Below are 72089 nucleotides of genomic sequence, written 5' to 3' on the forward strand. Positions count from 1 at the left end.
TGCCCAGATGGGTAGATGAGTCCACCGCAGCCTTGGTGCTTTATCTGCGAGGGCGCCGAGGCTTTTGCCTTTGTTAACAGGCTGACGCACTTCACACAATCGATCTTTTCTTGCACAGCTCTTAAAAAGTAGCTGCCTACCATAGCCAATGCTGCGACATCTGGAGCAGGAAGCCGAGGGTGTTCTCGCTTGAGTCGCTCTGTGAGTTCTGTACATGCATCCGCTGGAAATTCTTTGCTAGTTCCTTCCCTTGTGTTTTTCTGTTGCGGCAGCGTTGACAAGCAACCGTTACCTTCTGCTGCCATTACGTTGCTCGTACTTGACGCCGACGCGATGCCAGCCTTCGGAGTCTTCTCAATACCTGAGAGAACAGCTCGGGCATCCTTGTGATCATTTGAGCCTGCTGACTTCTTCAGCCAGCCAAAAAAACTACTCGATTGGGTCAGACGACGTTTTCCTCCTTAAAACAAAGTGAAAGCACATCTCTTCAAGAAGATATCGAACGCAGTCAACATTTGAATGAGTAGTCAACACCAGGGCTTCGTAAATTTCCTTGGTTAAAAAGTTCTTCGCCAGGCAGTGGCTTTTAAGATCGGCCAGGTAGTCGAGGAAGCTTGTTTCAAGCCAGTATAGCCGTTCAGCGCTTGTAGATTCGAACTGCTTGCAGTCGGCATTGTTCTGGTGTATGTGCTGGGTACAATTGCTCACGTGCATCAGCATGAACCAGCGGTGGACGGTGTACATGAATTCAACCGTCGCTACCACACCCGCGAAACTTGCGTCGCATGTGTGGCCCACTTGTTCTCTTCAGAGCAGCTGTCACGGCAGCAGACAAAACTTCAATTGGTGTCTTCACGTTCATTTTTACACTATTTATGGGAACATGGGTTTTCTTGTTTCAAATAGAACTGGCTCTACAAGGCTGCCTTGCTGCATTTTGTAGAGGCTCTTCAACTGGTTCGCCGTTATTTCGCCCCCTTTTCCGATGTCACGCGACAAACACTGCGATCGCACGTTTTTTACCAAGTGGCACTGATCGAATGCTAGGAAAAGCTTTTGATTCGGTGTCCCTGGGTGCTCAAAAGAATGCGTGGAGCTTCTGTTGAATAAAGTTGGAACGCTAAGACATTGATGTTGTGGTTGTCGGTGACAATACGCACGACAAAAAATCCTATCTTCAACTTCCTTCAGGTCGTGTTACATGAGCGTGTGCTGCTCGCGGCCAATGCAATTTCTCGTGAAGTAGCCCACGGCTATTTTGAACGAAACTGAAAGGCCGTTGAGGACGAAGCATAGGAGTGAGTTGGCCAGCAAAGGCTCATTTGTTGTTTCCTTATGAAATCTCACACCATAGTCTACTTTGCCGATGAAGGCGTCCCTCTGTTTACGGTAAAGTAGCCTCTGTTTGACGCGCCTTTCGTCTACAATTAACGAGCACGCTCTGGCTTCCGATGAGGCATAAAAAGCGAGCTCGGTCAGCGAGTCCGAGGGGATGGATGGATGGATGGATGGATGGATGGATGGATGGATGGATGGATGGATGGATGGACGGACGGACGGACGGACGGACGGACGGACGGTTATGAGCGTCCCCTTTGTAACGGAGCGGTGGGTTGCGCCACCAAGCTCTTGCTATTATACTGCCTAATGTCCTACCGGGTTAAACAATTAAAAAAGAAAAGAGAGTATGGGGCGCGAGCGCCACTCGTGGAGAACCAAGGCGTCAACCGAGGAGGAAGGAAGAGGCACACGTACGGTCTCCGCGGCACCATTGCGTGGGCATGAAAAAATATAGGAGGCTACGGCTTGATCTAATCAGGTATGGTATACGTGTTTCTTATTTTAACATCTTTGCATACATCCCCTTAATATGTTTATTCTGCAAGACAATCCATCTACTTCTTTGCCGATCCGCGGTGATGGGTAGGTGCCACATACTTGATATGAAAAACAAACTACCTTGTACCGCTACCTATGTTCAAGTGCTACATGGCGTGCCACCTCATGTAATAATCTGCAACTGCAATGCGAAGTGCGTATGCATCGACGCTACGCGGGTGCATCTCACATCGCGTGACTAGTGGCACGATAGGATGCTAATGATGGTTATGATCATTGTGATGATTTATTGGCATTCCCATTGAAACGGGGCCGTGACAAACAGACACTTAGCCTCCATTAAATCAGGTCTACTATACATGTTTTTCATTCTAGCAATGTAGATACATCTCTTTTTTCTTCTTTTTCTTCCTGAAGACAACCCAGCCATTTTTTGGCCAATCCCGCGTAGTGGTTAGGAACCTGGCGATGGCCGCGGCGGACACCGGCGGCGACGGACAACATCGCCAACCAGAACAGCTATTGGAATAAGACCATAACAGCTTACGAATAAAACACGACGTCGCTGACATTTTCCGTTAGAAGCAACTTCTTCTAGCAGTTAGAGCATTTCTTGCTGTTGAAAGTATGCGCTCCGAGCTTGTGGTTCAGGGTTTGTTGAGCAAGTTATTTTAAATGCGAACCGTTTCTATGCCTAGCCGGAGCCAAGGTCAGAGCAAGCACGCGCCACTTCTGTCTCCGAGAAATGAGGATTGATCCCAGATAAAGCACCCCAGCTCGAAAAACCGCCGGACTTCGAGCAAGCAAACAGCGGATACCGTGCGAATGAAAGCGACCCGATTGGCCAGTGTCAAACATAATGCCAACTAACTCTGGCTATAGCGCGAAATAAGACGGCCCCATTGACCGGTACTGGACCGAGCGCAAACAAACCCCGGATACAGCGCGAATTAAGCCGGCCCGCGGCGGCAGGTCATGCACGTGAGCACAGACTTGACCACCAACACCAACACACCGGCGTTGCCATGCTGTCGCCATCATTTCACGGCCTCCTACACATTGTGATCACATTTTCACTTTCGTGTCATCGTCGTCTTTTCGCCGATTCTACTCTGCTACTGTCACTGCGGTAACATATCGTCGTCAGCACACCGTCTTCGAGCCATCGTCTTCATGCCGCCATTATCATTCCATAATGTAGTTGTTATTATTATTTTACGGCTTGCGGTAAGAGAGGTGTATTTCGACTGTTGGGCCCTTCCACTATTTCAGTGCATCCAACTCATCTCCCAGCTTCGCTCGGGGAAATGCGCATGACTGATCCGGTTGTGGGCATTCAAAAGTAGGTGGAGTGCCGCGCTCGAGTTCGCAGCATGCGCAGCATGCGCCACCCGGCGGGACATAGCCCCCGAGCGAGCGACGCACGAAGCGCACGTTACGCGCCCTCTCGGGTGCTGACGTCAGAACATGTTACGAAAACGCGCGCACAGCTGTTACCAGCAACCGAGCGAGCGAGCGAGCAGTTGAGCGCTGGGAGACGAAAAGCGAGAAAGGAGGGAGTGACGGCACTTCTGCTCTGCTAGACAGATGTTCAGACTAGGCCTGAAAACTGTGTTCCCTTTTTTGCCGGTTAAATATCATGCCACCGCCTTGTGTGTGACGTCATTAGTGAAGCCATTACTTCCGCTTTCCACTTCCGGGTTTCCAGGAATTTCGCCACAGTGGTGCTCACGTGGCGGGTCTCTGAAATCTACAATTCAGTGCTTTAGTGTGCGGTAATAAGTGATTTCAAATTAATTCTAATTATTACAGTCGCTTCAGTAACTCAACTTGTAACTAAACTTATGCTCTGACATCATATCTATAATGAAACCCATGAATTTTGTTCTGTACTGTTTTTCCTTTTCTTTATTTATCTTGAATTTCGTTCCGGGTCGTCTCAGGAGGTGAAGAGGAAGTGCTGCGCAAGAAACAAGAGTACTACTTGATGCTCATGCCCCTAAAAAAAATGCAGCATGTTCTGATGTCTCAATACTATACCAAACATAACCGAACAACCAGGCAGTCTAACCGATCACTCTGGCTGTTCGGTTTTCGAATTCGAATAACCGATGAATCCAATGAACGGATACCGGTTTTTCCGTTTGATATCGTTAATATCGGTTTTATATTGCTGAACTAGTGTGTGCCACGTGTGTCCCCCTATTCAATGACAACAACAACAAAAAAACTCCTTTAAAATTTCTTCGGTGCTGGGTGGACACGAACTGAAGTCACATATCTTCAGACAATCTTGTCCGTATATATCTCCAGACATGCGAGAAGCGCGAGCGTTGCCGCTAGATGGCACAGCCTGCCCAAAGACAAGCGCGAGAAAGGAGCACGGCTACAGTACATGCATGCCTCATACCTTAATCATTTGGTGGTAGCAATACGGTTTGTTGCTACACTTCATCTGTGCTAATCACAATAGCACTGACAGCTAGCTCTCGCCCGTAATATTTTGACCTTTACCTTTCCTCTCTGTTGCCTATTGATTAGTGTCAAAGTCATTCCGTAAATATTTTTTAAAAAGCTTTCCATCTCATTCTTTTTTGCCTCATTCAGTATCTTGTTTCAGTTAATCTGACTGCTGAATCGCCCACTGCTCCTGTTTATTCGATCTTTATTAGTGCGTTTTTCTTTTGTTTTTGTTAGAATCCTTCTTATAGTTAGGATAAACATTTGTTTTAAGCCTCCTCCTGCCGCCTGGTTGTTTGCCTATCCGCCTTAGTGGGGCATGCGCTAATAATAAGAATCAATTTCGTCGTCATCTTTAGTGCGTCGAGAACGAAGAATCTTCCGGCATGGAATCCAGCCTGTGGCGCCGGTATCTACTTGTGGACGCTGAGACGAGCGACTACTTTGACTGCGCCGATGTGGTTGGTGACGGCTTCTTCCAGGGCAAGGCCATGCTTCTATGCGTGATCTCCCTCGCTATCCTGCACTCTCACACCCTGGCGTTCGCGCTCATCTCGTTTCCGGTCGACCACTGGTGCAGACCTCCCGCGTATCTTGACAACCTCACTGACGTGGCATGGAGGAACGTTGGCATACCGCAGAACGCCAACGGGCAGCCAAGTTCCTGCCGTATGTACGAAGCGTTGAACAGTACCGCAGACACGATCGCCTGTGACTCGTGGTACTACAGCGCAGATCGTGCCGCCTCGACCATCGTGAGCCGATGGGATCTGGTGTGCCACCGAGCATGGTTGCTCCACGCTGCCAAGGCGGCGCACCTGTTCGGTGCCGCGCTTGCAACGACCGCCGCTGGCTACGTCGCGGACCACTTCGGCAGGAAGCCCGTTGTCAACGCCGCGACCACAATGCTCCTTCTCGCAGGCTGCGCACTGCAATTCGCGGATTCGTACGCGATTTACTTGGCCGTGCGTTTCGTACTGTATGGCGCCGCGAGCACCCTGTTTGTTGTCATAAACGTGATATTTTTCGAGGTGTGCCCGCACAGCTGCAGAACCCGCCGTCTCAGTATGGCCGCATTGCTGGCGTTCGGGCCCTGCGTGCTTCTCTTCCTTCTGCTACACGACAGCCGGCTCAACTGGATGCAGCTTCAGATGGTTATGGGCTCGCCCACGGCACTTGCGCCGCTGTTCTTTCTGCTCGCGGTGGAAAGCCCCCGGTGGCTGGTAGCCACCAAGCAGTTCGACCGGGCCGAGGCGGCAGTCGCAGCAGCTATTAAAACCAACGGCTTCGGTAAGCCGGCCGACGCAGCTGCCGCACTTAAAAGGCTGACGAGCACGGCAAGCTCCAAGGTGGTCTCTCGCAAAGTCACGGTATTGGCTGTGCTACGCATCGACCTCGTTCGGCGCCGTGCCACCACTGTCTTCGCGAGCTCGTTCGCGGCCACCTTCGCGTATTACGCGCTCACACCGACCACGGCACTAACTCGGGCGTGGGGCGGCCCGGTGTCGCTAGTTGCAACGACGGCGGCGTTCCTCCTCTATTTGCTCGTCTTCAACCATGTCTCGAGGCTCCTCATGGTGAGCGTGAACCTTTCGGCGCTGGCGTGTTGTAGCTGCCTCGCTTCGCTGATGTTTCGGATTAGACAAGAGATGCAGGGCCGCGTCTTCCTGGTGTTCGCCCGGGCCTTCTCCGTGACCGGAATGATGGTGAACTACATATACGTGCTCGAGCTTTTCCCCACACCGATACGAGGCGTGTTTGTCTGCACGACATACGCGTGCGGCCGAATCGGAGCCGCAATTGCCGCCGTGCTGGAAAGCGTTAAGTACCGTTTCTTTTTTTCCTTTTCACATGACGCTGGGCGTGACGCAAGAAAATTGGACGCTTAGATGACCTTAGTTCTGATCACTTGTGCTAGCTTCGCGCACAGCGAGCTGTCACGTCTATGAATACGCTCACTGTGCGCGTAGTACAGACGGGCAAGCTCCATATAGAGACACGACCAGTAGCTCCGTAAGGCGCATGAACCCATTCTGCTAGTGAATCGCAACGACGGTTGCTTCGTATGAATAGGGAAAAATAATGCGGTACCCGTGGCTTCCGCTTCAACGTGAGTTGTAGTGATGGCTACGCTGTCACTCTCGTTTACCACCAGTACCTACTGGAACTTGAACTGGAACGTTAGGTATGAGCGCATAGCGCGTCCAATTTATAAAATCGTTCCGCGATTCCGGCATCCGAGGCCGAACGAGACGCCTCTGCATAGCAACAATGGGATGTTTGCTAATAATGAACTGTCTTGGCTTGGATACGTTTGGCATGAAACACCAAACGGGGCCTTGTTCTTTAACGTCTTTATTACGTCTGCGTTGGCGTACGAAAAACTAAATGTGTTGAAGGTTCGCCACCGTAACATCCTGCAAAGGGGCTTACGTTTAACGTACTTAACGCGACAAACGCTACTCTGAAACTGTCTATTAATGTCAAAGCGATAAATGGCTCATGAGACGCAAAATTCGGCTTTGGCGGTGTGACCACACGATAGTACAGAAAGGCACCAAACCTCCACTGCCTCTGCTATTAAGGCGAAGTTAATCGAGGCACAGTTAAGACAGTTCATTAGGGCACTCAAGCCCACGACCTTTAGTGGTAGTCGAGCCGACGGCCATTGGCCGGAGTCGAGCCCACGATGTTTGGTGTTAAGGCAAGCTTAATTAGGGTACAGTTAATTAGGATGTAGTTAATTAAGGAACTCCAACTCACGATCCTCGGTGGGAGTCGAAACCACATCATTTGTTGTTAACTAAGGCACAGTGAATTAAGGTAGGGTTAATTAAGGCACTCAAGCCCATTACCTTTCTTGAGAGTCGCACACTCGGCCTTTGGGGGAGTCGAACCCACGGCCTTGCTTTGTGGCATGTCTAATTATGCGCGGTGGTCGCAATGCTTTCGCATTCTTCTACGCAGAGATAACTAAGTGTCCCATGACTTCTTGACTCTTAGTTTTACAGGAAGTCTTAGCTCCGAGCCTCATATTATGGGGAAGGAGAAATCGTTTTTCTCGGCAACCACTGCACCAGATTTCATCAGATTTGTTGTACTTGAAAGAAGTTATAATATGTCGATTGGTGGTTGCAATTTCTTTTTATATTTGGGTCCTCAATTTTCTATTGAATACATGGTCAAATATTGCCAATTTGTAGGGAGCGAAACAATGAAGTTTACAAATCTCCAACTCAGTAATGAAACAGAATTGCACAATTCTGTAAATGTCACGTAATAGTACATCTAAAGCGAATAAAATTAACATATTATTCATGGCTCTAAAATAAACCACTACTATGTGAGTAGAACTTTTACCACACCTTTGTAAGCCATGTAACAAATTGGCATAAGGCATAAATTGACGGATAAAATTTGTCCACTTTGGACGATCTAACGGATGTAGTTTACACAACTGAGTTTCCTATTTAGGTGTAAAACTATGGATCTGCAAACTTCTTGCTTCTATTATTTTCAAAGCTACCAATTTTCGAAAATGACATTAAGAAACTGCAGACCCTAATCAAAATCTTGCTTCCAACAGTCACTAGAGTTTAACTTTCTAAATCAGATGCAACAAACTTCCTTAAACTCGGTCCAGCGGTTATCAGATAAAAGCGTTTCTGCGTTTTACATGAATTTGAATAGGCGGTATCGGAGTTCGGCCTGAGCTAAAGCCTCCTCTTGACGTAAACAGCATTCCTCGGCAAATGCGCGCGTATTTCGTGCCTCACTGGCCATTTTGTCAGAACCACTGCCGTGGTCACCCGCCATGTGGACTTACAATCAAGTGCAAAAGCTTAGCTTCTGTGTACTATAAGGAACAAGATACTTGAATATCAGCAGAGCCGTATTTTGACAGTCGTATTCTCTACAATCGTTCACATCCATGTCATCAATCAGATGATCGATAAATCTGCAGAAAAGACTCAACCTCTTTATATGGCTTTCATACATTAAGAAAAGACATTTGATTCAATAGACATACCAGCAGTCACAGAGGCATTATGTAATCGAGGAGTACAGGAGGCCTAGGTGAATATCTTGGAAAATATCTGCGAAGGTTCCACAGCTACATTGATTCTCCACAAGTAGAAAGATACCGATAAAGAAAGGGGTCAGGCAAGAAGACATAAGCTGTCCAATGCTATTCACTGCATGCTTCAAAGAAGTATTCAAGCTATTAAACATGGAAGGCCTAGGAGTGAGCATCACTGACGAATATCTCAGCGACTTTCGGTTTGCAGATGACATCCTCCTGCTCAGCAACACTGGGGACGAGTTACAACAACTGAGGGAAGACCTTAACAGAGAGAGTGTAAGAGTGGGGTTGACGATTAATATGCAGAAAACAAATATAACGATCAATAGCGTGGCAAGGGAACAAGAGTTCTGGATCGCCAGTAAACCTCTAGAGTCTGTGAAGGCGTACGTTCACCTAGGTCAAGTGCACCCAAGGGACCCTGATCATGAGAAGGCAATTTATAAAAGAATAAAAATATGTTGGTGTGCATACGGCAGACATTGCCACATCCTGACTGGAAGATTATACTGCTACCATTGAAAAGAAAGGTGCACAATCAGTGCATTCTACCGGTGCTAACATATTGGGCAGAAACCTGGAGGTTGACAAAGAAACTCGAGAACAAGTTAAGGACCGTGCAAACAGCCATTGAACGAAAAATGTTAGGCCTAACGTTAAGAGACAGGAAGAGAGTGGTTTGAATCAGAGAGCAAACGGCTATAGACGATATTCTAATAGTCATTAAGACAGCAAAATGGCGCTGGGCAGGCCATGTAATTATGCGCAGGTTAGATAACCGGTGGACATTAAAAAGTCCACCGGTAGCTCTATAGAGCTACAGAATGGATGCCAAGAGAAATGAAGCGCAGTCGAAGGCCGCAGAAAACTACGTACGGTAATGAAATTAGGAAATTGGTTTCCGCAAGTCGGAGCCGGTTGGCGCAGGTCAGGGGTAATTGAGAGATCCCTGGGAAAGGCCTTCGTCCTGTAGTGGATATGAAATAGGTTGAGGATGATGATGATTGTGTCAGTGATATTTCTTAGCCTTTCTTAATACGCTATTGAAAATTCTTCATTCGTAAAATTATTCGGAGTTTTTCATTTTTGTCCTTTTCCTGTACCATGTCCCGGCGAAGTGGAAATTTCGCACCTGGAATTTTTGTACCACCAACAGCGCCGTAACACACAGTCAAACTCCGGACGTTTCCACTTGAACATGTTCGCTATACGTCGCGAGGGAACTCTAACTTCAGGGAAAACGTGGTAGGCACTGCCACATGGCCTTCCCGCTTTGCTTTGTTCAACCGGAACCGGCGGAAAATGCACGCCAGAAGAAAAGCTTTAAAACCGGAGAAAACTGCTTTATTTTCTTTCTTTTTGCGCACTCTTCGTTCAGGTAATTGTCGCAACGAATTGCGATCATCGCGACTGCAGTATACAGCCCAAAAGTAAGCTCTGCTTGCCTTCTGTTTTTTTATTGCGACAGTAACTATATGGACACGCCAGTCGCATTCCTGCCGTAGGCATCGCCATCGCAGTGAGGTTCCCTGTGAATTCCAGGGGTCATAAAGCCGCCGCGCGCCCTATGGACGTCCGCAGGTCAAGTTTCAACCTAGACGCCAGCGCTCGTTTCTCCCCTGGCGGCACAATTTCATCTCTAACGGGTGTGGGTTTCCGCCGCCGCTTCCCTTCACGATCGCGCCCGCGTTCAGTTCGCGCTGCGCGCGAAAACATCTCTTGTTTGCGACGGCGCCTCTTCGGATGACTGGAAATTAATATTGTGTTGTTAACTGTCACGACAGCAACGTAAACACGAAATGGTTGATGCCACCAGTGAAATTCTGCCGGTTCACAAGAAAATGGTACGAAAAAAGCAGACGACAGACACGGATTAGGGCGGTGCGCCGAACGAAGTAAACAACTGCCAAACGAAGCGAGCTCGTTCATTGATCACTCCTGAATGTATGACGGTTTTTATATGTAACCCACATGAATTTAATAATTAGTACTCGGTATATAATCCTTTTATTCATACAAAAACTTTCAGCTGTTCGACCAGCGCTTGTCTTGTCTTCTTTCTCGTGTTTCGTTTGTGTCGGCCCTGCCCAAGAATGTAAACCACTTCTGTTGTATGCGCTAGCAGTGGCCGAAGTTCACGCGTGCCTGGAAATTGAATATGTACACGATGCATTGAACATGACTGGAGTTCATTCCTGCATCACCACTGCACCGATCGATCGAGTAACTGGACGATACACGCCCGCGTCTTGGTCGCGCCGGCACTGCTGAAGCACAAATGATTACAAATACTTTCAACTTCCGCCTCTTGAGCACGGTTAAAAATGGCCCAGCTATTTACATTGCTGCCTCTAATCTATATTGTAGTGGACGTACTAGTTAAAGTTGTGTGCGCATGTCGTACTTGTGCTATGCAGCGATATATTTTGTTTATTTCCGCACCGTGTCGATGGAATTCCGTTGTCCCCATCAGAGACAACACAGATTTGTAGCAAACATTTTGTGAAAAACTGCAAAAATGACTTTAGCTCGTATGTGCCGCATCGCATGTGCCGGCGATTTTTCCGGCGGCACATACGATGTCGATTCCAATTACCTGCTCAGCATCACATATGGCTAAGCAGACGCTGCGCTTTCGCCGCATTGCAGCCATAAAAATAATCGTCAAGCGTACCGATCTTCTTGAAAGCAAATAGAAGCGTGTACAGTCTTTTTCACACTTAGGGGAAAACTGGGAACATATTGCATCGCGATGCGGCAGGCAATGGAGTCGTGCGGCGGCAGCAGCTCGAGCAGGCGGCGCAGACGCTCGAGGGGCGGAGTCGTGATCTGCGTCGGCTGCTACAGCGGCGCGCGCTGGCCGCATTGTCGGGAAGCGTGCTACTGTCAGGGGCAGTGCACCGATTTCATCGGTACTGCGGGAACTGAGCTGACATTCTTTACTAAACGTTGTGCGACGCCAAACTCTGAGCCTTCATTGGCGATAATGGAGTTCCACAAACTTCTTTTGACAGCATGCTTCGTTTGTTCTTTCGAAAAGCCGGGGTAGTGAGCGCGTGCATGTATATTTCTTCACTTTGTGTGCTACCGTAATAAGCAGCGACAAGACGCAGCAAGATGTGCGCGCAACTTGCTCAGTCTTTATTTGACTCGAAAGGAAAACAAAGCACTCAACAATGATAACTATGGGGGTCGAACACGATGAAAGAAACGGATACGATTAAATGAATGTTTTTTTTTTGTTTTAAGTTAAGACAATGAGCTGGAAGTGATTTTTATCGACAATCATTCACTACACCAGACAGACCCTGCCCGCCGGTGGGGAATTGGACACGTCCAGATCCGAACTTCAGTTAGTACCTTGTCATGACCCCAGCGGCAGCGATGACAGCGCTCATCCTGGAAGGCAGTGAAGTGTAGAGTGACTTGATCAGGGATGTGTTCATTCGTAGCATGTCTCAGTCGCTGACGATGGTGGATCGAAGCCTATCCTCGGGCGACCGATAGATGGGATGGTGCGCCAGCGATACTTTCAACGAACCCCAGACATTTTAAATGATGTAGGCACCCGGGGAATGAGGCGGCCAATCCAAGATATTGACGGCGCGCTCTTCCAGCAGTTCCTCCACAACACGAGCAGTGTGGATCGGCGGCCTATCGTGTTGAATATATGGTCGCCTCCCAGGAACGGGCCGTCAAGAATGTATGGAGTCAGTACGTTGTCTATGACTGCCCTGCACCTTTCAGCGATGAACTTACCTTTAAGGCGTGTGAGCGGGCGTCGCACAACGCTTAGTAAAAGATACCGGCTCATTTGACGCAGTAACGATGAGATCGGCGCACTGCAACTGACAGTAGAACGCTTCCCGACAATGCGGCCAGCGCACTCCGCCGTAGGAGACGACGCCGTTCAAGACCCCGCCCCTCGAGCACCTGCGCCTGCGCGAGCTGCTGCCGCCGCCTGACTCAAGTGCTCGCCGCATCGCGATGCAATGCGCTCCGAGTTTTCCCCTAAGCGTGAAACAGACTGCACATCGTCCTTCGGAATAAATCGTCCACGCACACGCACGTAGGCACACACCGCGCGCGATACGAAACGTGCCCAAACACGCGCAGTGCAAGAGGCAATAAAGACGGTGCGAACGAGAGATGGGAGAGGCGTACCACCCACTAGTTGAATTTTGCCCCACATGCGGCGCTCTCATCGCCGGCGAAGCAGCGCCGCTCGCGGTGCCGTTCTTGTCCACCGACGATCGCGGGTTAATCTCGCGCACGCAAGCGAGGAAAGTGGGAACGAAGCGCGCCGTCTTCTGTCGCGCGCAAAACTCTGAGGGAAGGAGGAGAGGGGGAGCCCACCCGGGATGCATTTTTACAATTGCTTGTAGGTACAGCGGGGCATGGTGCTTTTGAGGGCGCTCGACGTCTCTGCGTAAGCGCGAGTAAGAGCGGGCGCGAGAGAGAAAATCTGGTGGCTTTTACTCTTTGAATATATGACACAGTCTTGGCACTACGGAGGAGGTTTCTTAGCGCACGTTGTATTCGTTTGTCCCCTAGACATGCCGGCATTGCGGAGTGCGGTTGAGCGCTCCACCGCTGCCTGCCCACGCGGTGAGTCAGTGGGTGCGGACACCGCTTGGTGGTCACTGTGTCTCAAGGGGCAATGTTCTGACTGGTGTTCTATAAGTCGCGGGTTGTTTTTTTCGTCGCGACGATAGATCGGATTTCTTACAAGCACTGCGACAGGAGGGCACATGTAACCGGCAAACGGAGGCTCAGGAGAGCACCTGAGGTTATATTAAAGCAGGCGGCGCAGGTTCTCCGGGCCACCCAAGCGGTAGCGGGGGGATCAAAGCGGGAAGCAGGGCGGCCCGTGGGTTGGGGCCACGGAGGCCGAAGCGTGCCAGGGGGTGTTCGCATAAAAAATTGGCTGTCCGCGATAGCGGACAGCCGATCTTATACTCCCCTGGCACGCGCAGGGGAGTTTTAACAGTTAAAGAGTATCGGCGGGAAAAGGCTCCGTTGAAGAGTGGCACCTACGTACATGTTGAAAGGCAATGAGTGACTAAGTGAGTTCAAATGTAGGTTTCAAACCCTGTTTCCTCAGAACACCAGCCCGATGCTCTCACCATTCGGCCATATGGTTAACACAGTGACCCAGCCTGGCGGTAAAACAATTAGGTACCAACATAGATGAATATATAGCCCCCGGAAATTTCATGAAGCATCCTAAGAATGCTAATGCATTAAAATGCTTCGTTTCTGCTAACTGTAACATTATTGCCTGACAAAGATTATTTGTAGAGATGAGTTCTTCACGTGTTTTTGTAGCAGCTGTATTCGCCTTTACATGTTGTGAGTATTTTGCTTGACTAAATAGAAAAGCTTTGTGTAGAAGGATATCATTGCTTGTGTTGAACGTTCGTAAAAGTTCAGCAGAAAAATTCAAAACTTTGGGCTGCCAGACAAAAAAAATCCCTGATTTTCCCCAAGATTTTCATCTGGACCATACCACCCGATCCTAATGATGATGAATATAGCGTCCTGTGGCGCAAGGGCCAAGTACGACCAAGGAGCACCAGGCCAATAGTAATGAGTTCAAAGTGAAGTGATAAATACAAGCAGTGGGTATGACAAAGCTGTAAAGAGGCCTATGAAAAGGTCGTGGCAAAGTGCGTGAAAGGTACATGCAATAAAACTATGACAATGACAACGAAGCGTGCCAAGGACGCGAAAGATACATTGTGAAGAATTGCAATGTGCTAAAATTGGTCGCAAGCTAAGAATTACGAAACGCACTACTGCCGTAAAAGAGCTCTAGAAGCGCAAGGACCTGAAGGCGTGCGCTGTACAGGGAATACTATCACAGCAGCATCCTCTGGAAAAAGGACGCGCTACGAAACTATTGGGCTATTAACATGCAAGACGACATCGTTCAAGAAACGTACGACAACTTTCGTGGTAAAAAGGGGTTCTTTACCAATAAACGTAGCAGGATGGAGAGGGAGACAATAGCGGTATGCTAGAGGATGTTTCCTTCTTTCCCTTTCGGCTTCGCGACACTCCACAAGAGCGTGGAGGACGGTGAGCCTCTCACCACATCTACTAAAGGTTCATTGCCAGTCAATAGAAAATTGTGAGTTCCATATGTGTGTCCTAATCCCAGTCGACATAATAAGACATCAGTTATTCGTGTTTTTGTAACGGAGGGCCAGAAACCTAACTATGGCTTAATCAGGTGAAACTTATTATTCGTTTCAATGTCCTACAAGCGCTGCCAGTAGCTGAGCAGTTTCGTTCGCCAAAAAGGCTTGAGGTCAGTGGTAGGAATAGATGCGGTAGGATCTATAGCTTGCGATGTAATTGATGTGGCCATTTGGTCAGCTAGCATATTACCCTCGATGCATCTATGGCCAGGAACGCAGCATATTCTCACACGTCTACGAGATGAATAAATATTTCACAAGTAAGAGTAAAGATCAATGAAAACAGGATTTTTGTGTTTTTTAAAGGACATTAGTGCTTTTACAACACTTAGCTAATCCGTGAAGATTATTGCTTTCTCCAGCTTAATTTATTTGCGTGTTTAACCGCAGACAGTACTGCATAGGCCTCTGCAGTAAAGATACTTGTATGGGGGTTCAATACACCTGATTCAGAGAAAGAGGGACAAACAGCCACGTAAGAGACGCCAGCACGTGACTCTTTGATGCATCGATGTAGAATTCTGAACAAGAGTACTACCATTGGGGTTCATGGAAATGCATCCGAATTTCTAGCTCTGGTGCGTATTTTGTAACTCTTACGAAATAAATTGAATCACCTGCCACTCCCAAGACGGTTGCTGCTTCGCTGGAGGCATTAAGTGGTGTTCAAAGAGTGGGACATCCATTTCCACGCTAAGCTCCCTCATACACACTGAAAAAGGCTGTCTCACAGCGGATGGATTATGGAAAAGAGCAGTGCACGTTCAGTCGTTAATGGTTTTATAACACGGATGTTCAAGATTAGAATGCACTTTAAGGAAATATCTGAAGCTGATGTATGATCTTTGCAGATGGAGTGACCACTCATTCGATTATACGTATAAGCTTTCAATGGGGCCTGTTCTGAAGGCGTCTGTGGCCAGGAGGGTGCCCAGATGGTGGACGAAATCCAACATCTTTAGTGCGCTCGGGGCGTCAGCGTTGTATACTGTGTCACCATAGTCTAACCATGATTCAATGAGGCTCTTGTAAATATTAATTATTCATTTCCTGCTACTACCCCATGTTGTGTGAGATAGTATTTTCAGTAAGTTCATTGTTTTTAGACATCTCGCCTTGAGGTATTTTATGTGCGAGATGAAAGTAAGCTTAGAGTCAAGTATTACACCTATATATTTTTCTTGTCCACACGGTTCCACGCACAGATCTGGAACCAGGCCGCTCTTTCTTGTAAAAAGAACACAACAACTTTTGTGGGGGTTCACTTTAAATACACTTTGGTCTGCCCACTTAGGCACATTGTGCAAAATAAATATAGCCGCTCGTAATGAGGCATAGAGTGTGTTCATTTTAACGATAAAGAGTGTGCAGCTGAGTACGCATCCCTGGGGTACACCAGATTCCCGTATAAATGCACGCGACAGTGCATTACCTATTTTCAACCCGAATGTACGGTTGTGAAGGTAGCTTTCTATAATCTTTAACATATTGCCACGGATGCCCAGCGCGGACAGGTTGCACAGGATTCCGTAAAGCCAAATTGTATCGTACGCTTTTTCCATATCGAGAAACACGGAAAAAGAAAAGGCTTGTTTATCTACCTAGGCGTCGCGAATTTTTGCTTCAATGCGCACCATATGGTCGGTTTTAGACCCTCCTCTAAAACCGCACTCATATGGATCAAGAAGTTTGTATACTCAAGGAAGTGTAAAAGGCGACGGTTTATAATTTCTTTTTCAGAAAGTTTGCATATGCAACTTGTGAGGGCGATTGGGCGGTAACTGGGGGGCCTTGTTTCAGACTCGGAACGACAAGGGATACTTTTCGTGCAGTAGGAAGGTACCCGGCCGCTCATATAGCACTGAAAAGTGCGAGCAGCGTTATTTGAGTATCGCTGTGGAGATGTTTAAGCATGTCGTACATGATCATGTCCGATCCAGATGCAGACATCTGACTAGCAGCCAAGGAGGCTGTCAACTCGGCAACGTTAAAAGGCAGGTTATAGGGTTCGTTCTGTCTACATTCGCGGTCAATGTCCTCGCGTTCTGCTATTTGTTTGAGCTTTGGAAATACCTCGGAATAATAATTAGAACTGAAAACGCGCTCAAAATGTTCCCCAATAGCTTCAGCTTGATCTTTCAAGCTGTTCCTTTCATTGTTCACTAGGAGCAACGGATGAATTTCTTGTCCCTTTAGCCTTCTAAGCCCGTCCCATACTTTCGCCGCTTGAGTATATGAATTTATACCTGAAAGAAACCTCTGCCAGCTTGCCCTCATTGCCTGTCTTCGCGTTCTTTTTCCCTGAGGTTTAACCTGTTTAAATTCTAAGAAATTTTTGGCCGTAGGGCATTCACCTGGTTTGTCTCAAGCTTTCATTTGTCTCCTCCGTGCCTCCCTACAATCGTCATTCCACCAGGGGACCCCTCTTTTCAATGAAGTGCCACTTCTTTGAGGGATGAACTTTGCTGCTGCGTCAATGATAAAAGCGGTAAAATATGATACGGCATGATCTATACTAAATTTACTTAAAAAATCTCGTAATATGTAGGTGGATTCTTTAAATCTTTATAGCATTTCCAATTAGCCTCGGCTAATTTCCAGCGAGGGACCCACCCGATCTTACCTCCAAGTTTCAAATAAAAAATGGCTGTGGCTTAGGTAAGGTTAAGCCCAGGATGCGAAGCATACTAGCCTTTATTTTAGTTGTTGAACCACTGTTTAGCCTGGTGAACTGCTGTTGCTTGGCTATATTTGGTTCGGCTAGACGAAGAAACAACTCATGCATTACTTCTTCGCCTTCAAGAGTGGAACGCGACAGCGTTCCCGTCGACCCGCCAAGGGGTGTAAGACAATGGGCTACAGGGCAGCGACTACGCGCCCCGCATTGGACGCGGTGAGCGTCGAGCAAAGCAGCGTTCGGCGCGGCAACGAAATGTGCGCCTGAGCAAGAGACGCACGCCTTAGAAACAGCGCGTTTCTAAGGCAACACCGCATTCACTAGAGGCGCTTTTGTACCGCTTTGAAGCGTTGTACTCGTGGCTCAGTGGTAGCGTCTCCGTCCCACACTCCGGAGACCCTGGTTCGATTCCCACCCAGCCCGTCTTGCAAGAGTTGAGCCAAAGCCACTTCTCCTCTGTCGTGACGTCACGGTGTCACGTGGTTTCATGGCGACACCGCCGCGCCTGAGGAGCTGGGTAGAGCCCTCGTAATATGCTTCGCATAAAAACTCAACAGCATATTACGCTCCTGTAACACGCGAAGGCGAAAGCCTGCTGCACACTTGGTAATTCGACGTCTTGCATCGTCGCGTTGCTGCTTTCGCAGTTCGGCGTCTTAGGCGCCGGTTTCACGCGTTCGTATGTCGGGGCCAGACTCGCGCCAGAGACGTTTCTCTTCGACTTTATGTTGCATCCACTCTCACCCACCCGTAGACCTACGACAATTGAGGAGTGGCCGGCGGACTCCTCCTCCGACTACGTACGTGCCATGATCGAGCTCATCACGACGCTCGGCTTGGCAGACAACTAGAACAAAGCGGGCGAACCCGGACCGGGGTATTTGAATAAAGTTTATTCTCTCTCTCTCTCTCGGCAGGGTATTGAAACGTGTGCTGTTGTATGTTGTATGGGCGATTTCAATGAATGTATGTACTAACGCGTCACTTTGCTGAAGCGCTTGTCGCCTCCGTATTAAGGGGAATTGAGCCATTGCTTACCCCAGGGGGTAAAAGCCATTGAAAAGATCATGTGTTCTTTTTTTCTACCACTCGACTACATGCCACGTTTCTGTACGTGGTGTGCGTTATTCCAATGAATGTATGCAATTCAATGTACGATTCACTTTGCTGAGTGCTTGTAGTCACTGCATTACGAGTGGGATGCGCCATTGCATTTTTTGCTTTCTTGGGGGGGGGGGGGTACCCATGAGTCATAACTGATGACGATTCTTCTTGCGCCATTGGACCAGACGACGCGCTTTTCTCATGTTCGTCGGGGGTATGAGCCACTTACGGCTTTCGCCTTGAAGGGCCCCTGAAGCGGCTCGGAAAAATTTTGTAGAGGCTGTAGGGGTTGGAGGACGGACTTCGAGATGAAAACCAAACTTGGGAGTATTTATTTTACATTATTTACAAGAGAGGTGAGCGTCAATTAACAGTCGTACAGTCATTACGGGCCGGCAGCAACTCGGACGCTGCGGCCCGCGGCAAGAAGTTCGAGAGAGGTGAATCAGGGAATCAGGGCATATCCCAGAATCTCTGGAAGGCTTCTTATAAGCCCTTCGAGCACTGTAAGTCACGTCATGTTTGACCAATGGGAGAGTCCGCTCCGATGACGCCACTTTCAGCCAATGGTAGGCGCCCGTGTCGCGGTGTCACACCTGGCGGCTCTCTGCGGTCTTGCCTCGCAGACTGGCAATGCACTTCTTCTAACGAGGAGAAGGGGAGGGCTGCTCATGCTCCATTGTCCGAGCCCCCTTCTAATCCCGGCGGCGTACGAACTTGTTGGTACGTGAACTTGTTGCCTTCAACTTGTTTGCTCGGCCGCTCCTCTGGAATGTGCTTTCCTGCTTCTGCATTCCTCAATTAGCTGTGCTGCGTTTCGAAGTGGTTTGGGGAACTCGAAGTAGCCTCAGGAAACGGCGCCATATCTAACAGCTCGTCCTCGCCCCGGTAGTTCTGAATGGCCGGTGAACTCAATTCGCTGGCCATGAGGAACGCTGATAGAAGCTGCAGGGTACTGGGGTCGAGCCACGTTTGACGAACTTCGGGATCCTTGGCCCTGGAGAACAGACGTCAAACAAACAAAACAACACAGCGCTGCCCCACGTCTAAGCGCAGGCTCTTCACCCCTGACTCCCCAGGCTATTACTGAGTCAAAATGAACCCTGATCTTTTATTTCCCCAATTTTGACAAAGCAGTTCCAACCACCCTTCCAAACAGCTATCCATTTCCCCTCGATTGCCGACAAGACCAGAGTACCACTGTTGTTGGAAAACAAAATGTCGTTGACGATGCAAACAACAAATGAAAACAGCCGAACATAACTTAAGTGGCCTAACTACACGAACAGCATGTTTTCAATCTATCGCAGTGGCGTACCTATCGCACGTAATGGTGCCACTGAACAATCTGGTCAACCTCACAAGTACGTAATCACAAGCGCGCTAGCCTTGTGATCACTATTCAGAACGCATACTTGTGTCATAGGCAAACTTTTCATTTACGCTTACTCACGTTTCTTCCCTGAAAGTCCTACAGGACACGTGACTTAAACGAACAATTAAACTCGCGCGACTTACACACTCCGCAGAACCCTTAAAATGATGCGTCTTCTACTAACTCTTTCCACGCACGCTCTCTAAAGAAGTCAGAATACGGCTGCCCTCCACACACACTAGCAACCCAGTCATAAATCTGCTTCCTTCCGTCCACACAGGACACGCGCTAATGGAACTAAGAACGCCTCTCAGTGCAACTCATGCACTCACTGAAAACTACGCAGTTAACCTTAGAAAAATCAAAAACACTTAAAGAAGGTTAAATAACACACGCGCTTTACCATAGGCCTTTCGACGATAACCTTGACCTTCAGGTTACTCACACACACACAAAAAAGAAAGCCTATTTACTTATTAATGAGCATCTCGCGAGACTACATGTTTACTTAAAACGCATCCTTCAAATCTCGAGCTTCTCAAACCAAAACATAAACAAAGCTCAAACTTTACACATTGAAAGAAATCCCAGTCTCAATTCACGAAAACTTTCCGATGCTCAAAACAAAACACTTCATTTCTACGGAAGGGCTCTTGGCCTCCCTTTCCAAACGTTTTCGACTGACTCATACTTTCAGCCGGACTCGTGGTGGGCGCGGTCTCAAAGCTACTCTGGCTGCCGAGGGACAACAAAAGGGCTGATTCACTATCAGCTCCCCCAAGACGTTACGGTCTCCTGCCAATTTGCGTCCTCGCGCCCCGCTTTCAACACAAACTCGATTGACCGCGTCGCTACTCCCCACCTGGTCTCGTCTTGCCACCTTGCGTTTCTTCGAACTGCACGCGAAGCTATGAAAAGAACTACGGAACGACGAGGAGTTTAACAGCCTCGTGCCCTTTGTCCGCGTCCGTGCAGAACATTCTTCGCGGTCCCCCTTTGACCGGTGGCTCGACCATTCTGGATGCGTCAACATCGTCCTTGACGACCGCACCTTTTTCCTCGCGCCCTGCCCTTTTGGGTTTCCGGCCATCTTTGGCGGCGCTACATAAGTTACCGTTTTTCGGTCTTTACCGCGCTTCTTTTTACGGCGCTTTCTCTTAGCACTCGCCTTCATGTCGCCTTCTCGTGCCTCGTGCTGGCCGGTACACATTTCGTCGGCCCGGATCGGTCTCTTACCCGCACAGTCTGAGTGTTTTACATTTAAATCTACACTCTTTCTGCCTCGACTGGCGGACAGTTCAACCGACTCTGGAACAATGCAGCAGGCTTTACTCGAGTTAGACAACTCGCACTCTTGCGAACTGCCCTCTACTACATTGCCCAGCTCACGCTGTGCATCGGCACACAGCCCGTCGGTATCGCTCGCTGTCTCACGCGCACAGTCCGAATGATTAACAACTGAATCATCCCTATCTAGGCCATCTAGACTGGCGGAGAGCCGCACCGATCCCTGAACAATGCAGTTGTATTCTCTTGAGCTACACAGCTCGCAATCCTGAGAATTACCCTCAACTGCATCGCTCAGCTCGCACTTCACTTCTGCACGCAGATCTCACCTGACATGGGTGCTCGCGTCTGTCGCGTCAACAGTACCCTTTTCCTCGCTAGCAACCTCGCTAACCTTACCAGCGACGCACACACGCGGTAACTGTGCCAATTTGTTCGCAGCTGGCCTAGCTGTCTCTACAGTCATCTGTTGGCACAGCACCTCGTCGCTCTCCTTGCGGCCTTTAACGGCCTCTGTTGCCACTAAGGCATCGTTAGCAGCTAGCCTTTTCCCTTCACTTATGAATCTGCAGCTAATCTCGCAGGCACTACTCTTCTCGTCGGCTTCTGGCGAAAATCCGCTAGATGCTGCCTCATTCTTTCGCTCTGTACTACCTACAGAATTCTCAGACAGCCGTTGTCTCTGTGCCAATAACTGATCACAATACTGTATCTCTTTGATCAGTGCTGCCTTCTCTCTCTCATACTTTGCTCACGCTCAAGCTTTCGTTCCTGATACCCACGTTCGCGTTCCTTCTCACGTTCGTGACGCTGACACCTAAGAGTAAGTTCTTGAAGCTCCTGCTTCAGTTCATTCTCGCGTTCTTCACGCTTACTCTGACTCTTAAGTTCACGACGCTCTCGCAAACGTACACGACGCACACGCTCCCGTGGCTCCTGTATCACCTCCCAAGCAAGCTCAATGCTTTTGTCATCATTGCCACTATCGTTAATCGCCTTTATGATAGCTGGCGTTTCCATCCGTTCGTCCGCCTCAACTCCCAAATCGTCGCACACCAACAACAAGTCTAACCTCGTCAACCTTCTAAGATCCATGGCAGCTGCCCCGACAGGTGGTTAAAACTGTTTTCCTTAATTAATTTGTGCAAACACACAATGCTTCAAACTCCCGATTCCCAGAACTATCAAAATGAACACACAACATTTGAGTCTGGCGAATCATAAGGAAAAAAACCACGCGCTCACTTACGGTTGCAGCACCCTGCCATCCGGTTCGTTCGTCCGCTGTTCCCGGTTCCTCCGGACTCCCTGGGTCGAAGGCTGGCTCCTTCTTCGCTACTCCCAGTTTCTTCGGACCTCTTTCGACGAAGGCTCTCTCTTCTTCGCTTTTTCCGGTTCCTTAGGATCTCTCTCGACGAAGGTTGATCCGTAGCGCTGCCACCAGCTGATGCATTCGGAGGCGATCCTACCGCTGCCAACCAGATGTAGGGGTTGAACGACGGACTTCGGGATGAAAACCAAACTTGGGAGTATTTATTTTACATTATTTACAAGAGAGGTGAGCGTCAATTAACAGTCGTACAGTCATTACGGGCCGGCAGCAACTCGGACGCTGCGGCCCGCGGCAAGAAGTTCGAGAGAGGTGAATCAGGCAATCAGGGCATATCCCAGAATCTCTGGAAGGCTTCTTATAAGCCCTTCGAGCACTGTAAGTCACGTCATGTTTGACCAATGGGAGAGTCCGCTCCGATGACGCCACTTTCAGCCAATGGTAGGCGCCCGTGTCGCGGTGTCACACCTGGCGGCTCTCTGCGGTCTTGCCTCGCAGACTGGCAATGCACTTCTTCTAACGAGGAGAAGGGGAGGGCTGCTCATGCTCCATTGTCCGAGCCCCCTTCTAATCCCGGCGGCGTACGAACTTGTTGGCACGTGAACTTGTTGCCTTCAACTTGTTTGCTCGGCCGCTCCTCTGGAATGTGCTTTCCTGCTTCTGCATTCCTCAATTAGCTGTGCTGCGTTTCGAAGTGGTTTGGGGAACTCGAAGTAGCCTCAGGAAACGGCGCCATATCTAACAAGGCGTAGGGTGCAGCTAAACTTAATCATTCTCACCACAATTTGTGCGAAACCTCTCATATTAGAGAGCTACGGGCGATTACAAGCTCCCTTCCTCCATAAGTAGGCATTTTCTCCTCAACTCGCTCGCCGAGAGATTCGGGCTAAGTTCCGCCATCATTGGCTCTGCGTCATAATGACACGTCGTGTCGTCGACTTCCGGTTCTTTAGGAGCGAGCGCGCGAGGCCTCTCCAAACTTTCCGCCAGCGGCTTGGCGGTCGACCCCAAGCGAGAGCTATCGAAGCAGCGTGCGTTGCGAGCATTCTGTCGCAGCGCCGAACGTGTCTGGTATTCCGGTAACCACAGGCGAGCGAGTTGGGCGTTTTGACGCAACGGTGGAGGCATAAACTCAGACTGTTGAAGGGACTTTAGCGTAGACGAGCTGCCTGATCAGTTCAGCCACCTGTGAGCGCAGAGCTTAACCAGCCAAACAAAGGGCTAATATAGCTCTAACCAAGTGTAAATCATTTTAAACATTTATAAAACAATGTGTTAACGATTACACTTCTGGAAAAATTTACACCAGCAGCAAAGAAGAATACATTTCGTTACTGCTACTGTGTGTGGTTGATCTCTGTGCCACCAGGTGGCTGCACCATGCAGACCATTCACATTTGCGCTCCTGCTCATCCCGTGAAACGACACGATCAAACGGCCAGGCCCTGTCCCCTTGCGCTTGCGTTTACCCTAATACCGGACTCGCGAAATGCTATTGCGTTACGAATCTTCCTGTGTAAAGTGACAGCCGCAAACTCGCAAATCCTGGCTCCGATCGGATAGCGGCAGTCCGATGCGCTGCAGCCAGTCCGCTCGTCTGCTGCCTCAATTGCAGAGGGACACGATGTCGCAACTTGACATATTACCCGTCGCTATGTTTGCAGTCCAAAACGCAACAAAGTCGAATCATAGTACTCGCGAAAAGACTGAGAGCGACTGTGACCGCGGAGCTCTCGTCAAAATGGAGCACATTGTCCCACAAGCAGACGACGCTTGATGTGTGCCGGAAGTTCTTAAGTATAGTGAGAAATTATTCTTGTGCATTCTCTTTCTGTTACTTTCTTTTTATAGAAACAAATTAACATTCCAACTATTACGAACATAATTTGTTCACCATGAAGGTGGAAATATTATTGATGACGCGCCCTGGGGAGCCAATGGGATAGTTCGCCCTACTGACGTCAATTGGGTGGTTCACGTCATATGCGTAGGGACGGCTGAAAATTCCGCCTAGCAGTGTGCTGCGATTGGCAGCGATGCACATTTCTAAAACTTTGTAATAGACTACACGCTTTACGCGGAGCACTTAGATGCGTCAATGAATGATCAGAAGGACCTATTCTAATGACTCAGTACGTTTGTACAAAATCGCCAAAATCGTTTGAGGGTCCCTTTAATAAGTCGAAGGACCCCGCACATACCCAATCACGGAAGTTGGCGTCAAGGGGGTTTATTGAATAGCGGCACATACCTGTTTACACATAGCTGGTGAGCCTTGCTACGCTAGTTTTGTCATAGCGGATACTTAATTCTGCTTCTTGGACGAGAAGTCGTCCGAAGCGATGACAGACGACACGCCACCACTTGCGTCGAGCACGCCTCTTCGCACTGCGTCTCGCAGGGACATATTGTAAGGCTTGTAACGTAGCCATGGAGACGTCCAGTTCCTGTTTCTCAAACAGCGAGCCAATGGGCTCCGACAACGAATACACCGTCGTGGACGGCAAGCGACTGAAGAGAAAGTAACGCAAGACGACCAAAGACGTGAGTGAGCAGGGCCCCAACGGACCACCTAATCCGAGTTACAGGATTGCTTTTGTGCCGCTCGACGTCTCTAAGAATTTAAATTCTGTACACAGATTCTTAACACCTACCTTGGTAATGTGGCTCCGAAAGGAATGAAGGAAGTGCGTTTCAACACGAAGAAAAATGTAGTCCCAGTGGAAGTAGCGACGCAGGCCGCCGCCCTAGAAAAATTGAAAACCGTGCGCATATTAGGACACACAGAAGTTCAGTCGTTCGTCGTGCACAGTGGTCGCACTAGGACAGGTGTTATCTCCGATGTCGTGATTGACATCAGCGACGAAGAGCTTTCTGTCTTCAACAGTGAAGGTCATCGATTTTCACCGCTTTGGTCGCTCGACGAGCGTCAAAGCGGTGAAAGCGTCAAAGCGTCAAGCTTCTTTTCGAGGGAGACACGCTACCTGATCATGTCAAGGTGGGCTACGTGAGACACCCGGTGCGTCCTTATGTGCCCCGACCATTGCAATGTCACAAGTGCCTAAAGCTAGGCCATGTCAGCGCTGCCTGCACAGGCAAGACGGCATGCCTCCGCTGTGCCGGCAGCCATGACGTATCGTCATGCACAGTAAGACAAATAAAATGCTCTAATTGCGATGAACCCCACGAGGCCAATTCCAAGGATTGTCCTAAAGAGAAAAAGGAGAAAAAAATACTGAACCAAATGAGCAAGACAAGTACGTCCCACAAGGAGTCGGCAGCATCAGTGCAACACCGGAGGAGACGAGCGCGTCGTCGGCGTGGACAAGCTGTAGGACCAGACGAGAGCTCCCTGGCTCCAATTCCGCAGGTCCAGCAGAAGGTAATTGAATCGGCATCGATAGATCTCGCGAAGACATTGCTTCAAGCGAGCCGCGCAAGCCCGAACCGAATGTATGGCCACGCTTACCGCCGCGCACACGGGCCTCAGACTATCAGCGCGAGCAAGGAGAGTGCACTCAGATATCACCATCGGACTCTGTCATCAAAGCCATGCTACGACAAATAATCGCCGCCCTGCAGCTGCTACTGTCCGGTTTAAATACGCCAGTGGCGCTAACAGCGGCAAACAATGTGAACGCTATAGACAGACTCTTCGCTACGCTGCAGTAACTTCTACCTCTGCCCGCGAAGATGACTGTGCTGTGCTGTGCTGTGAAGTGTACACGTACGCATTACACAGAAACATTATGCCGTACAGCCCTCATCACATTCACCATACCACCACCTTCCTTCCTCTTCACATCCTATCTCTCTTATTCCCCAAACCCCTTCCCCAGCGTGGAGTAGCAGGCTAGAGGCATTTCACTCAGGCCGACCTCTCCACCTCTCTGCCATTAAATACTATCTCTCTCTCTCTAGTGATGCGAGTCGGCGTAAAGGACGTTCGCCGAGATGCGGCACATACCCATTGACACATACGAGCTACCTAAGTTGCCGTAAAATACTTTATTGAAGAACGGCACAAACCTCGTGGCTCACACTTAGTCCCATACCCAGTTACCCAAGTCTGTGTTAAAGAGGTTCATGGAAGTGCGGCACATACCTAGCGATCCAAGTTGTGGTGAACGAAGTCCACTGAAGAGCGGCATTTGTGTAGTGGCACATGGCCAGTCAGAAGCACGGGAAAAGTGCGGCGCGACTAGTGACTCGCACTTTTTTTTAGTTATGTGGGCTTTCTTGAATACTCGAAAAAAAATCGTTTATGTAGCGCGTACAGAGCAACAGAAAGACGAATGAAGAATTTTCCGTGGTGACCAACAATTTACTGATTATCAGTTTCATTCTGATTAAGTATTATTTCAGAAGTTATGTTTTAATAATAGTGAATATGTAATTAGGCGAAATACAAACAATAGTCTTAGTTGCTCGAAGCGGTGGCCAACATCGTCTTGGTTCTCTCCAGCTACCTGGCACTCGCATACTTACAAATTTAAAATTTTACGGAACTTTCAAAAGTCGGCTGTTGTAGATAACGTAATTTTAGTACTCGAGCTGCCTATTGAGAGAGGCGAGAATTACTTGCAAGATAAATCAAAATAATTCTTTATATAATTATAAAAAACACTAATTACCTTCCTATAAAATTTCTTAGTTGATTAGCTAATTTTCTTTATTAGCGGACTATTTGTTTCGATTTGCCATGCTAGTAATGTCCGGCATTTCGAGTAATACAGCTCAAGAACAAGAAAATCGCCCTGCCACGGGCGATTTTCTAAAATTTTCGTAAAACTTAAACATTATCGTATTGTGTACACTTCAGGACGAAGGCCTCAAAGAACAGTATCTTATCTTGCGTCAGTAGATGCTATACGCTAATATTTGGCAATATATGAATATTACGCTTATCGCGCAGACTCAAGAGCTGCCATAGGCTGGACAAGGCACTTGCGATCAGCATTGAATTAGTTTTATTCGCGTACATCACAGCGGTATTATTTACGACCATCACTGACATGAGTTATCTATACATAGCAAAACAACCGTCTTGTCCTTAGCAGCGGCATCAAGTTTGGTGATGACACTGGCGAGTTCATCACTGCCTACGTATAAGTCAACGTAACTTCCTCCCTGTACTTACGTGCTTCCTGAATGTTTCCTACGTTCCACGGCAACAGAGTATCCGCAGTAAAATTGAGACGGTACGAAGACAAATTTATCGATATGATACACCGCACGGATCTGTGCTGCTGCCTAAGCCATCGTTTCTCATGTTTACAGTTCTATGGCGTCGCCCAAGAGGACTCTCTGCTTGGCTTTGTTGTGTTCGTCGTGTTCAACGTGGTGCTCCTGCTGCTCCGCATCAGGGAGACCGAGAACGAGGCGCCCACAGAGCTGACGACGGCGCAGCCGGTCGCCAAGAGTGCTGCCGCCACCAGCAAGCTGGCGGCCAAGAGCCCTTCGGCAGAACAGCGCCTCGACCTGGACAGGACGGAAGGCGGTGGCGAGGTGGCTCCAAAGGATGAAGCTCTCTCGTGCAGCTCCCCAGACCCTTGCTTCCACACGCTGCCAGTCCAGGACGCGAGTGCCAACAAGGAACCTCCCACGGTCACGATTATCGCGCCAACAACGTCGTTCCACTAGCTGCTGCTCGATTTGATGCAATGGCGCTGTTCTCGCACTCACCGTTCTATACTTTGTGCACTCAGAACCGTGTCAGCGCTCTGACGGTGCGCTATTGATGTTTCAGTTGCAGGCATAAAATGTCATTTTCGACATTACCGCTTCAAGTCAGTTCGTTAGGTAAACGTGGTTTAGTGGCACAGAAGCCGCTAAGGCTATGCTGCGTCAAACACGAGGAGTTTTAAAATCCAATCTAGGAAGAAAAGGGCTGCATTAATGTACATTTTATGCGAAAAGCCCGTGCCATCTAAACATTTACGCACGTTAGATAATGGGAGTATCGGATCACCTCCAAAAATTAAAGCTGGGCGTAAAGGTATGCGTCGTTTATATACGTTGCGCAAAAGGTTTCGTCTGTGCACTTCAATATGTGCACATGTCAGTAATATATGCATAACTGTTAGTGGTTCTTGGAATTTCTCGCATGTTGGTGCACCTTCTTTCGTGAGTAAATAATTGTGCGTGAGGTGTGTGTGCCCAGTCCCTAGTCGTTATAAAACCACTTCAAAGAACCGCTAATGGTGGTTACATGACTTCTACTCGCCAAGTACGAATTTAGTAAGATGTAGCTTGTTCTCTGAGCAATGGTCCCATTCGTGTTCCCACTTTGACGTTAAGGCCTTCCTAATCGCACGGATGCTAACTTTATATGAAAGTGCTGCGTTTGTTATGTCTTTGTACGCTGCCATCGATGCACACCTGTCAGTGCTTGATTACCCGGTATCCCAACATGGCTTGGGACCCAGCAGCAACGAATTGATATACCGTATTTGTTTAGCGCAACGATGTTTAGAATATCCCCTAGCAGGGGTTAACACTCAAATTTCAGATGCAGAGCCTTAAATGTACTTAAGCAGTCAGTGTATATGACCATTTTTGTGTTCCTGAGTGATAATGTTTTTAACTACCAACCATACAGCATAGACTTCAGCAGTGAAAACAGAGCCATGTTTTGGTAAACGAATACTTGTTTCCCAATTTTACGATACGGCCCCTACACCCACGCGTTCTTTAATTTTAGAGCCATCAGTGTAATATTTCGCGTTACTTTTTTTAAACGTCTGTATTTCTGAATTTCATAGGCGACGCCTTGCCGCAGAAAAGGGGTGCTCAATGGGGGAGGGGGACCGCTGCTCTCTTCTGCCTCGAGGTGTAGCCCCGAGGTCGGCTATGATATTTGTCCTAACGAGCACGAAATTCTTGTATAAAATGTTCGTATGGTGTGTCTCTCTCTCCCGCTTTTTTTTATGTGTTAGTGTCCAGTCACATAACTGTGTGAAATCCTACCACAGGAGCAATCGTTGTGGTTTTTTGGCAACCTGGAGGATGATGATGACGATGATATGCAGAGCTTAATGGCGCAAGGGCCAAGTGTGGCCAAAGAGCGCCTAGGCAGTAATGATGAGTACACAATCGACTAATGGCTCATGTGACATGGCTGTATAGAGGCCTAAAACAAAGAGCTGTAAATTGCTTAAAATATATAAGGAATAAAAATATGCGAATGACTGAAGTGGGGTATGCTAGAAGTATAGGATGTGCTACAAGGATGTAATAGCGTAACATGCATAAAAATGGACCGGTGACCGTTGATGACGAGTAGCACAACAGCCTCGGTCGAAAAGCGTCGCGAATGTTTCCCTCAATGCCCACAAATTGATCGGTTGTGGACTGCCCATCTCTGAAGCCACACTGAAAGAGATCAAGCATTTGGTTTAATTCCAGGAAATGTATGAGTCGCCGATTAATAATATTCAAAAACAGCTTACAAATGCAACTTGTGAGGGCTATCGGGCGGTAAATCGACGCCAACGAAGGATCCTTACCTTGCTTCAGAATGGGAATAACAATCGCTTCTCTCCATGCAAGTGGAAGATATCCAGCAGCCCAAATAGTGTTGAAAAGTGCAAGTAAAGCCAATTGTGTATCAGCGTGTATGTTCTCAATTATGTAGTACATAATTCGATCAGGTCCTGGTGCAGAGCTCTTGCATGTGATCAAGGCAGCTGCCAGCTCAGCAATACTAAAGCGACGGTTGGAAGGTTCATTCTCTCGACTTTTTCTTGTGAATGGCTTACGTTCTTCTAGTTCTTTTTATTTGCGAAAATCTTGTGAATAATTGGTTGAACTTGACACGTTCTCAAAATGCTCCCCAAGTGAATCTGCCTGGTCTTGCAGGGTATCGCCTTGTGTGTTTACCAAAGGGAGGCCGTATGTTTGTCACCCTCTTATCCTATTAACCCAGTTTCAGACTTTGGTCTTATCTGTATACGAGTTGATACCCGATAAAAACTTCTGCCAACTCTCTCTTCTGGCCTGTCGGCGGGTTCGCCTGCCTTGGGATTTTAGTTGTTTAAAGTTGATAAGATTCTTCGCAGTGGGGGAGGCGCGTAGCAACCCCCACGCTTTGTTTTGTTTCTTACGAGCGATCCTACTATCGTCGTTCCACCACGTGACACGCCGTTTACATGCCAAGCCATTTACTTCTGATATGCATTTAGATGTAGCATCTATAATGGCGGCTGTAAAGTACTGCACGGAAGCATCAATTCCTAAAGAAGACATGTCATTCCATGAGATACTAGTGAGAGTTCGGAACGTCTCCCTGTCGGCTGTATCGATCTTCCACCAAGGAGCCTGTGGTAGATATTCGTTTTTTTATATGTTCTTAGCAGTATGGGGAAGTCATGGCTCCCGTAAGGATTGCTCACAACTTCCCATTCGAGTTCAGGCAGTATAGACGGGAAAACTATGCCGAGATCAATTGAGGAAAAAGTTATGTTTGAAAGACAGTAAAATGTGGGTTCCTTCTTATTCAGAAGGCACGCACCAGAAGAAAAAAGGAATTGTTCAACAAGGCGACTTTGCGCACCGATACGGGAGTCACCCCATAGGCTGCTGTGCGCATTGAAATCGCCAAGAACAACATAATGTTCTGGCAATTGACATATCAAGGACTGAAATTCATGTTTGTTTAGTTGGTAATGCGGGGGTATGTAAAGCGAGCAAATGGTGATGAGTTTGTTTAGTAGGACAGCTCGAACCCTAACTGCTTCAAGAGGCGTTTGTAGCTGTAAAGGTTGGCACGCTATACTTCTATGAGTGACAATGGCAACACCGCCCGATGATGCGACGGCATCATCGCGATCTTTGCGAAAAGTTATATACTGTCGGAGAAAGTTTGTGTGTTTGGATTTTAAGTGTGTAACCTGTAAACGCAGCACTTTTTGGATTGTGTTATTGGATGAGTTCCTGCATATCATCAAGGTTTCTAAGAAGACCTCTGACATTCCATTGAATTATTTGTGTATCCATTTTGGAGGTCAATAGGTGCTGTGTGTACAGCAAGAGAAGTATTAATTACAGAGATTTTAGAGATTAGATTACAGAGCTCTTTCGAAGCCCTGTAACCGGGGTGTTCCCCTTTCTGAAGCGTTCGAGGGAGCCTCGCCGCTCCTTAGGCGCTTGATGCGCCTTGAGGATAGTTGTAGTGTCCATTGCCTCTTGTGAGGCGCCGGACACGTGCTCTTGCGAGTGAGAAGCTACCCGAGAGAGTCCCGCCTTGGAGAGCAAGACGCCTGCGCCCACCAGCCCGGAGGTCGATGGGGCTCCCCGAGTGATTTGGCTGCGCCGGCTGTTGCCAGCGCTGGCAAGGGCCGGGGAGGTTGCGGCAGCCCCGGCTGCGCCCAGCTTCGGGGTCGATGGCCCCGTCTGCTGGGTTGGCATAGCAGCGCTAGCTGCAACGAAGCGACTGACGAAAGCGCTGACGAAGGCCACGAAGCGACTGACGAACGCGCTACGTCAGTAACTTTTTGCGACGCAGATGGAAATATCCCCATCCCTGCAAGAAACCTAAAGCCTTTTCTGCGCCGTAAATTTACGAATCATTGGCAAGGCGAGTGGGATACACAAGCAATGAATAAGCTTCACATAATAAAACCAAAACTGGGAACTGGATAAGTGGGAAAACATCACTGTACAAGGAAGTACGTTTTTGCCGATTAAGGATAGGCCACACGTACGGTACTCACTCTTATCTCTTGACCGGGGGCGATCCACCAACTTGTAGTAAGTGCGCCGATATTTTGACAGTGCTCCATGTTCTTATTTATTTATTTATTTGACAAGTACTGCCAGCCTTTTTACCAGGCCTTAAGCAGGAGTAGCCATTTGGAACAAAAAAAAACAAGTATGAAATAAAATCAAACAAGGTAGACACTGAACAAGAATCTGCATAACAAACACCATAAGAGAAACGTTTTCACAATCATGATTTGAATGGTAAAAACGAGGGATGAACACTGATTTATTGACAAAGTGCAGAAAAAAAGGATGAAACCGTTGGACAGTCGACAGTTGTGGCAGGTAATGCGTCCCATTCAAAAATCGTGCGCGGGAAAAAAAGAACTTTTAAATGCGTTGGACCTGCAGGAAATATCTACAACCTTTCTGTTGTGATAAGAGCGTGCGTAGCGGTGATTAGCTGGTAGAATATATAATGTTTTATCTATTCCTAATTGACTCTTATAGAGTAAGAAGAAAAAATTCATTGTGTCACGGTAACCCCTTATTGCAAGGTTTTCCAGTTCTGCAGCTTCTAGAAGAGATGATGGGGATGTGCGCCAGCTGTACGAATTGAAAATAAACCTGGCTGATTTTCTTTGGACTTTCTCAATTTTAGTGATGTTTGTTTGTGTGTGCTGATCCCAAAGAATCGCAGCGTATTCTAGAATGGGTCGGATGAATGTTTTATATGTTAAAGTTTTATTTCAGGTGAAGCGTTTCCTATTGATCGCCTTAAAGAGCCTAGTTTCTTCATTGCTTTATTATAAATGTATGTTACATGTTCGTTCTACCTAAGGTCTGATGTTATTACTATTCCGAAGTATTTGCACGTAGACACGACTCATAAAGACTAGTTGTTAATGCTATAAGTAGGGGTTAAGGGATTCTTCTTGCGAGTAATGCTCAATGCAAGAGTCTTTTTGAGGTTAATAGTCATCTGCCCTGTCAGTGCCCTGCAATAGAAACAGAGAGGAAAAAGAGTTTCCATTCTGCATGTGACGAAAATATACCTCTTCAGCCCGCATTTTTTCTCAGCAATGAACCACTTTTTTAATCTGCAAATAGTCTTAGATTTCTTAGCCGAAACAGACACCCTCAAAAATCATTTGGCCAGGCAACTTTTAGCACATGACTAACAGCCCTGCCTTCAGGGGCTCCCTTGAAACTCTGGTGTCACTGTTATGTTTTATTGCATCATGTTTTAATGAAAGCCCATTGTCATAGCCCACATCACTACCTAGTCATCGTCATTATTTTAGCACCTATATATTCTAAGGCACTTACAGCGACAGGGTTTACGCCCTTTTACAGCCATGTCACATCTACCATGAGGAATTCATTGTGCACGCCATCCACAATGCGTAGTTAGCATTACCACTTGTCATGGCGCTCTTTGACCAAACCTGGCCCTTGGGCCACAAAACACCACACATAATCGTAAACTGTAACAGAGACTTGTCCGAAAGAGACTACCTAGGTAGCTTTTCATACTGCTTTTTATTATGGAGCTCCAAGAAGAGGTCACCGCTGGCTAACTTCTGAGCCTTATAGCCTGGGCCAATAGTTTCTGCCATGGATTTAGAAACCATAAACGGTGAGATCATCTTCACGTTCTTCCGTGGTCTCACCCTGTGTACTACAAGGTATCGGGAGAAATTCTCTTTGGTGCGTCCCCTTTCTGGGGGCGACCTGAGAGCTCGGGCAAGGAACTTGCCAACCATATCCTTATTTAGGCAGTTACGGCAGCCATCCACCATGGGGGCGAACAAGAGGACGCCGCAGATCGTACAAAACAAGCCCTGCAAAGGCGAGCTGTACGCCACTGCTATAACATAACATTATATAGCATAGATTGGTTACACGGAAAACACGGGAAATGCGAGAGATAGAAATTCACAACGATTAGTTTTACGAGAACAAGATAAAGCGGGAGCCAGCGTTTCAACAAATGAACTTCTCTTCAAGATTGGTTACGTCTCACACGGTTAATCCTTGCTGCAAAGGAAATCGAAAGTGATATGAAGAAAAGACGGGAAAGATTGAAAGCGATATAGATAGACGAAGAATTGAAACGAATACCGGAAAAGGCAGCTACCGAATTTTTCCGAGTGGGTAAGTCCGGGGTTGCCGTCTACGTGAGGCAGAGGCGAAAGAGGTGTGTTGCCTTCGCCGAGGGGCCATGAAGGTCCAATAACCGGGCATTGGCTCAATCCCCAGGATCTCCCTTTCCCCGGACACGGCTAAGCCGCGCACGGTTTCACGCGGGATGGTCCATCTTCCATGTCCTCGTGTCCGTGGTGTCGGAACACACCAAACGCCTGCTGAAGCAGACGCCCTTGCCGGGAAAGCAGACATAGTTTCGCTTGAGAGGTGAAACATTTATTGCGATAGGACATTATTATACAGTTATAGTACTAAGGTTAGTGGTTTTATCAGTGCATAAACTACCGTGAATATAAGCTAAGAAATAAACAAGCGCTTCGTCACGCGCGCACAGGCAAACACGAAAATATCTCTCTCGCGGACCGCGGACGTTCGCTGTCAGAACGCTGTCGTGATGAAGAGCGGCTGCAGCGGCGTGCGAATTCCTCTTCATGCTGCCTATCGCTTCAGCACTAACCAGGAGTGCGAGAACACAGCGAACAAGCCATGAGCTTTATTCGCCCGCATAACTTTTGAATACAAAACACATTGCCTCTAAGACGCGCGCGTCCGCCCTTTCCCGCCGCAGACCAAGTACAAGAGGGGATGCGCACAAACCTAGTCCCTTCACCCCCTCTCTCCTCCCAGCGCGCGCATCTCCCCATTTCACGCGTGCACTTGCGAGGAGGCGATGTACACTTTCCCCGCCTTCGGCCCTTGTGAGCGCGAAAAGACACTGCACATCAAGCAACCATATATCTCGGCTCACTTTCGGAAGCTTTCGCTCGCACTTACAGCATACGGCGCAGGACAGCGATGTTATCGCACTTAGACGTTATAACGGAATATCATGTCACAAACAAATAAGCCTGGAGTGTCCGTATGATTTTTATCGCAAGAACTACAACAACAAAACAACCTCTCCCCCCCCCATTCTCGTGGCACCCTCATTTCTCAATTACACAATTTTTTGAAGACATAATTATGTGTAACCATACATGCGTAAGCAAACATGCGCATACAACAAATGTTCACCGGTCCTCCCAAGCCTTGTCGATTCCGATATCACTTGTACAAGAGAACATTCTCTTGCATTGCTTGCATCATCAGCACAGTATGCACAAAGATCGAAGCAGCCTATTCAGTGTCGAAACCGTGCATTTTGCGCTTAGTCATTCAGCTCATCGATGCGCTTCAGACACAGAAGCACACGCGCGCGATCGATGCGAAGTGCTCGTGCAAATTTTGCAGTGGAACGCACCGCCGTGGATACCGCTGTCATCGATCATACGTTCAAGCGCCTTTGCATCCGTCAGTGAAAGCAACAGCCTGCAGCAACGATTTTGTTGTGATCAACTATTTATGGTTGCCGACGTTCATTGTTGAAAACAGGTGCGTGCGTTGCAAGTATTTTTCTCCTGAACCTACTGGTCTCCATGGAGAACCCGCATGAGATTTTGATATTCGAACTTGTGCGCTTCTGTATCAAAGATACATGGGCAGAACTAAAAAAATATACAGAAACTTTACTGGAGCTGTCAAAGTATGTGTAAGCGTCAAGCCACTTGCTTATCTCCACACATACGACGAGACTTAGGTTGGACGTACACCTCGAATGACGAAGCAGAAGACGGTTCAATAAATAAGTGCTTCATTGGTGTTGTAATCTGTTTTGGCTGTTGATCCGACCAGTATAAACCCTCATCAAGCCTTATCACACTTGATCCGACCATTATCAAAACTTATCAGTCGTTATCAAAGTTATCAGAATCGATCCGACCCTAATCAACCCTTATCTGTCCTTATCAACCTTGTCGGACATGATACAGCCCTTATAAACCCTTATCGGTCGTTATCAACCTTATGAGAATTGTTCCAACCATTCGAAGGCCTTATACATCCGCGTCGAACCATCGTCCATCGCGGATCAGACCCATATCACCCCTCAACACTCCTTATCAACTCATCGATTGTTTGTCTGTCTCATGTGATCGCACAAACACCGGGGTACAACACATTCATCTAATTCAGATATAATCGCGTTCTGCAAGCGTGGGCTTCGATCTCAGTGGATAAGGCACTCGGCTTCTGAGCGTGGGTCGTAGGTTTGAAACTCACCACCGCTAAGGTTTCCCTTCAAAATTATTCCGTTTATTTTGTTTTTCTTTATGCAGCGCATCATGTTACGCCATACCAAACGATCAACGGACAGATTTCCGCTGAAACGTGTGATAAAGATAAGAAACTTAGGCCCAAAACAATGAAATGTTCCTTTCCTTCGACCGCTTCCTAACCTCACGTGAGGCCACCTTAGAGCAAAGGACCAATGGAGGAAGCAAGCGTACTCTGAAAGATCCCTTCGCCCGTCCTTACGTAAGGAATGGTTGCCGCATGCCTGGGTTCGAGATGATCTCTTAAGAGCTTTACGCGAACACAATTATTCAATAAAAAGATTTTGTATCGTCTCAAAACGTTTAAATTAAAGTGCTGATGTAGAGACGCGTGCACTCTTTCTTCTATTTTTGTTTATAAAACGTAAAAAGTACCACATTATAGCGCAGAACTTGATAGGCTCCAGCAACGCTGGCACCGCCGGCCTCGTTCGTGCAACACCTAGCAACGCTCTAGCAACGCCTACTGACGCTACTCATGCCGAACGTGCGACTAAAACGAACATGCCTGGCAAGACGTACCGTGCTCTCGCTTCTCCGCAGGCGGGTGACAGTGCTCATGCGCAAGCAAACATCACGTGGCTAAGCAGTGAGGTGAAGCGCTCGTTCAGGGCCAGGAGCAGCGTAAGGATGCATGAAGGTAGCTTCGCAGCCACCTTACGCTGAGGAAGCACCAAGGAAGCCTTCACTGAGGGTGCCTCAGTAAGGAAGCTTTCAAAGTGACATAAGGTGGCCTCACCGCAATGAAGGCTTCCTTACTGAGGTTAAGAGGGTTTCATTGTTTGGCCCTTATTCGCAAACCGTCAGCGGGAATGGCTCTCGCTGTGCCAGGTGTTTTGGCTTCAATGCGCTCATGGTGGCTATTCCGGCTGCCTCATTTCAAGATAGCGATTGCACAGGACGCGAACTAGTGTTCCGCAAACTGCTTCCACTGTTATTGCTGCAGAAGGCCACTTGTAGGACGTGTCAGTTCAAAGTAGTGTTTACTAGCCTATGCATGTGTTTCGTCTGCAGGGCTGAAGCTCATCCTCAAACATGCTTATAAACTCAGCTCTGCCTTCTATGGTCAAATGAAGACCGCTACCTTGCTCTCATCCACATATCGACGCATGAAACTTTGTTCAAATGTTTCGTGTTCGATTGTGCATGTTCTAATTAGTTTGCCAAAGCTTCCACACATTTACGCCATCCCCAGTGCCTTTCGAAGCACGCCCGAAATTCTTCACTGGCACATGCAGCAATTTTCGCAGACGGTATTTCTTCTCCATGGTTTGTTTCAATGTGAATAGCATTCTTAGCCTATTACAGCAACTTTGGGTTTATCTGTCCAACATCATTACGCGGCTCTTTAAAAAAAAAAGCCATTAAGATTTGTCTGCTGTTGGGCGGAATCGAGGCCGCGTCACACGGTTTCCTCAAACCCCGGAGCCCGACGCTTTCCCATGCAGGTGTGAATGCCCTCAAAATGAATGAATGTTTCATGTTTAATGGCGCAACGGCCAAGTATGGCCAAAGAGCGCCATGTCCGTGGTAATGAGTTCGAAGGTAGTTACGAGTTCTATGAATTTGGTGTAACGTGGCTGTAAAGAGGCCTTAAAAATAGTCGCTCTAAAGCTCTTGAAACACAAGGGCCTGGAGGCATGTGCTTTGCAAAACAATTATCGCAGCGGCATTCTCTGGAACGGGAATGCTCTACGAATTTAAAGGACTTGTAACATGTCTCAGCATTGGCACCACACTTTTTTTTCGTAACAGAAAAAAGTTGTCGATTACAATTACTTCATTTGAAGATGTAACTGATAAGTTGCCAATTACTGCCTCACAAAAATAATTCGGGAAGTATTTAAAAGTAATCGATGACTTCTACGTTACTTTTCACCAAACTTTTAGTAAGATTGCTTAAATACCACAAACAAAACGAGCAGAACTGGCACCATTCAGTACGTCCTCTTTAGCCATTCATACATTGCTTATTGTTACAAACAGTTTTTAAAAAAAACTTACATCGGTCGCCCTCACTCAATTTTGTCGTGAAGACATCAGACGCGACCCTTGCCTTGGATCACTATCATCCTCATCATCGACCCCGAAAAAGTACGTCGGTGTGCCAGCTGGGAGGTAAAGCGGTACAACTTTTAAGCGTCTCGCGCACAGTATTGTCGTTACTCGGCATGTGGTTCCTCTGTGACGCGCAGCGCTTCATTGTTGCTGGGATTTAAAGAATACCTACCCGTTTGTGCGCCTATAAAATAAACTTGACAGTCACTTTAGCATACGCTAAAAACGATGAAGATGAAAGCGTGCGCGCTTATGAGCCATTCATTACATTACTTGACATTTTCATTCGAATGCGCTATTACTTCCTATTAGTTGTTTTCTTCCACCGAAAGTAATTCGTTCGAGTGCCTTGATTAACTCTACCTTATTTGACTGTGTCCTAATTAACTTCGCCCCATTTGACGCCAAAGGTCGCTGGTTCGACTCCCACAAAAGGGCGTGGGTTCGAGTACCTTAATACACTCTATTAATGACCAATGTCTTAATTATCTTCAGCTTATTTATTACCAAAGGTAGTGCGTTTGACTCTCGACCTTAACGATATTTATTGCAATTAAACTTGGAGATATACACATCACCAAGTGGGTTCGACTCCCACCAAAGGTCGAGGGTTCGACTTTACCGAAAGTTGATGGGTTCCAGTGTATTAAAAACTTTATCTTAATTAATTGTGTATTAATTATCAGTGCCTTAACACTACAGACTGTGCTGACCCTTCTTCTTCGCCTCGGCTTCACGATTTCTCATAAATTTATGGCCTAATTCGCTCGCCTTAATTAACACAACAAGTCGTGTGTTCGAGCTTCACGAAAGGTCGTGGGTTCGACTCTGGTGCCGTAACGCCGAACATCGGATTTTTCGACCCGTGAGCCATCTACCTTTCGCCTTAATAAATATCGTCCCTAGGCGATACCTTGGCATTAAAGGGGTCCTAAACTACACCCCTCTGGCTTTGTGAAAAGACAGTCCGCAGAGAGCATGCACTGCTGTGACCATCTCAGCCAAATTGTGCAGTCGTATGCACCGAGTGGAGCTTGCAAGCAGTCGTTGCTAAATGCTTCACATCGTCTGTAGGACCAGGCACTAAAGCTTAAGTAGCCCAACTGTGATCAGCTCTTAGAACTTCGCCATAAAACGGCGTAAGAAAACTTACTGAAACTAGTGTCATTCGGGACCTACCTGTTACAGTGACTCCACACCGCACCATGAACTCCGTCCGCGGTGTCATTTCTGCCGACGATTTGATCGAACTTACCTAGGCAGAACTCTTGGATGGCTGGACTGAACACAACATAATTGTGAAGCGAATGTGTGAATAATATGAAGTGAATCAAGATGAGACGTGATGGCTAAGAGATCCAAACAAAATTCCATATTCTAACTTTCGGATTCAGGGCATTGCCCGAAACTATCGAGACTGGGTATACAAAGATCTCGGTCAGGCCATATATACCAAACCCCTTGCGATGCTTCGAATTCCAGAGGTTCAGCCACAGTTCGTAGAAATGCCGAGGTCGTTTGACTTGTGTCAAATGCAGTGCCACTGAACATCCGGTTGGAACATGTGAGAACCCTCCACGTTGTGCAAACTGTGACGGGGAACATGCCGCATACTCGCGGGCCTGCTCATCCTGGAAAAAAAAGGAAAAAGAAATCATTGTTCTCAAAGCAAAAGAAAATATTTAATTTAGAGAGGCACGACTGCGGGTGTCATACCTTCCAAAGAACAGCTTTGCCTAAGTGGCGCGCCAGGGGATGGCGCCACAAAGGCCTCCGGCGGCTCTCCGGCCCGCATGGGGCACGCCATCCGCGCGCCCCTCCCCCCTGCGGTTAGCGCCGCTCTGCCGTCCCAAGGAAAGGGTCATCGACCTCCCCGCTATATGACCTCAAAGGTCTCGTCTCTGCAGACGAGGGCTCCACGCAAAACAGAGCTCTCGCAAGAGGCGATGGAGACAACAACCAGCCTCACAGTGCCGCCAGTGCCTGAGGAGCGGTGAGATTCTCAAGACCGCTGCAAAAAAGAGAGTCAAGGCGCCTGGAAAGGGCCCGTGATCTAACCTTCGTCTGTCAAACACAGAGCACAAAACATTTTTCTCACACTGTACAAACAAATACTACAATGAAATGTTAGAGTACTCATTCATAACCTCGACCATATTACAGAACTCCTACACAAGCATAACCCAAAGCTGCCGTGTGTTCAAGATTCAGACATATCTGAAACCTACACACACTAACGTTCTTCGTAATTACACCATCTTCCGAACAGACCATGACAAGGCTAACGCCATTGGCGGTGTAGCAATAGTTGCCAACAAGTCAGTAGCTTCTTCACATCTCGCCCTTAAGACACCCTCTGAAGCCGGGTCAGTTCAGGCAGTTCTTTTCAGCAAGTTAACTGTATGTTCGGTTTATGTACCCCCGAATCAACATTTCGTGAAAACAGACTTCTGTAACCTTACTTGGTAAACTTCCGGAGCCCTACATACTCGTGGAAGATCTTAACGCCCATAGCGCGATGTGCGGAGACTCGCGGTGCGAAGCGAGAAGCCGATTCATAGAAAACATTTTAGTAAACTCCGGTCCATGCCTCTTCAATAAGGAGCCAACATATTATAATCTTCATCACAATTCATATTCATCAACAGACTTGTCGATTGGGTCTGCTTCCCCATTTCCTGACTCAGAATGGAATGCGATCAAAAATCCATTCGGAAGTGACTACTTTCCTATTACTCTAAGCTTAGTAAAACAGGATGACTCCCCTCCTCATCTCCCTAGGTAGAAACTGCCCTCTGCCGATTGGAATTTTTTAAGGAATCGACATTTTCATAACATTTTATTAGTGAACTTAGCATACATGACGCACTAGCGTATTTTACCGCTTTTATCATTGACGCAACATAAAAATGCATTCTGCGAACAAAAGGTAGCTTGTACAAACAATGACTTTCTTGATTGAATGAAGAATGCAAGCAGGCACGCAAGAACAAAACAAAGCATGGGGCATGCTCTGTTGGTCGCGAACTGCTGAAAATCTAATCTAATGCAAACACACTAAATTCCAGGAAAGGCGGACACGATGGCAAGCTAGGAGAACGAGCCTGGAGAGTGATATTTCAAGCATAAATTCCTACACACTATAGGCGAACGTCTGCAATGGGCTTAGAAAGCTTAATGAGCAGCAAACCTATCCATTACTCTTGGTCAACGATCGAGGGAACAGCTTGAAAGATCTGGGAGACATACTTGGCGAGCACTTTGAGCGCGTATTTTGTTCAATTAATTATTCTAAATCGTTTCTTAAATATAAATAAATAGCGGGGCTTAAGGTGCTGGATCGAAAATGGAAACCGAAACAATCTTATAACCGTCCTTTCAGCACTGCCGAGCGGAGAGCCTCACTGAACGCATGTCAGCTCTACAGCCAGACCTGACTGGATCGTGTACGGCATGACCAAGAACTTGCACGCAGACACACAAATAAAACCACGTGCATTTTTCACACTAGTTGGCCTTCCAAACATCTCCCTGCAAGATGCAGACTCTATTTCTCTCCCAATATTGAAACAAAGTAACGATCCATCTTCAGCTAATAGTTACCGTCCGACAGCGCTTACAAGTTTTCTTTGGAAGCTATTCGAGAAGATTGCGATTCGTCGAATTTCCTGGAACAAAATCCTTTATCCTAATCAGTGTGGTTTTGGGAAGATCGTTGTACAGCCGACCATCTCGCACACAAGGAGTCAAAGATCCGTCACGCTTTCATACACAAGCAGTACTTTTTGTCAATATTTCTCGACATGGAAAACCAGAGAAAACACGGGGAAGGCGGAAGGTGGAAATTCAAGATGATGGGCAAAACGAGAATTAGGTGAAAGCCGGAGCCAACGTTTCGACAAGTAGACTTGTCTTTTTCAAGGAGACAAATGTTTTCTACGCCACGGCATACATAGGTCCATATAGGCAGACCACCAGACTTTGTACCAAAATATTTGAATGCCCTCTTAAACATAAAAAATATCCTGAGAAAATGCTATGCAATATTATCAAGTAACGAGCGTCTGAGGAAAGCGTTCCCTATCGTATTAAGTGTGACCTATGAATGAATGTTTGATGTTTATTGGCGCAAGGGCCAAGTATGACCAAAGAGCGCCATGTCCGCTGCAATGAGTTTGTAGCGTAATTATGAATTCTATGAAGTTGGTGTGACGTGGCTGTAAAGGGGCCTTAAAAATAGTCGCTCTAAACTGCGTAAAATATGTATAATAAGATTATGGCGATGACGGATGACGTGTACTATGAACATTAAGATGCATTTCAAAAGAATGATACGATGTGTAAGATATATCAGGTTATCAGATTGACTAGAGCACTACTCCCTCCTTGGCAGTATAGCCGTGGAAACTATGCAAGGTCGACTGAAGAAAAAGTTCTGTTTGCAAGAGATTCATATGTGGGTTACTTCTTATTCAGAAGGCACGCACCAGAAGAAAAAAGGAACTGTTCAACAATACGACCCCGCGCATCTATACGAGGGCCGCCCCACAGGTAGCTGTGTGCACTGAAATCGCCAAGAACAAGATAAGGTTCTGGCACTTCATCTATAAAGGACTGAAATTCATGTTTGTTTAATTGGTAATTTAGGGGTATCTGAAGGGAGCAAATAGTGATAAGTTGGTTTACGAGAACAACTCGAACCGCCACTGCTTGAAGGGGCGTTTGTAGCTGTAAACGTTCACACGCCATACTTTTATGATTCACGATGGCAGCACCGCCCGATGATGCGACAGCATCATGGCGGTGCTGCGGTTTGCGAAACGCGGTTTGCGAAACGTAACATACTTTCGGAGAAAGTTTGTGTGTTCTAATTTTAAGTGTGTTTCATGTAAACAGAGCACTTTTGGGTTGTGTCCGTGGAACAGTTCTTGCACATCATCAAGGTTTCTAAGAAGACCTCTGACGCTCCATTGAATGATTTGTCTATCCATATTTCAAGTAAATTGGCGTTGTTTACAGAAACGGAAGGGATGCCTTAGATTTTTCGAGGCCCTGTAACGCGGGTTTTGTCTTTTCTGGAGCGTTTGAGTGAGCCTCGCCGCTCCTTAGGCGCTTGGTGCGCCGTGAGGATAGGTGTAGTGTCCATTGCCTTTTGTGAGGCGCCGGACACGTGCGCTTGAGAGTGAGAAGTTACCAGAGAGAGTCCCGCCTCGCAGGGCCCGACCCCTGTGCCCACCAGCCCAGAGGTCGATGGGGCTACCTGTGGGATTGAGCTGCGCCGGCTGTTGCCAGCGCTGGAAGGGGCCGGGGAGGCTGGGGCAGCCTTGGCTGTGCTCACCTTCGGGGCCGCTATCTCTCCTGCGGGATTGCTGCGTGTAGCGCAGGTTGCCGCAGATAGCTTGTGTGGAGCAGGCAAGCCAAGGGTAGCCTGGCCTGTTTGCTGGTTGGATGGAGTAGGCTTACCTACTTCCACCCTGGCGGCAGGAGCCAATGGTACCTGCTCGCTGCACGCGGGCTAGGCACTCGGCATTGGCCTCTGCGACGCTGATCCCCGACGCGCCGCATCAGCATAAGGCGTGCTGTGGAAAGCTGAGCACCCCTTACGGGCTTCCTTAAACGAAATATTTTCTTTGACTTTGAGCGTGATTATGTCTTTCTTTCTTCCAATTAGGACAGGAGCGTGAGTAGGCTGTATGGTCACCACTGCAATTCACACAGTGAGGTGTGCCACTGCAGTTGTCGGAAGGGTGACCCTGGACTGCACACTTTGCACAAGTTATTTGATCACGGCAGCTCTGCGAGCCGTGGCCCAACCTCTGACATTGGAAAAACCGTCTAGGGTTGGGGATATATACGGTCAGACAGTTTACCTAATATATCCTGTTTCAATGGTTTTTGGCAATACGCTGGTTACAAATGTTAGGACAAGACGCTTGGCGGGGATTTCCTTGTTGTCTTGTATAGGATAAAGCGTTTTACATTGGTGACATTTTGTTCTTTCCAACCTTCCAGGAGCTCAGCTTCTGTCAAATCTTGGAAGTCTGCTTCTGACACAACTCCGCGTGAGCTATTCATTGATCTGTGTGGTGTAATAGAAACTGGTGATTACCAGATGTCACAAGACTGCACAGCCTTTCGTATTGAAGTTTCTGAGGAATCTCAAGAAGAAGGTCTCCGCTAGCCATTCTCGTCACTCTATAACCTGACCCTAAGGCTTCGGTTAAAGATTTTACAACTATGAATGGAGAAAATAATCTGGGCTGTTTTTCAGAGTTCTCGCTGTGTACAACATGGCATTTCGGATAAGCCTCTTTTGTTCGGTTGAAGCACGAGGTTAGGTCATCGGTGCGTCCCCTCTTTTGAGGGTGACGATCAAGTATGCGGGGAAATGCGGGTGTTCCCATACTACTTCCTTTTCTTTTCAGCAGCAATGGAGACCACCCACCACGGAGCCAAACTTGGGAACGCTGCAGCACTTAACGCGTAAGGCTGCAGGCGACAACCGTGCATTGCCACTATAACCTAATATATTAAACCCAAGGGAGGGCACATACGCAAGGTTAACCCAAGCCACCTAGGAAAATTAGGAAGTGACGGAAGAGATGATAGGACAGCAAAAGGAAGAAGATAGGAAAGAAAAAGATTGAAGAGAGGGACAGGAAAAGGCGACTGCCGATTTCCCCCAGGTGGGTCAGTCCGGAGGTGCCGTCCACGTGAAGAGGAGGCCAAAGAGGTGTGCTGCCTCCGCCGGGGGGCCTTAACGGCCCAACACCCAGCATAGGCTCAACCCCCAGGATCCTTCTTTCCCCGGAGGACACGGCTATAAGCCGCGCACGGCAACACGCGGGAGGGTACAACCCTCATGTGCTCGGGTCCGTGGTGTCGCAAAGGACCAAACGCCTGACGCCCCGGCGGGGTGGATGAAGGGGGGCCGCACTCGCCGCTTCAATCTCACGGCGAACGATAAGTGCGACGTTCTCTTGAAATGGTCGTGTGGCGGTAAGAGCGGAGCAAGAGGATGGAGCAGGGGTGTTTGGGAGCCGGGAAAACTGTGGGGCGACGCGGCGGCTTTTGGCTACCTCGAAGCGGCGGCATTCTTTGACGGTGGCGTCGATGGTAGAAACGTCGTATAGACAAGCAAGTTCAAGGCGTCGTCCGCGATGCCTTTTAGGATATGGCCCACCTTGCCAACCTCGGTCATGTGCCGGCAAAGCGTGGGCACTTGCTGTATGTAGGAGACGTACGATTCGGTTGACGACTGGAAACGGGTGGCAAGCTCTTTTCGCGCAGCCTGTTGGCGACCTGATAGGTTGCCGAATAGGTCGCGAAGTCGCGTTTTGAAGATGTCCCAGCTGGACAGGTCGATCTCATGGGTGCGAAACCAGACACGCGGTGTCCCGTCCAGATAAAAAAAATGACATTCGCAAGCATGATGGTAGGGTCCAAGTGATGGCTTTGGCTAACACGCTCATACATGCTGAGCCAGTCGTCGACGTCAACGTCATTTTGGGCGGAGAATGTCCCAGGATGACGGAGACTAGGAACCGTAACGTACGTTGTAGTCGGCGCCGTAGGTATAGGTGGCGACGGGGTGGTTCCATCGGAAGCCATAGCTGAGAAGACGACAGTGCGGTTGTTTCAAAGGTCCGTGGCGAGGACGGGGAGCGTTACACCTCCACCACAATATTACGCGAAGGACGAGTTAGTAAGACGAGCAGCTATTTATAGGTGATATTTGCAACAGCAGTTACAGCGCTCACCGCTTAGATTCACAGCACCGAGCCCAGTTCCTTCTTCCTCCTCTGTTCTCGAGTGATGGCGCCCACGAGCCGCGTTCAAACAATCAAATACCACACGCGTGTAGCAATATCTATAGGAAACCTCGGAACAGTAGTGTTTTGTTCCTGAACTTATAGACTTTTCTAGGGCATGCGTCTTTGCTTTCTCCTCGGAAAAGCCTAACATCATTTTCTTTCTTTAGTTGGCAGCGCGATAAAAATACGAATACATTGGTCGATTCGCGCCACAAAGCGTTATGGAACCACTACATTCATTCAATAGCTTGTAGGAGCAGCATGCTTTCTGACGGGACTCCAGTAATTCTGCCACATCTCTCCCCATCTCTCCTCCTCCTAGCGAATGGCTCAATTTCAGCGAATGACGCACGCAGAGAAATTACCAACTGCGTGTTCGATTTTTCCGATCATTCATAATAAATGACTTCGTTGTAGGGACCACAGATGTTCAGCGCTCCAGTGACGCCCCGACTGCTGCTCCCTGATGTAGCAATACTTTGTACGAAGGAGAGAAGTGAACTTATTCCACGGCTGGCACATTTCTCCACGTGTGGCTTGTCCAGTGAGTGGTGCTTCTCGTGCATCAGTGGAAGCGTGCACGTCTACTGCCGGCAACGCAAGCTGCTTGTGCAAATAATACGGTGACGACAACCACAGCGGTGAGACACTCCGTGACTTCAAAATGAAGGTGCTCTTAGGATTGTCACACGAGACATGGCCAACGAAAATGTCAGTTTGACCTGCACCACGTCGTGGGCTTGTTGCCAGGACACTGTGCACGTGTAGGTCTTCCGGCTTCCGTAATCCATCTCGCTGTGCGGGAATATAAATGGGCCGACTCATTTAGATGTGCATTCGTGCGTCGGAACTGAATACGTGAAGGAGCTTAGTGCATCTAGCCCCAGCGGTCTTGTGGTGAACATCTGTGTCTTTACCTGGCCTCAAAAAGCGGTAGCGCATACCTTGGAAACAGCGTTTTAGCAACCTGCTACCACTCTCTGAAACTTGCAAAAGACAATTAATGGGCGAACCTTTGAAAGGCGAATCGCTTAGGTATCATTTGCTTGTACAGCTTTAATCGGTGATGAAATTATGCGATTGTAGCGCTTGACGCAGCTAAACGATAGTAAGAATTTTAAACATTTGCGTTCTGAGCAACTCCGGCAAACCGTCAATGAAACGTTTCATTTTACACAAAGCACAATCTAGCCAGACGTCACGTACCGTACACCGCAGACGATCAAAATATAGTTCTGCGTTGCACTCTTTCAATCAATTTGAACACCTAACACTTACGCATGCACGTCAGTGGTTACCGGGAGGTTTCCAGCATGTCAAGTTAGAAAAGGATGATAGCCTCAGCAGGGTATGGGAAGGCAATATTTTAAAGAAAAACTAGATGGTTGATGCATGGTCTTGAGCAGTATGAAATGACGCCAAAAGCCTTCGCGATGGCTTTACTGTTCCTATACATGCAAACAGAAAGCTTAATGTTGTCGCAAGAAAGACGTAGGCACCTTTCGAGTGTTCTCAGTTCACATATTCCAAACCATGACAGCATAGTCATAGCCTCTTGCGGCAGAAAGTCTGTCTTGGCACACGACATCATGCCGCAGCGCCTGCCATGGCCCGTTACAAGATGGACACTGCAATGTCCGGAATTCTCGGCATTCATTTTAAAGAATACCCTGAGGAGCGTCAAGACGAAAGTTATCGTTCCAAAACTCGGGCAAGTTGACCTTTCGAAGTGCCTCAGCATCGCTTTAGATTCCCCATTGTCCTTATATTACGTTGACTGGATAGTGATGGACAATAGCGCTACTGCGAAGAATTTATTCACTGGTTTTGTATCTTCGCTTAGCATGAGGAATTTCACGTGCAGTTTCCCCAAACAACATCGGAGAGGCACATCGCGGCTGGCAGTATCGGGTGTTCCGTCTATCTACTCCAGGGGTTGCAGTCTGAAGGGTGGAAAAGCTCAGCCGGAGGGACAACAAAGCAGTCAACTCAGAAACACTGTCATTCGCATCGGCTTGATCGTTGAAGAAACACCTGCCACGGATATCCCTCATTACTGGTCGTACGACTGGAAGACTGAATTTGTTTGGAGCGCGCTGAGAATGTACAACGTGACGCTGGTGACGACGTACTACAGAAACAGAAGTGCTCTAGTGGTAGGGCTCTACAACGGCGACGTCGACATTTACGGAAATCTTGGTGCAGCAAACGAAGGGGCAGCAGGCAGATTCTTCTTGCCCGCAGTGATTTCGTTTGAGTACGAGACGTTTTTCGCCAAACTAGGCCACGCTGTGCAGGTGTCTTTCTTCAGTATCCTGACTGAGTCTAGAATTGGATTTGCACTCCTCGTCACGGCACTTTGTCTTTGTTGGCTGCTGCTGTGCCTCAGTGAATGGAAAGAGACCGCTATTTTAACGGCAAACGGTGCGTTCGATTCGTTCATGTTTCTTTTAGCATCTTTTTACGCAACTTCCGTTCCTTTCCCTCATGCAAATGGGCGCACACTGACCCGCATTATCATATACAGCTCTTGGCTGATGGGCATACTACCGCTTTCCAACTACTTCCGCAGCGAGCTCACATCAAGGCTCAGTCTACGTGCCCCTTCGTACGCTTTGGACACGCTACCCAAACTCGAAGATGCATTAAATAGGCAAAAAGTCGCTCCGTGCGTGGTGAAAGACACTCTAATGTATTACGTGGTCGCCGCCAACTTTTCGAACAGCAGCCTTCACAGAAAGCTCCGCTCGGCATTTCAAAGGAGCAGCGACGCATCTAATCTAATCACCGCAGACACCGACAGTTGCCTCTCATGCGCTCGACGGAAGGACCGCGTCTGTTTCGAATATAAATGGCCGGAATGCATCACAAGAACCTCGAAACACGGAATTATAGAATCCAAAGAGAGGCTTAATCTGGTACTGCTGACAACTGCCGTTCGCAAGAACTACCCTCACGCTAAGGCCTACCACAATTTTCTTCGCCGAATACTCGAAACGTCTTTGCTACAACCACCGAAACAGTTATTTCTCTGCGAGCTTGGACACCGAAACTCAAACGACGCAAAGATTGAGGCCCACTCCCAACAGTTTTCCGAGTTTGCCTTTTTCTTTATATTTCTTATCGCATCTTTTGGAATCGCCATTATGCTGCTTCTCCTTGAGTTAGTAATTGGAGCCCAGTAGCCAAGACTGCACACTCTATGCTCCTTCGATTCGCATTAAGCATGCTGCCCAAACTCCGCGAACTCTGAAACGACACTGTCCGCTTATAGACTTGGCTACGGTGAGAATAGATTTTTGACTACTTTAGTATATGATGAATCTATATCGCATTATGTCCTCTCAGAACACAACGAGCATGTATCCCATTAGGCATTTTGAATACTCCACAGGTGGCTTGTAAACAACAGCGACATGTTTGTGAGCTTCACCGATGGATGAAGTGGATTGATGACTGCGATGAGCACAGTACAGCCAAGACTTACGCTACAGTGACGATTGATTAATTTGTTGTTTTAGCGCGCAAGGACCAGTCATAACCAAAAGAGCGCCAAGCTAGTGTTAATGAGCTCGCAATGCAGCGATTAGGTACGAGGTAGACATGATTTGGCTGTATAGAGCCCTTAAAAACAGTCGAAGTGAGTAAATGTACATGCAATAAAATATGGCAATGACTAAATAAGTGCGCTATGAACGCAAAAGTAACATTACTGATGGATGACAAGATAAAGTAGAATATGTCAGTGGTGAAAATTTATGAGAAGCCATACTGCCTTAACAAAGCCCTTGAAACTCAAGGGCCCGGAGCCCTGTGCTCCACAAAAATCTTTCGCAGCAGCATCCTTTAGCGAGAGAGTGTGCTACGAAATTCATTGGTAAATAACATCTGACATAACATCACTCGAGAAACTTAGAACTGCGTTTGTAGTAAAAAACGGTTCTGCGCTAAGAAACATAACCGAATGGAGAGGTGTATGATAATGGTATGCTAGAGAAAAATGTTTCTTTCTCTCAGCGTCGGCTTCCCCACACTCCAGCAGGACGTGCAGTCGGTCAGCCTCTCACCACATCTGTCACAAGTTCGATGGAGGTTCGTTTCTAGTCAATAGAAAATTATTTGTACCATAGGGGTGTGCCCTATCATAAGTAGGCATAAAATAACCACAATTTTGACTTGTTTTCGATAGTGGTGGCCAGTTTCCGGCGTTTGGCTTACGTGAAGTTTATTTTCTGTTTCAGTGTCCCACGCACTTTGCCAATGGCCCCTCACTTTGTTGCGAAGGGCTTTCAATCCTTGACAGGGACAGCTATAAAGGAATTACTTTGTTTTGTATTATTCACATAGCCATTTCCCCGGCAAGCATTTTACCCTATATTCCTCTATGTCCAAGACGCCAGCTATCACCTGCTGATGGGATAAATAGTGCACAATAACAAATAAAGCTCAAAAAACACGACTCGTGTGCTTTTTTAAAGAGAGTAAACCTTGTAAAACACTTAACTAGTCGGTGAATATTATTGCCTTCTGTTGCTTAATTTACCTTGTGTGTTTCACTGCAGACAGTATAGCATAGGTTTCTGCTGTGAAATACTTGTCTGAGGGTGCAGAACGCCGGACTAAGAGGCACCGAAAGCCGCGTTCGATTCACCAGCTCGTGACTTTGCCGCATTCATATTAAATTCGGGTTAAGAATACTTTGACTGAAGTTATAAAAAGTGCATGTGAATGTGTGTCTGTGGAGCGTGTTTCGTGACCTCGATAAACGATGGATCACATTCTGCCACCCGCCACTGCCACGAAGGTAGTAGCTTTGATGATGAGTGGTGCTTAATGGCGCAAGGGCCAGGTTTGGCCAAAGAGCGCCATGACAGGTGGTAATGTTGACGATGTGTTATGGGTGACGTCCGTAATGAACTCATCATGGTAGGTGAGATATGGCTGTAAAAGGGCCTAAAACTTCCGCGGTAAGTGGAGTAGAATACATAGGTGCTAAAATAATGATGATGACTAGGGTGTGATATGGGCTATGGCAATGGACTTTCGTTAAAACATGATGCAATAAAACTTAACACTGACAAGAGAGTTTCAAGAGAGCCCTTGAATGCAGGGCTGTTAGTCGTGTGCTTAAAAGTTACCTGGCCAGATGATTTTCAGTGTGTCCGTTTCGGCTAAAAACTCTAAGACTGTTTGCAGGTTAAAAAGAGGTTCATCGCTAAGAAAAAATGCAGGGTGAAGGGGTAAATTCTCGCGATATGCAGCAGGGAAATACTTTTTCAGTGCAGGGCACTCAATAAGAGCATGGAGGACAGTGAGATTATAGCCGCACTTAGCACAAGTTGGAGGATCGCCCCCAGTCAAGAGATGAGAGTGGGTGCTGTATGTGTGGCCTATCCTTAATCGGCAGAGAAGTACTTCCTTGTACCTTGCTATTTTCCCATTTATCCAGTTCCCCAGTTTTGGCTTTATTATATGAAGCTTATTTATTTTTTGTGTATCCCATTCGCCCTGCCAGTGATTCCTCAATTTACTGCGTAGAAAGGGTTTTAGGTCTGTGGCAGGGATGGGGATATTTGAATCTGCATCGCTAAAAATTACTGACCTAGCACTTTCGTCAGCAGCTTCGTTGCCTTTTATACCTTTGTGACCAGGTACCCAGCATATTATAATCGATTGATTGCACATATATGCGGCACATAACAAGCTATACAGCTCATTAAAAACCGAGTTCTTATGCTTTCGTAAGGTAATTAGGGCTCTCACTACACTTAATGAGTCTGTAAATACAACAGCCTTAGCGAAATTTTTTAGCCGTATGTGTTGAATAGCCTTAAGTATGGCGTATGCTTCCGCTGTAAAGATACTGGTGTGTGGGTTTAGTGGTCCAGATGTTGAAAGTGAGGGTCCCAGAGCTGCGTAAGCAACACCAGTTGGAGACTTCGAAGCATCTGTGTAAAATTCATCACATGAGTACTTTTCCTTGAGTTCTATAAAATGCGAATATATGTGTGCCTCCGGGGCTCGTTACGATATTTCTAAGAGATGTCGCATTGGATAGTCTGCCACTCCCAAGGCGGTGGAAGCCGTGTAGGAGCCATTAAGATATTGTGTAAAAGAGGGACCCCTGTTTTTTCTGATAGTGCTTCCAACCGGAGGGACAGAGGAGGCCTAGTGGCCGGGCGGTTACGAAACAGCCTAGCAGTGGACAAGTCACATATAGTGAAATCACAAGGATATTTAACATCTGACCTAACTTTAAGGGCGTAGGAGAAAGTTAAATATGTCCTTTGGTAGTGCAACGACCATTCGTTTCACTCGACGTAGAGGCTTTGCACAGGGCTAGTCCTAAAGGCGCCTGTAGCAAGGCGGATACCTAAGTGGTGAATGGGATCAAGCATTTTCAGAGCACTAGGTTCGGCAGAATTGTAGACTATTGCTCCGTAGTCAAGGCGAGTTAATATTAGACTTTTGTAGAGCTTTAAAAGGCACCGCCTGTCGCTTCCCCAAGATGTACGTGACAAGAGCTTCAGCAAGTTCATAGACTTGAGGCACTTTGATTTCAGATACTTAAAGTGTGGTACAAAAGTTAGCTTACTGTCTAAAAGGATTCCTAGAAATTTGTGTTCATGGCTCACAGATAGCCGTTCTCCATTTAGATCTATTGCGGGGTCCGCAATTATGCCTCTCTTGTTAGAGAATAGGACGCATGTACTTTTTTGTGGGTTTAGTTTGAAACCGTTCTGGTCCGCCCACTTAGATAATTTATTTATACAAAGCTGTACTTCTCGCTCGCAGATACTTAAGTTACATGATTTGAAACCTATCTGGATGTCATCCACATATACGGAATAAAACATAGTATGTGGTATGGCAGTCTGGATAGCGTTCATTTTGACAATAAAAAGACTACAGCTCAGCACACCACCTTGTGGAACACCAGCCTCTTGCGTAAATGGACGAGACAAGACGTTACCAACTCTAACACGGAACGTGCGATTGGAGAGGTAACTCTGAATCACGTTCAGCAAGTTGCCTCGAACTCCCATTTCAGACAGGTCACGGAGGATTCCATAGCGCCAGATTGTGTCGTATGCATTTTCCATATCTAAAAATACTGATAGAAAAAATTGTTTGTGGACAAAGGCATCTCGGATATTTGTCTCGATGCGGACAAGGTGATCTGTTGTGGATCTACCCTCCCGAAAACCGCACTGAAATGGATCGAGTATCTTGTTGCTCTCAAGAAAATGGATGAGGCGACGGTTAATCATTTTCTCAAACAGTTTGCATAGACAACTAGTCAGAGCTATGGGCCTGTAACTCTTGCATGAGAAAGGGTCCTTGCCCTCTTTGAGGATAGGAATCACGATTGCTTCTTTCCAGGCAGAAGGAATGTAGCCGGCAGAGAACATGGAATTGAAGAGTGACAGTAGTGTTTCTTGGGTTTCAGCGTGTAAGTGTCTGATCATCTCATACACTATTCTGTCACTTCCTGGAGCGGACTTGCTGCAACAGTTCAGTGAGGCCTGGAACTCAGCCATACTAAATGGACGATTGTATGGTTCATTTGATGTGCTTTTCCGACCCAAATGCAGCTGTTCTGCTAGTCGCTGGTATTTTAGGAATGTTTCTGTGTAATGGGCTGCACTAGAAATGTGCTCGAAATGTGCTCCTAGACAATCTGCCTGATCCTCCAGAGTGTCTCCTTGTGTATTCAATAAAGGTAAGGGGTGAGTTTCGCGGCCTTTTATTTTGTTAACCCTGCTCCAGGCTTTTCGTTCGTCTGTATACGAGTTAATGCTGTTTATGTAGTTTTTCCAACTTTCGCGTTTAGCGCGGCGGCGCGTTCTTCTGCCTTGCGGCTTGATCGCCTTGAAGCCTTGATCGCCTTGATCGCCTTGGAACCTCCTCCGTAACTCACCAACCACAGATTCTCTGTGGTTGGTGAGTTACGGAGGAGGTTCCAAGCCTTGTTTTGCTTTTTCCTGGCTTCCCTACACTCCTCATTCCACCATGGGATACGTCGTTTCGAGGGCGAACCATTTGTTTGGGGAATGCATACCGATGCAGCCTCAATAATGAACGCTGTTATGTACGCTACTGCGTCGTCTAAGCTAAGTTCAGAGATATCATTCCAGGGCAGCTGCGTTAGTTCGCGAAACTTTGTCCAGTCGGCTGAGTCGACTTTCCATCGAGGAAGATGTGCATGACAATCACTTTGTTTTTTAAGGTTTAGAACGATGGGGAAGTGATCACTGCCATAAGGGTTATTAATGACATCCCACTAGAGATATGGCACAATTGTACTAGACGCTATGCTTAGGTCTATCGAAGAAAATGTTTTATGTGTAGGGCTGTAAAATGTTGGCTTTTTCTTGTTAAGCAAGCAGGAACTTAAAGTGAACAGGATGTTTTCTATAAGCCGTCCTCTCGCATCACAGCGCGAATCCCCCCACAGTGTGCTATGCGCGTTTAGATCACCGACGACAATGTAAGGGTGACGAAGCTCATCAATAAAGCTTTGAAATGTTGCGCTAGAGAGTTGATAACTTGGGGGGATATATACAGACGTGATGGTAACTAGTTTATTGAATAGAACTGCTTGGATAGCAATTGCCTCAAGAGGAGTTCGGAGTTCCAGTTGCCGACAAGCAACGCCTCTGTCTACTATTATTGCTACACCACCGGACGATGCAACAGCATCATCTCGGTCCTTCCGGAAAATAGCGTATTGCCTAAGAAAGTTTGTCTGCGTAGATTTAAGATGTGTCTCCTGAACACACAGCACCTTTGGATTGTATTTGTGTAAGAGTTCTTTGATATCATCGAGGTTGTGGATCAGGCCTCTCACGTTCCAATGTAATATTTGTGTATCCATCTTGTTTGCGTTTATGTGCTGTGTGTCAAGAGATATCACTTAGGTTGGTTCAAGGGACCTTTCCAGGCCCCTTGATGCGGGGTATTTCTTTTTTGTTGGCGCGCTCCAGGGCGCAACGCCGTGCCTTCGGCGTCTCAGACGCCGGAGAAGTTTTTGTTACATCCATCGCCTCGTCAGAGGCGCTGGATGACGCCCGCTCAGCGGGCACGCGCGGGGGTTTTTCGGGCCTGTCTGCGCGAGCAGTGGCCCTGGGACCGGCAGGCTCGGAGGTCTGCTGGCCCTTCGTCGTAGGGGGCGGAAGAGCCGTGGCTGCTCCCACCAGGGGGGCTGATGGCGTAACCGCCGTCACACTCCGTGTGACTTGCGCGGCCGCCTGAAGATGTAGCGCTGCCCCCCGGCGCGCCACATCGGTGTAGGAAGGACTGGACTGATTTTGGAGTGCGAAACGCTTACGTGCCTCTGGAAATGATAGGTTCAGTTTTACTTTCAGTTCTATGATTTGTTTCTCTTTTTTCCAAGTAGGGCATGATCGAGAGTAGGCGGGGTGGTCTCCTTCACAGTTGGCACAATGGTTTGTTGATGTACAGATGTCCGAAGCGTGTTCAGAAGAACTACACTTCGCACAAGTAGCACGTCCTTTGCAGTTCTGTGACCCATGCCCAAAGCGCTGACACTTGAAACATCGACGTGGATTTGGGATATACGGTCTCACGCGAAGCTTACAGTAACCGGTTTCTATTGTTTCAGGTAGGTTGCAGGTTCCGAAAGTAATGATTATGTGTTTGGTAGGAATTTGCTTGTCATCTCGCCTCAATGTTATTCTTTGAACTTTGACTACGTTTTGGTCTTGCCATCCTTCAAGCAGTTCGCTTTCGCTCAGTTCAAGGAGGTCATCTTCTGAGACGACCCCGCGCACTGTGTTCATTGATCTGTGTGGGCCCACTGAGACGGGAATTTCCCCAAATGCTACAACTTTCGACAGTTTGTCATACTGCACTTTGTCTCGGAGTTCCAGAAGAAGATCGCCACTTCCCATCTTCGTTACTTTATAGCCTGGGCCAATTGCTTCACTGAGAGATTTAGCTACAACAAATGGTGAGATCATTCTGTTTTCTTATCGTTCTGACTATGTACAACGTGGTATTTTGGGAAAGATTGTTTTGGCTGCATAAAGAAAGTGAAAGTCTCATCGGCGCGCCCCCCTCTTCAGGGAGCGATCAGGTAGCGGAGGAAAGTTATTTGCCATATAGAGCAGGGAAATTCGGCGGCGATGGTGGCCACCCACCACCGAGCCCAACAAGGGGACGCTACAAGGGTGGAAGGATACCTGCAGACGCCAGCCATGCATCGCCGCTATAACCTAATATATATATACCCAAGGGAGGATATATTACACACGGTTAACCCTAGCCGCCAGGAAATACGGAAGTAATAAGATGTGAAGAGAACACAGGAAAGATGGAAAAGTGGGAGAGAAAGACGAAGATTGGAGAGGAGGACAGGAAAAGGCGACTGCCGATTTCCCCCGGGTGGGTCAGTCCGGGGGTGCCGTCTATGTGAAGCAGAGGCCAAAGGGGTGTGTTGCCTCCGCCGGGGGGCCTTAAAGGTCCAAACACCCAGCATCGGCTCAACCCCCAGGATCCCCTTTTCCCCAGACACGGCGAAGCCGCGCACGGCTACGCGCGGGAGGGTCCAACCCTCGTGTGCTCGGGTACGTGGTGGCGCAACACACCAAACGCCTGCTGACGCAGACGCCCCTGCGGGGGGAGGTAGTAGCTTTGCTGGTGGCATTAAGCAATGTTCCAGCAATGGGACCCCCATTTCATTACTTCGCCTTCTGATGATGATATATGGATTGATGCTGTTTTTATAGACTTTGCAAAGCCATTCGACCGTGTCCCACACCCTAAACTTATGCACAAGCTGTTCGCTATACCACAAAATGCATATTTGGTTGGCTTGATATCGAACTTTCTTTCCCTGCGTTCACAATATGTATGTTTCAACCCTACTAACTCACCTTTGATGATGATGAATGTAGTGTTTCGTGACGCAAGAGCCAAGTATGACCAAAGAGCGCCAGGCCAATGTCAATGTGTTCGATGTGAAGCTATAAATTACGAAATAGGGATGTGACATGGCTGTAAAGGGGCCTAAATGCGTACAAGGACGCTAAAGATGCATTGTGAAAGAATTGAAACGTGCTAAGATTCGTCACAGGCTAAAAATTACAGAGAGCACAACTGCCGTAACAGAACCCATGAAGCGCAAGGTCCTGAAGGCGCGTGCTATACAAGGACAACCATCAAAGCAGCATCCTCTGGAGGGAGGATGCGCTAGGAAACCTTCGGTGTAATAACATACAAGACCTAGGACAGCTTTGGTGGTAAAAAGGATATTTACCAATAAACATAGCCGGATGGAGAGGGAAACAATAACGGTATGCTAGAAGAAAATGTTTCCTTTCTCTTTCGGCTTCCCGACACTCCAGGAGCACGTGGAGGACGGTTAGCCTCTCACCGCATTTACCACAAGTTGGAGGTTCACTTCCAGTAAGTAGAAAATGATGGGTACCAAATGTGTGTCCTATTTTGAGACGACAGAATAAAACATCTGTTCGCCGAGATTTTGTTGCGGAGGGCCAAGAACCTAACTGTAGCTTTATCACATGCAGTTTGTTATTTATTTCTGCATCCCACATGCGTTACCAGTGGTTTCGCAGTTTCCATCGTATGAAAGGTTTCAGATCTGTGAGAGGCACCGAAGCAGCAGTATTAACAGCAGGGGATGCAATTGACGTGGCCATCTGGTCTGCCAGCACGTTACCTTCGATTTCCGTGTGACCACCGTCATCTGAACAAGATTACTAGGACGTCTACCCGCTCCCACATATAGACGACGCCCTTCACTGCCTGCACGGTTTCAGCTATTTCTCTTCTATTGCCCCGCAGGGGCGTCTGCGTCAGCGGGCGTTTGGTGTGTTGCGACACCACGTACCACGTTATCGGCGTCTCATACATTACCTTGAACTGTGCGAAATGATTGATCCCTATCAGTGCGGCTTCAGAGAAAGGCGCTCCACAACTGATCGTCTTGTACGTATTGAAGGAAATATCCGGGACGCCTTTGTACACAAGCAGTTTTTCTTACCCATATTCCTCGATTTGGAGGAGGCCTATGACACAACATGGCGTTACGGAATCTTAAGAGACTTATCAGAAATGGGGATCCATGGTAGTATGCTAAACCTAATAGAAAACTATCTGTCCAATCGTACTTTTCGCGTAAAAGTCGGCAATGTACTGTCACGTCCCTTTACGCAAGAAACGAGTGTACCCCAGGGAGGTGTGCTCAGCTCCACGCTCTTCATCGTGAAGATGCACACGCTTTGTGCTTCATTACCACCGGCTATCTTTTATTCTGTCTACGTGGACGACATTAAAATCGGCTTCAAATCCTGTAACTTGCAGTATGCGGGAGACAAGGTTTCCAAGTGGGCAGACAAAAACATTTAAAATCAAACCCCACAAAAGTTCTTGTGTTCTTTTTTTACTAGAAAGAGAGGCCTGGTTCCAGATCCTTGTGTTCAACTGTGTGGACATCAAATACCTATCAATGAATGAATGTTTGATTTTTAATGGCGCAGGGGCCACGTATGGCCAAAGAGCGCCATGTCGATGATAATAGGTTTGCAATTTAATTAATGAGTTCCATGAAGTTGGGGCGATGTGGCTGTAAAGGGGCCTTAAAGTGTAGCTGCTCTAAAGTACGTAAAATCTGTATAATAAGATTATGGCGATGGCGTATGTTGTGTGCTATGAACATTAAGATGCATTTAAAAAGAATGATACGATGTGTAAAAATATATAAGGTTATAAGATTGGCTGGAGCACTACTGCCTCCTTAGAGCCCTTGAAACGCAAGGGTCTGGAGGCATGTGCTATGCAAAACAATTATCGTAGCGGCATCCTCTGGAACGAGGATGCTCTACGAATGTAATGGGCTTATAATATGTAGGACAACGTCATTTAAGAAATTGAGGACTGCCTTGAAATTAAAAAGGGGCTCTCTGCCAAGAAACATAGCCGGGTGAAGAGGAATGTGGTAATGGTATGCAAGTGGAAAATGTTTCTTTCTCTCCGCTTCGGCTTTCCGGCACACCAGGGGGACATGGAGGACGGTAAGCCTATCCCCACATCTACCACAGGTTGGAGGGTCACTTCCGGTGAGTAGAAAATTATGTGTGCCAAATGTGTGTCCTATTCTGAGACGACAGAACAGGACATCCGTTTGGCGTGATTTTGCTACAGAGGGCCAGAATCCTAATTGTGGTTTTATCACGTGGAGCTTATTATTTGTTTCCGCGTCCCACAGGCGTTGCCAGTGGTTCCGTAGTTTTCTTCGTAAGAGAGGCTTCAGATCAGTAGCAGGAACCCCAGCGGTAAGAGTAGCTTGCGATGTAATTGATCTGGCCATTTGGTCTGCTAGAACATTTCCCTCAATACCTCTATGGCCAGGTACCCATCATATAATGATATGCTGGTTAGATATGTATGCTCTGCACAGAACGGAGTAGAGCTCAACAAGTACAGGGTTCTTGGGTTTAGAGAGCGAATTCAGGGCTTTTACGACGCTTAGAGAGTCTGTATATATGACTGTTTTTCGAAGTTTTGATTTCATTATATGCTTCACTGTCGACAAAAGTGCATGGGCTTCTGCCGTAAATATACTAGTTTCCGGGTGCAGTGCGCCGGATTCTGAAAAGGATGGGCCGGTGGCTGCGTAAGAAACCCCTGCATCCGACTTGGAAGCGTCCGTGTAAAACTCAGTGCAAGAGTACTTATACTGGAGTTCTAAAAAAATGCATTTTAATATGTGCCTCTGGCGCATGTTTCCCGACATCTACAAACGACATATCACAGTCTATGATCTGCCACTGCCATGGCGGTAACAGTTTCGCTTGAGTCATAGGACACTGTTCAAGGAGGGGAACCCCCATTTCCTCAATTAGGTTCCTCACACGCGAAGCAAACGGCTTCCTCATTGCAGGCCGGTTATGGAAGAGCGTAGCAGCGGTGATATTGTTTGTGGTTGAATAACAAGGGTGTTCATTGTTCGCTTGTACTCTCAGGAAGTATGTGAAACTGCTATATGACCGTTGTAGATGAAGTGACCACTGATTTGACTCAGCGTAGAGGCTCTGGATTGGACTTGTTCTGAAAGCGCCCGTCGCGAGACGGATACCCAGATGGTGGACGGGGTCTAGGATTTTTAATGCACTTGGTGTTGCAGACTTATAAATTATTGCTCCGTAATCAAGGCGGGAGCGGACAAGACTGTTGTATAAGTTTAATAGACACTTTCGATCACTACCCCATGTAGTGCGTGACTGAAGCTTGAAGAGGTTCATTGTTTTCAAACATTTTATTTTCAGATTTTGAATATGGGGAATAAACGTGAGCGTTGAATCTAAAGTGATTACCAGGAATTTATGCTGACTGCTCACAGAGAGGTGGTCTCCCTTGATCCTAATACTAGGCAGTGGTGCTACCCCCCTCTTGTTTGAGAAGAGTACGCAGGTACTTTTTTGGGTGTTTATTTTGAAGCCGTTCTCATCTGCCCATTTAGACAATTTGTTTACCCCAAGCTGCACTTGTCGTTCGCAGACAGCAATATTGCAAGATTTATAACTTACTTGTACGTCATCAAGATAAACGGAATAAAACATTGTCCGTGGAACGACTGTATGGAGGCTGTTCATTTTGACAATAAAAAGTGTGCAACTAAGTACGCCTCCTTGCGGAACACCAGTTTCTTGGGTGAATGATTTCGATAAGACGTTACCAACCTTTACGCGAAAAGTGCGGTTAGAGAGATAGCTTTCAATTGTGTTTAACATGTTCCCATGGACGCCCATCGCGGAAAGATCGCGGAGGATCCCGTATCGCCACGTCGTGTCGTACGCTTTCTCTAGGTCCAGAAACACTGAGAGTAAAAACTGTTTATGAATGAACGCATCTCTGATGTTCGCCTCAATGCGGACAAGGTGGTCTATTGTTGACCTTCCCTCTCGGAAACCACATTGAAGGGGGTCTAGTTTATTGTTGCTCTCTAAGAAGCTGATTAAGCGCCGGTTTACCATTTTTTCAAAAGCTTTGCACAGACAGCTTGTTAACGCTATTGGCCTGTAGCTGCTGGCTAAGACCGGATCTTTCCCTTGTTTGAGTATGGGAATAACTATAGCTTGTTTCCAGGAAGATGGAATGTACCCCGCCGCCCACATGGTATTAAAAAGAGATAGAAGTGTTTCCAGAGCTTCAGGGTGAAGGTGCCTAATCATTTCGTACATGATACGATCGCCACCTGGCGCCGAGTGGCTGCAAGAAGCCAGAGACGCCTTAAGTTCCGCCAAAGTAAATGGACAATTGTAAGCATCACTCGATGAGCCTTTGCGGTTTAGGGGATGCCGCTCCTCGCGTTCTTTGTGCCTTAGAAATGTTTCTGTATAGTGCGATGCACTGGAGATATATTGAAAGTGGTCGCCTAGAGAATCCGCCTGATTTTCCAGGCTGTCACCTTGGCTACTTACTAACGGTAGGGGATGTGACTCCCGGCCTATTAACTTATTTACCCTATTCCATACTCTTGTTTCATCAGTGTATGAATTTATACTGGAGATGTACCTATCCCAGCTTTCTCTCTTTGCTCGTCGACGTGTTCTCCGACCTTGTGACTTGACTTGTTTGAATTTAATAAGGTTTTCAGCGGTTGGACAATTTCGAAGCAATCTCCACGCCTTATTTTGATTTTTTCGTGCTTTCCGACATTCATCGTTCCACCATGGGATGCGACGTTTGCTTGCCAAACCGTTAGTTTGCTTGACACATTTAGTTGCAGCGTCAATAATAAAACCTGTTAGATATGCCACAGCGTCGTCTATATTAAAACCAGCAATGTTATCTTCGCCTAAATACGTCAACTCTTGGAACAGTTCCCAGTTAGCTGAGTTAATGTTCCATTGCGGAAAATGTGGAGAGCATGCATCCTGTTTCGTTAGGTTTAAAATAATTGGAAAGTGGTCGCTCCCAAAGCAGTTCTTCAGAACACTCCACTCAATATACGGAATTAGTGTACTCGATACTATAGTTAAGTCTATTGATGAGTACGTGTTATGTGCCACACTGTAGTACGTCGGCTCTTTCTTGTTAATTATGCATGCTCCTGAGGAGGAGAAGAAGTTTTCAATTAGGCGTCCTCTCGCATCGCAACGAGAATCTCCCCACAGAGTGTTATGTGCGTTGAAGTCGCCGGCGACTATGTAAGGTGCCGGAAGTTCATCTATATAGTTTTAAAATTCTGTTTTGTGAAGATGGTAATTCGGAGGAATGTATATGGAACTAATCGTGACTAATTTGTTAAACAACACTCGTCGGACAGCAACTGCCTCTAGGGGCGCACGAAGTCTTAATTCCCGGAAAGCAACACTTTTGGCAACTATAATGGCCACACCTCCGGACGACATGACAGTGTCATCACGGTCTTTACGAAAAATAGCGTACTGTCGGAGAAAATTAGTTTGCGTATGATTGAGGTGCGTTTCTTGAACACACAGCACATTTGGTCTATATTCATGTAGGAGCTCTTTAATGTCGTCGAAGTTATGTAGAAGTCCTCGCACATTCCATTGTATTATTTGTGTATCCATTATGCTATATGTGTAGGGTGCTATGTGTTTAAGAGACTGATGTTGGCTCACGGGCCTTTTTCTGGCGCCGTGACGGGAGTTTTGTCTCTTTTGGAGCGATCGAGACCGCCTCGCCGCTCCTTCGGCGCTGGTGGCATCGTCTTGCTCGTGGTTGTGTCCATCGCCTCTTGCGAGGCGCTGGACACGCGCTCTTCCGAGCGCTTTGTTTGGCGTGAAGGCCTCGGCACGTTGGACGAGGCCTTTGAGGTCACCTGCCCGGAGGTAGATGGCCCCGTCTGCTTGGTTGGCGCAGCAGCACTAGCTGCATACACCGGGGGGGCGGATAGCGTCACTGCCGGCTCACTGAGTGTGGGTCGGACAGCCGCCGGAGACCGTTGTGGCGCTGCCCCCTGACGCGCCACTTCGGGAAAGGTGTTCTTTGGCAGGAAGGACACCCGCCTGCGTGCCTCTTTGAAACTTATGTTTTCTTTTACTTTAATTGTAACTATTTCCTTTTCTTTCTTCCACGATGGGCACGACCGCGAGTATGCAGCGTGCTCCCCTTCACAGTTTACACAATGGAGAGAGTTTTCACAAGTTTCAGAGGTGTGCTCATGAGCACTGCATTTCGCGCAGGTTTGGCGGCCTCGACAGCTCTGTGAACTGTGACCGAAACGCTGGCACTTGAAGCAACGCAAGGGATTTGGGACATATGGGCGAACACGGAGCTTGATATAGCCGGCCTCGATGGACTCGGGCAGAACACTTGTGCCAAAAGTAAGAATCAGGTGTTTGGTCTGAATTTCCTTATTATCACGCCTCATCTTAATTCGCTTAACGTTGATGACATTCTGCTCACTGAAGCCCTCCAAGAGCTCAGCTTCAGTCAGCTCCAAGAGATCATCATCGGAGACTACGCCACGGGTTGTATTCATAGTACGATGCGGTGTTACTGTTACTTTGGCGTCGCCAAATGATACTAGATTAGGTAGCTTTTCATATTGCTTCAGGTTGCGGAGCTCCAAGAGGAGATCACCACTTGCCATTCTGGATGCTTTGTAGCCTGTACCAAGAACTTGGGTCAGAGATTTGGGCACGAGGAATGGTGAGATTGCTCGCACTGGTTTGTCTGGTGTTTCGGAGTGGACTACATGGAAACGAGGAAAAGTTTCTTTTTGACGGGCAAAAAATTCGAAGACAACATCGGTGCGCCCCCTCTTGAGGGAGCGATCAGGTAAGGGGGGAAAAGAAGAAGCCATAAGAGATTGTAATTTCGGCAGTAACGCCAGCCACCCACCGTGGAGTCCTACAAGGGGACGTTGCAGGACCTGTGAGACACGGCCTGCAAACGCCAGCTGTACATTACCGCTATAACCAAATATGATATAACCTAGGGTGGCTATTCACACAAGGTTAACCCTTGCTGCCTGGAAAAATTGGAAGTAAGCGGAAGCTAGGAGAAGACAGGAAAGATGAAAAGTGAGAGAAAGACGAAGACTAGAGGAGGAGAGAGACAGGAAAAGGCAACTACCGATTTCCCCCGGGTGGGTCAGTCCGGGGGTGCCGTCTATGTGAAGCAGAGGCCAAAGGGGTGTGTTGCCTCCGCAGGGGGGCCTTAAAGGTCCAAACACCCAGCATCAGCTCAACCCCCAGGATCCCCTTTTCCCCAGACCCGGCTAAGCCGCGCACGACTACACGCGGGAGGGTCCAACCCTCGTGTGCTCGGGTACGTGGTGGCGCAACACACCAAACGCCTGCTTGCGCAGACGCCCCTGCGGGGGCCTATCAATAAAGAACACAAATTTCTAGGTATTATACTTGACTCCAAGCGTACTTTTACAGAGCACATTAAATATCTTACAGAAAAATGTCTAAGGACAATGAACTTAATTAAAATTCTATCCCACTCAACGTGGGGTAGCGACAGGAAGTGTCTGATGAATGTTTATAAGAGCCTAATTCGATCATGATTGGATTATCGTGCCGTCGTATATAATTCTGCCACTCCGAGCGCACTAAAGATCCTAGATCCTGTCCACCATCTAGCTACCCGCTTAGCCACTGGCGCTTTCACAACAAGCCCGATTGAAAGCTTATACGCGGAATCAAATGAATGGTCCCTCCACCTACAGAGAACTTACATCAACCTTACACATTTCCTGAAAATACACTCCAATCATCAACATCCATGTTTTAACACTGTTAACGATATGACGTGAACTACACTTTTCCATAATCGTCCCTCTGTAAGACAGCCATTCTCGCTTCGTGTGAGGGAGCTTAGTGACGAAATACATGTCCCACTCCTCGAGCTTCGCCTAATGCATCCAACCAAGTTGCTACCACCTTGGGAGTGGCAGGTCACAGTGGCAGGTCACAGGTCACATATCCTTTTTAGAAGTAACAAAACACGCACCAGAGATCGCAATCCGTACGCATTTCCTAGAACTCCAGCACAAGCACTCCTGCGCAGGGTTCTACACAGACGCTCCGAAGTCTAATGCCGGGATATCTTATGCTACTGTCGGCCCATCCTTCTCAGAATCCGATTTACTACATCCGGAAACAAGTATATTTACGGCCGAGGCCTACGCATTACTGTCTGCTGTGAAGCATATAAGAAAATCTAAACATTAAAGTCAGCGATATATACAAACTCCCTAAGTGTTGTGAAGGCCCTGATGTCACTCTATACACACAAAAATCCAGTACTTAATGAACTATATTCCGTCTTGTGTAAAGCGTACATATCTAACCAGCATATCATTATATGCTGAGTGCCTGGCCATAGGAGCATCGAGGGCAACGTTCTGGCGGACGAGATGGCCACGTCAATCGCATCACAAGCTGTTAACCCTACCGCTGAGGTGCCTGTCACAGATCTGAGGACTTTCTTGCGACGGAGGCTGCGAGACCACTGGAAATGCATGTGGGATGCCGAAACGGATAACAAGCTCTACCTGATAAAACCACAGCTAGGATTCTGGCCCTCTACTACAATATCGCGCCGAACAGATGTCCTATTTTGTCGTCTCAGAATAGGACACACTTTTGGCACCCATAATTTTCTACTGACCGGAAGTGAGCCTCCATTGTGTGGTAGATGCGGGGGGTAAGAGGCTGAAAGTGCTCCACGTCCTTCTGGAGTGTCGGGAAGCCGAATCTGAGAGAATGAGGCATTTTTCCTTAGCATACAGGCAGCACATTCCTCTTCATCCTGTAATATTTCTCGGTCCAGAACCGCTTTTTAACACAGACACAGTCCTAGGTTTCCTCAGAGATGCAGTCTTACATTTCATTAGTCCCATGCATTCGTAGCGCTTCCTCTCTTTAGAGGATGCCGCTGGGATAATTGCACTGTATAGCACATGCCTCCAGGCCCTTGTGTTTCAAGGGCTCTAAGGAGGCAGAAGAACTTCACATTGGCCTAGTTGGTACTTACTGCATATCATATTGACCGCATATCATACTGTCCCCGTCTTAGTTGCGGTCAACAAGATATGCTCTAAGGAGGCAGTAGTGCTCTAGCATATCTTATAACCTGATATATTTTTACACATCGTATTATTTTTCTTAAATGCATCTTAATGTTCATAGCACACGTCATACGTCATCGCCATAATATTATAATACAGACTTTACGCACTTTAGCGCGAATATTTTAAGGCCCCTTTATAGCCACGTCACACCAATTTCATAGAACTCATATAAATACACTGCGAACTCATCACCAAGGACATGGCGCTCTTTGGCCATACCTGGCCCTTGCGCCATTAAACATCAATCATTTCATTCTCTTCTATTGATCTTCGGTGCAGCGGTGGCGTAGAGGTAGAACACCCGCCTCGCGTGCAAGAGGTCCGTGGTTCGAATCCCGGTGCCGGCAATTTTCCACCGGATTAAAAAAAAAATCCGCGTGTTGATGAAATTGCATAAACAGGCCTGGAGTGTGGCCTGATCCCGGTGACCAGAACCGGTAACGCACTCCCTCACCAGAGCAGGATTGGCCACCCTGGTGCAGTACTTGGCCACAACCTCCTATATGAACAACACAATCAAACCCCGGCCCTCAGTCCCCAGCAGCTGCGAAGCAACTGACCACGGCGGCGGTCAGACCTGCGACGCTGCAGAGGGTGCTAAGAATCACTGGCTCCGGACAGGCCGCCATTGGAATATGAACCTGGCAACATTTAACGCTAGAACGTTATCTAGTGAGGCGAGTCTAGCAGTGCTATTGGAGGAATTAGAGGGCAGTAAATGGGATATAATAGGGCTCAGTGAAGTTAGGAGGCCAAAAGAAGCATATACAGTGCTAAAAAGCGGGCACGTCCTGTGCTACCGGGGCTTAGCAGAGAGAAGGGAACTAGGCGTCGGATTCCTGATTAATAAGAATATAGCTGGTAACATACAGGAATTCTATAGCATTAACGAGAGGGTGGCAGGTCTTGTTGTGAAACTTAATAAGAGGTACAAAATGAAGATTGTACAGGTCTACGCCCCTACATCCAGTCATGATGACCAGGAAGTCGAAAGCTTCTATGAAGACGTGGAATCGGCGATGGGTAGAGTGAAAACTAAATACACTATACTAATGGGTGACTTTAATGCCAAGGTAGGCAAAAAGCAGGCTGGAGACAAGGCAGTGGGGGAATATGGCATAGGCACTAGGAATATGATGATGTGTGTTGTGTTGTGGCGCAAGGGCCAGGTTTGGCCAAAGAGCGCCATGACTGGTGGTAGTGTTAAGGATGTATTCTGGAAGATGTGACTTGGCTGTAAAGTGGCCTAAAATAGTCGCTGTAAAGTGCGTAAAATCTACGTGCTATAAAATTATGGCGATGACTGATGACGAATACTATGAACTTTAAAATCCATCGTAAAAGAATGATGCAAAATAGAAAATATATAAGATTCTAAAATTCACTAGAGCACCACTGCCTCGTTAGAGCCCTTGAGACACAAGGGCTTAGAGGCATGTGCTACATAAAAAAGATTATCACAGCGGCATCCTCTGGAAAGAGGAGACGCTACGAGTGTGTGGGGCTTATAACATGTAATACAACATCTTTCAGGAAGCCCAGGACTGCGCTGGAGTCAAACAGCGGTTCTGGGCCTAGTAACATTACTGGATGAAGGGGGATGCGCTGCCGGTATGCTAAGGGAAAATGCTTCTTTCTTTCATGTTCGGCTTCCCGACACTCCAGGAGGACGTGGAGGACGGTCAGCCTCTCCCCGCATCTACCACAGGTTGGAGGCTCGTTTCCGGTGAGTAAAAAGTTATGTGAGGCACTAGGAATATCAGGGGGGAGTTATTAGTAGAGTTTGCGGAACAGAATAATATGAGGATAATGAATACCTTCTTCCGCAAGCGGGATAGCCGAAAGTGGACGTGGAGGGGCCCGAACGGCGAGACTAGAAATGAAATAGACTTCATACTCTGCGCTAACCCTGGCATCATACAAAATGTGACGTGCTCGGCAAGGTGCGCTGCAGTGACCACAGGATGGTAAGAACTCGAATTAGCCTAGACCTGAGAAGGGAACGGAAGAAACTGGTACATAAGAAGCCGATCAATGAGTTAGCGGTAAGAGGGAAAATAGAGGAATTCCAGATCAAGCTTCAGAACAGGTATTCGGCTTTAACTCAGGAAGAGGACCTTAGTGTTGAAGCAATTAACGACAATCTTGTGGACATCATTAAGGAGTGTGCAATGGAAGTCGGTGGTAACTCCGTTAGGCAGGATACCAGTAAACTATCGCAGGAGACGAAAGATCTCATCAAGAAACGCCAATGTATGAAAGCCTCTAACCCTACAGCTAGAATAGAACTGGCAGAACTTTCGAAGTTAATCAACAAGCGTAAGACAGCTGACATAAGGAAGTATAATATGGATAGAATTGAACATGCTCTCAGGAACGGAGGAAGCCTAAAAACAGTGAAGAAGAAACTAGGAATTGGCAAGAATCAGATGTATGCGTTAAGAGAAAAAGCCGGCAATATCATTACTAATATGGCTGAGATAGTACAAGTGGCTGAGGAGTTCTATAGAGATTTATACAGTACCAGTGCCACCCACGACAATAATGAAAGAGAAAATAGCCTAGAGGAATTCGAAATCCCACAGGTAACGCCGGAAGAAGTAAAGAAAGCCTTGGGAGATATGCAAAGGGGGAAGGCAGCTGGGGAGGATCAGATAACAGCAGATTTACTGAAGGATGGTGGGCAGAGTGTTCTAGAGAAACTGGCCACCCTGTATACGCAATGCCTCATAACGTCGAGCGTACCGGAATCTTGGAAAAACGCTAACATAATCCTAATCCATAAGAAAGGGGATGCCAAAGACTTGAAAAATTATAGACCGATCAGCTTACTGTCCGTTGCCTACAAACTATTTACTAAGGTAATCGCAAATAGAATCAGGAACACCTTAGACTTCTGTCAAGCAAAGGACCAGGCAGGATTCCGTAAAGGCTACTCAACAATAGATCATATTCACACTATCAATCAGGTGATAGAGAAATGTGCGGAATACAACCAACCCTTATATATAGCCTTCATTGATTACGAGAAAGCATTTGATTCTGTCGAAACCTCAGCAGTCATGGAGGCATAACGGAATCAGGGTGTAGACGAGCCGTATGTAAAAATACTTAACGATATCTATAGCGGCTCGACAGCCACCGTCGCCCTCCACAAAGAAAGCAACAAAACCCCAATAAAGAAAGGCGTCAGGCAGGGAGATACGATCTCTCCAATGCTATTCACAGCGTGTTTACAGGAGGTATTCAGAGACCTGGATTGGGAAGAAATGGGGATAAAAGTTAATGGAGAATACCTTAGTAACTTGCGATTCGCTGATGATATTGCCTTGCTTAGTAACTCAGGGGACCAACTGCAATGCATGCTCACTGACCTGGAGAGGCAAAGCAGAAGAGTGGGTCTAAAAATTAATCTGCAGAAAACTAAAGTAATGTTTAATAGTCTCGGAAGAGAACAGCAGTTTACAATAGGCAGCGAGGCACTGGAAGTCGTAAGGGAATACATCTACTTAGGGCAGGTAGTGACTGCGGATCCGGATCATGAGACAGAAATAATCAGAAGAATAAGAATGGGCTGGGGTGCGTTTGGCAGGCATTCCCAGATCATGAACAGCAGGTTGCCATTATCCCTCAAAAGAAAAGTGTATAATAGCTGTGTCTTACCAGTACTCACCTACGGGGCAGAAACCTGGAGGCTTACGAAAAGGGTTCTACTCAAATTGAGGACGACGCAACGAGCTATGGAAAGAAGAATGATAGGTGTAACGTTAAGGGATAAGAAAAGAGCAGATTGGGTGAGGGAACAAACGCGAGTTAATGACATCTTAGTTGAAATCAAGAAAAAGAAATGGGCATGGGCAGGACATGTAATGAGGACGGAAGATAACCGATGGTCATTAAGGGTTACGGACTGGATTCCAAGGGAAGGGAAGCGTGATGATGAATGTGCTGTTTTGTGGCGCAAGGGCCAAATGTGGCCAAAGAGCGCCAGGCCGGTAGTAATGTGTTCGCAATGGGGGTATGAATAACGAAGGGCAAATGTTACGGTGGCTGTAAAGGGGCCTAAAAACGGTCGGTCTGAAATGCATAAAACCTATACAAGATAAAATTATGCCGATGGTTAATGGGCTGTACAATGGACATGAATTACACATTGTGAAGTAATGATGATTTAGTGATATATCTCACAGATATGCTTTTTACAATAAGCACTACTGCCTTACATAGTCCTTGGGATGCAAGGGCCTGTAGGCATGTGCTATGCAAGACTACCATCACAGCGGCATCCTCTAGAAAGAGGATGTGCTATGAATATCTGGGGCTAAAAACTTGCAAGTTGAGATCTTTCAAGAAATTTAGAACTGATGTGGTGTCAAAGAACGGTTCTTCACCAAGAAACATTGCTGGATGGAGAGGGGTGTGCTGACGATATATAAGGGGAAAATGTCTCTTTCTTTCAGCGTCGGCTTCCCGACACTCCACGAGGACGTGGAGAACGGTCAGCCTCTCACCACATCTACCACACGTTGGAGGTTCATTTCCAGTCAGTAAAAAATTGTGAGTCTCATAGGTGTGTCCTATCCTGAGTCGACAGAACAGGACATCAGTTCGTCGTGTTTTCGTTTTCGGGGGCCAGAAACCTAATTTTGGCTTAATCATGTGAAGCTTGTTCTTAGTTTCCATGTCCCATAAGCGTTGCCAGTGGCTTCGCAGATTTTTCCGTAAGAGAGGCTTCAGGTCTGTGGCAGGGACAGCAGCCGTAGGAATAAGAGCTTGCGAGGTGATTGATGTAGCCATTTTGTCTGCTAGTACATTCCCCTCGATGCCTCTATGGCCAGGTACCCAGCATATAATGACATGCTGGTTAGACATATACGTTCTACAGAGAATGGAATAGAGCTCAGTAAGTACAGGGTTTTTGTGTTTACAGAGTGACTTCAAGGCTTTTACGACGCTTAAGGAATCTGTATATATAATTGATTTTGGAAGATTTGATTTTCTGATATGTTTCACAGCCGACAACAGTGCATGGGCCTCAGCCGTAAATATACTTGTTTCAGGGTGCAGCACACCGGATTCCGAGAAGGATGGACCAGTGGCTGCGTAGGACACACCGGCATGCGACTTAGAAGCGTCTGTGTAGAACTCTGTGCACGAGTACTTGTATTGGAGCTCCAAGAAATGCATTTTGATATGCGTCTCCGGCGCATGTTTGGTGACCTCTAAAAAGGATGTGTCACACTCTATCAGCTGCCACTGCCATGGCGCTAACAGTTTCGCTGGAGCCATAAGACAATGTTGAAGCACCTGAACACCCATTTCCTCACTGAGGTTCCTTGCACGCAAAGAGAACGGTCTTCTCGCTGCAAGTCGGTTATTGAAGAGTATGGCATTGTTCATATCGTTTATGCATGAATAAGAGGGGTGTTCAGGGTTTGAGTTTACTTTTAGGAAATATGTAAAACTGCTATATGATCTCTGAAGGTGAAGTGACCATACATTTGCTTCTGCATAAAGGCTTTGTACGGGGCTGGTCCTGAAGGCTCCGGTCGCGAGGCGGATTCCTAAATGATGGACAGGATCCAGCATCTTTAAAGCACTTGGTGTAGCGGACTGATATACAATAGCGCCGTAGTCAAGACGTGAGCCAACAAGACACCTATACAAGTTCAAAAGACATTTCCTGTCACTGCCCCA

At 47.3% G+C, this 72089-nt stretch overlaps 1 protein-coding gene across 1 annotated transcript; it reads left to right on the forward strand.

Annotated features, from left to right (window-relative positions):
- The first annotated feature begins 4641 nt into the window (after nucleotides 1-4641).
- On the forward strand, nucleotides 4642-28136 carry LOC135901865 (solute carrier family 22 member 25-like). The gene is made up of 2 exons (XM_065431697.1): nucleotides 4642-6119; nucleotides 27640-28136. Exons 1-2 carry the CDS (start codon nucleotides 4686-4688, stop codon nucleotides 28000-28002), a joined length of 1797 nt encoding a protein of 598 aa, XP_065287769.1. The 5' UTR covers nucleotides 4642-4685; the 3' UTR covers nucleotides 28003-28136.
- The last annotated feature ends 43953 nt before the right edge of the window (nucleotides 28137-72089 follow it).

This window comes from Dermacentor albipictus, chromosome 2 (genome assembly GCF_038994185.2).
Source record: "Dermacentor albipictus isolate Rhodes 1998 colony chromosome 2, USDA_Dalb.pri_finalv2, whole genome shotgun sequence".
Classification (NCBI taxonomy): Eukaryota; Metazoa; Arthropoda; class Arachnida; order Ixodida; family Ixodidae; genus Dermacentor; species Dermacentor albipictus.

Coding starts and splice junctions, on each gene's coding strand:
- LOC135901865 (XM_065431697.1), top strand. CDS start 4,686: ATGGAATCCAGCCTGTGGCGCCGGTATCTACTTGTGGACGCTGAGACG. Junction 6,120..27,639: donor TTGCCGCCGTGCTGGAAAGC/GTTAAGTACCGT, acceptor TCATGTTTACAG/TTCTATGGCGTCGCCCAAGA.